Raw genomic sequence first — 72,089 nt, 5'->3', positions numbered from 1 at the left:
GGGGTAAGAAGGACACTTGCCCTAATGCTACCCTTGTTGCTTGATATACACTAAGCATGTGATTGGAAAAGCTTGAGGAGGTCCAATCAAGTGCAAGCTAGTGCTAGAAGAGGGCGTCGACCAAAGAAAGGTGGGGGCTAGCTTGGGGGGTATACTCTCCCCCCCCCCCCCCGGCCCGCGCATGCACACACACACATTGTGGGAGTTGCAAAGCGCAAGAGCTCCATCTCCTTCTCCAAGCTTGTAGAGAATTTGAGAGCCTACACCAACACTCTTGGCTATGGAATGCAAATCCAACCAAGAACAATGCTCCAATGCTTAAGCTTGCCATATTCTCCATCTTCGTTACTATGCTATTATGTATGCTATGCAAGAAGAGTGATGATAAGTGAGGAGATATTTCTTTCTCCTATGAATGTTTCTTCTTCCTCTTTCCTACCCTCATTCACCGCTAGATCTCTCCACCTTTGAAGGTGTTTGAGTCCTTGGGATGGAGGCTGGGGATGGTTAATGCTTTCTACAAAGTCTATGTTATGCTCGTGATGCATGAAGATTTCTATCTTCATTGCATCACCTAGGTCACAAGGAACACAAATATTGTATTGTACCAAAGTCTCTCTTGATGGGAGAATTTAAAATACAAAAAGCCTATTGGAGGGGGGACTGACTCTGCATAAATCCGGTCCTCATTGATGTTGAGTTCTCTAAACTCTCTCTCTTACAAAAGTATTGCTCATGCCAAGTTAATTAAGTACTATGGTTATAATGCTACCGCTAATTAAGTTCACACTCTATGTTCTCAAAGTAGTCTTACAAAAATGCTCACTCTAATTCTTTTAATTCTGCTATTCTCAAAGTTCATAGGCCATTTCCATTACATTGGTATCAGAGCTATTGGTTTCTCTTTTCTTGCTTAAGAAGAGAGGTCTTTAAGTTGTCCATGAAAGGTTGGGCCTATTTATTGGCTTAACCATTATTCAGCTACAAGAAAGCTCAACAAGAACCATAATTAGCCAAGAAATGTTAGACCCTCTACACTAGTCTTTGCAATCAACAATGTCTAAACCACCGGTGTGGCTGCTTGAGAACTGATTTTCAAAGGTAAAGAAGAATAGCGACTAAGGTATTTGAGGGTACCAAAGCACAAAGTAATTCTATACATAAGTATAATTAGCATGGTTGAAAATAACCAAGAGAGTGGAATGAACATTGATAACTTTGATTTTGCACATGAAGGTGCTAATGATGACACCTCCGTGTTTGTTAATTACCTTGTTACTAGGTTGCAGCAAGCTATGGGCAACCCTGCTTTGCAAGCCGAAGTTACTCAAGAACTTTGTGCTTATGGGATTTCCCTCTCTTTCCAAGAGGAGAGAGAGCTTAGGAGGCCTTTTGATGAGACCCCCAAAAAAAGACTCTCTCCCATAAGAGAGGAGGAATCCAAAGAATGAGAAAGAAGTGAATCCCTAAGTTCCTCTAAAGATGTGACTTCATGAAGATGACGGTCTAGATGATCGCCAACTCCTCCCAAGAGGAAACGGCAACCCACAGTCCTTCTCCCCGTCACTCCAAAAGGGAAGAGAGGAAACAAAGGAAGAAAAGAGAAAGAAAGAGGTCACCCTCTTCTTCACCTTCCTCCTCTTCCCGTCAAAGCAATAGCTATTCTCCTACAGAATACAAGAGGGGAGATCATCGCAAATCTTACCCTGCATGGAAAAGGTCCCAAAGGCAAAGGTCCCAAAGGCAAAGGTCCCAAAAGCTCAAGAAGTTCCAAGAGGGAGGAAACAATATCTCTTTTCTCATTTATGATGGCACCTTTGGTGCTACCGCCAAAGTATTGGCCTTCATCCAACAATTTGATGCAGCCTTTGGAGACAAGGGTTTCATAGAGTCTTCCAAGCTACGCCATGTAGCTATGCACTTCCAGAAATCTTCTCGTCAATGGCGGGCTAGCCTTCATGGCAACAGTAAATCCCCAAAGACACGAAAAACTCTATGAGTTTCCATCATGAAGCAATACTTTGCAAGCGATGCAAAGGACAAAGTGCTTACCGACTGGTAGAGTTTGAAGCTTCTCTCCCATGAGTCTATCCATAAATATATGGACAAGTTTTGGGATTTACATCTCAAGGCTACTGTCTTTCAAAAGATAGACTTTGCCAAGCAAAAGCAACAATTTTATGCGGGATTACCTGAAGAGATGGTCAAGTACATCAGCTCCCAACTGCTTGGTTTTATCACTGAAGTAATCCACCACACTATGGTTGCTTCGTGCATCAATTTCCAACAAGGGTCTAGAAGGAATGTCAAGCCCATGGAAAGCAAAGACAAAAGTGATGCTATGGGAAAAATCAATGCCCAAAGTTCTTCCCAAGGAAATTTCAACAACAACAACAACAAAAATCGGGAAGGGAGTTTACAAAGGTAAATATAAACTCTCTCCTGAAGAGGTTGAAGCTTTTTGCAAGGACCACAAATACTCTGTGGCTGAGTAGGAACCACAATCTCATAGACCATCACACCATGTTCAATCTTCTTCTTAAATTTTCTACTCTTGGATCATGAGATTGTTACTACACCATTGTAGTTTTTTGGTCTTTCAAAGTCCACCTTTTCTCACACCTTGGGATGCAAGCACGCCATGAAGTTCAAAACGATCAGGAGACATATTAAAATCTTCACTTAAATCTTGATTAAGAGCCTTCAACTTTGCATCCATCTCAACTAAAGACATATCCTCGTGGAAGTCGGGCAAACATTGTGTCCATAGAGCTGGCCATGTGCATGCTTTGGATTGCCTTACACAATGCTTCAAACCACACTTTAGCTTTGTCACACGTCACCAACGGAAAAGTCAGCATCTTGCTATCCTCGTTAGGTATACATAGTGATAGCATGTATATATCAAAATCTTCCATCCACTCGTCTTGATTTTCCTCACTAATGAAAATTGGTCCATAACTTTGCGTTGCTATGCTTTCCAATGAAAAAACCTCACCTTCTTGTCAATTGAAGAGCAATCAGTACGCCTCCTCCGTGGGGGCACCAGAAGATGGAGAGAGGAATTGGGGAACACACCCAAAACACACAAAGATTGCCTCTCTAGAGATCAAGGCATTCAAACAATTTACACTAGCAAATCACTATTTACACACAATTCAATGCACACACGTCCGACAAGATCACCACACGACACACAACACACAAGCACCATCACGGTTTGTCTCAACCCTTTCAACGCACACAACCACTCTGTCTTGCTCTATTTACACAAAAACTACTGGTTTGGGAGGGCACACACATCCATACTACCAACACCATGGAGCACAACAATATTAGGAGAAAGGAGGGGGGACAGAAGAATCAACATCAAAAAGGGAAGAAATGGGCTTGATCTTGCTTTAGAGAACCATATGCAACATCCCCAATGCCAATATCATGGCTATCTCCAAGATAAAACACCTCCCTGGCTCCACACGCACACTCCTCTGTCAAAAAAAAAAACCCTTTGTAGACTTCAATGGCTCCCAAAAAAGCCCCCCCAAAATGAATTAAAAACTTCTTTATAAAGGTGTCCTGTTCATTTTTAGTAGTTTTATTCTCGCCCTTTTGTAGTTGGGAGAGGGTGGTCCCCCTTTGTGATTCTCAAGTCTTCATCTCTCTCTCTCTCTCTCTCTCTCTCTCTCTCTCTCTCTCTCTCTCTCTCTCTCTCTCTCTCTCTCTCTCTCTCTCTCTCTCTCTCTCTCTCTCTCTCTCTCTCTCTCTCTCTCTCTCGCATTAGCAATATTGCTAGTGGGGAGTGGTTCTTTTCTGTTCAATATTAAAAAAGGGGGGACCTTCGAGGACCCCACGTGTACACAAGCCCCTATGGGCACTCAAATTGAACTGCCAATGGCCAAAAGTGGCACACCAACCACCATAGACAATGACAGATGGCCACTACTGCCACCAACAATGGCACATGCAGCACCGCCGTCGCGCACCCATGGGGAAGGGGGTGAGAGGCGCCATGGAAGCTCCCCCTCTCTTCATGAGACACTCCTATAGTAGCTCATGTTGCAATGTATATCGCCGTCAGAAATGATTTGTGCCTGCTCATATGGGTTATATTGGATGCCACATCATTGCATCATGCTCACTGCACCCTCATGGGGTTAAAAACTCTCTAGGAACTTGTCAAAAACCCAATTTTTACACCAATTCAAGAAACCCTCATTTCCTACTTGGTAATTCAATGCTCAGGCCACAAAACGTGGCCAAAAGTTCACATCTCAAACTTCAACTTTCCGCACCCACTCTGCATTTCGGATTTCCTGTGGCCTCAAACAACGAGCCCCAAATTGGACAAAAATCATTTGATCCTCCATTGCCACCACTATCCACAAACTTTAAATGGAGATATCTCCGTGCTTGGGATTTAGATTGACAAGCTATCACTTTTGTCTAGCTTTTCATATTGTGCACTATCTTTCCAAAAGTTGGCTAGATCAAGAAAACCCCTAATGACACAGCTACTGAGGCGATCAAACTGGCACAAACCTAGCCCTCGATAAAACTTCCACGACTTATATCTTGATCGTTTGAACCTAGATTGACAATCTTAAAAAACCGGCATGCTCGATAATGTGAGAATTTTAAACCTAGTACCATCTTTAACACTTCAAGGCTGTATCACACTTGCCCATTTTGACGGGGTTGTGCAAAAGCACCTCTGCTTTCATATTGCAATAACTTTCACCTAGTAGCTCCGATTAAGGAGCCATCTGGACCAACTCCAAGATCACCTTGAAGACTTGATTATGCCATCCCATGTAAGAGGATTAGACACTACCATGACAAATGACAAGACCTTCATCATGAGGCATCACATTATGCACGCGCGCACGCACACACACACACACACACACACACACACACACACACACACACACACACACACACACACACACACACACACACACACACACACACACACACACACATACACAAATGACAATATGAAGACAACAACACATGAATCCAACAATATGAAGATGAAGACGGCAACAACAAAGGACAACAACAACAAGATGAAGACAATTTTGAAGAGGACACACACACAAAAGTGAATGAATATATTGTACTACCGAGGACTATTATTGAACCTACTTAGTCTTGCTTGTGAACCATAGTGGTGAATCCAAATGAGAAGCACTATGATGTATCATAGGAAATTGAACCATGGTGAAGAATCAAATTGGACCGCCATGCTATATCAAGTAGATGAATCATGTTAGACTAGGACACCATGACATGAACACATGAACCAAAATACATGAAGTCCTTGTAAAACCCCAAGTTTGGCATATAGGGACATTTTTTAGGTTAAGCCCAACTTGTGGCACCATATGGGAAAGCCCTCTAGCCACCTAGGAAGAGATATATGATGACATGGTCCAATAGCAAGAGGATGCAACCTCTCTAGCCAATGATTGTAAATCACTAAGCCTATTGAAGAGGCTATTCCCTAATCAATCGATTGCACTTTGACTCTATCATTGTATCTATACTCTCTCTCTCTCTTTATTCTCTTGCACTTGGTGTAGCCTAACCCTAATCTCCATATCTATAGCCCTTACTCTAACACCATGGTTAAGCTAAGGATTCACCTTCCATAGCCTAATGCTAAACCATTTGTGATTAGGGAGCACGGCTCTGCATCTAACCCAACACATTATTGGACATGTTCATCATTTGGCATTACCGGAGTGTAGCATTTGTGCATTTGAACTAAATCATTATAATGAATATACTATTGATACTAGAGTTTTTGATGTTATGAAAGAATCAAAGAATTTAGCATATTTAGCACACACATTAGTTAATATATAATTAATGTTATAATAATTGATTTGTCATTAAGTGGTAATTTTTTTTGGTTGTGCTAGGACTTCTTTAAAGTATATTGTGTCCATAATGGATTGATTGATATAAATTAATACATATTTTTTTCAATCTATTTTCTTTGCATTTATATTGAACTATTTGTAAGATTTTGACTTTGAAGTTTACGTTGAATTGTTTGTACCTGTAGATATCTCAATGCAACTTATTTGAAGAGTTAGATTTGTGATGAAACATAGGTTGTTTTTTTTGCCCTTTTTTTTCATTTCTTATACATTCAAGCATGTAAATATGTATTTGATCTTCTTTCTTTATAGTAATGAATTTTTTTATATACAAAATTATGTAAAATTTTATTTTATATAATGTTTATACCTGCTTCAAATGACGAGTTTTGATTTTGGTACTTGTTTTGTCCATGATATTTGACAATTTTCTTAACCTTTTCTAGAGTCATGTTATACTCTTTTGCTTTTGGTGTTTTATAATGCTCTTTTGAATCTGTTTTGATATCACCAATTGCATGATTGGTTGACCATTGATTTAGATTTTTTTACATCCATCCATAAACTCTTGTAGGTTTTCTTTATTCTCAAAACCCTCTATATACTCCATGGTTTCATATCCTAATCTAGCTGCAAGTTTAACTTTTAAGTTGCAAAGGTGAAATCTTTTATTTTTTTCTTGAAGTAGTTTGTCTTCTTTTTCTTGTTCAAATCGTGCCTTTTTGAAAAGATAACAAAAATATAGTTATTTGTTGTTTTGATATAGCATATAGATACAGAAAAATACATTTTTGGGCAAAAGATTATAAACATATACGTGTCATTTGATATCTAGTTTGTTACTAAAACTCATGCATTGGTTCAAAATAATCTTGTTTAAATGTGTTTATTTTTCTCATGTTATTTCTTGTTGTGCTTTGTGATAACATTACATAAATAAGTTTAGGACTAAATTAATTTTAAATTCCTATCAATGTTTTATTAACTATTGTCATTCCTTGAGACTTGTGATCGGTAATTGCATATGCCAATGTTAAAGAGAAACTAGTTTTATAGTACTATTTATTTTCATATGTTCTTTTTTGTTATTTTGATCATTTAATAAAATTAATCTCATTAATTGAAATCGTAAGAATATGTATAGTAGTAATTACTAGTTTAGACGTATGAAATTTCATAAATACAATTACTCCTATTGCACCATTGATTGCTCCAATATTAAAGTCAATATTATGTGTGATCATGACTTTTGCACGTAGTTCTATTATGGTATGAAATTTTGGGTTTTCTATCCAAGTTTTTAAAGTTGTATGATGTTCATGTATGCAATAGCTAACATCTATTTTATTACTATTTGTATTTGAAAATAACTTACATAACATATAATACTTGCTATAATTGTGTATCAATTAAGTGTATACAAATTATGATTGTTTTTTCATCAATAAACTCAATAGCTTCTTGTTCATTAACTATTATATGACCTATGTAACGATTGATTTGTTTTATTGTAGATTGTCTTATTTGAATAATGTGTAAGAACTCAATAAAGTTGGGATCTAACACTTGACAATTTGGAATTATTAGTGTGTATAATGTTCTTTATTTCCAAAATCCAAAATTTGTAAAACTTGACAAAAAGGTTTCCTCAATTCGCAATTACATCATGGTGGAAATTGAGCTAAATCTCAAACTAACAGTACCTTTTTGGTTGTAAAAGGATGTATGAGATTGATATTACATGCTTCACATATTTGCATGACTATTGTGTAGAATGTTATGATTTTCATTATAGATGTCTCATCTATAATTATTAAAATTGCATTTTAGTATCAAAATAATGTTCATCAGTACAATTAGTGATGATCTGTACATGTACTTTTTTATAATAATTCAAATTGGTGATGTGCGGCTCTAGCTAACCTAGTGATTTGCATTTTTGTTGCACCTGTAGTTGCTACTAAAGTAGCTACTTCTCCATTTTTTATAGGATTATATGCTATATATATTATAATGTGAGTTTTTTTCATTAGGGCCAAAAATGACTCAAAAAGGGTTGTGTAAGGAATTGGTTGACTTACTAATTAGCAGAGCCGTCGATAATAAAAACGGCTCCAAATTTGGCCATTTTGGTTATTTAAAGCATATATATTCAATTTAAAGCATATCTAGGTAGATATCTCTAAATATTAAAAAAGATATCATTTTCTTCACATTCCTTTTCGTCTCACCTTGAAATTTGTTCTCATTTAATTCACTTGGCGCCAAATAGTTTTTTCCACTTTTGAATCACTCAATTCCTCTTTTATCTCTTTGACCTTTCACAAGATTTCTCTCTTCTTTTTTGATGCCAGTATCTCTACTACTATGCTATCCCCATCATAATTTCTGTGTGCTCTTCATTACTTACAATGAATAATACATCTTCCATAAGTGATAATCGCAAGTTTCACTTGAGCATTAAGCTAAGCCAAGAATATGCTACTACGTGGAATGTCTATCAAAGACCAATTACAAATGCAAATGAAGCACAACAACTTTTCAATGAGGGGAGAAACACATTGATCTATGGACAAATGGGAGCTTGTATCCACCGGATCCCATCACTGGAAGGTATCCATCTTTTCACACACCTCATGATTTGATGAGATTTGTTGGAGATGGGGTTGATAGCTTACTAGGATATAGTTCTAAGCTATCTCAGTTACACATTAATCATACACATCACATTCAATATCTCCAAACTCCTTTGTCTTCTAATGCATCAAGATTTTTAGAACTTGAAAACCAAATAGCGTCTCTAAAACAAGAAAATCATCAGCTTCAAACTTTAAAAGAAACTCCAATAGGATTAAGAGCACGAGTAAAATAAATGAAATATGTAGTAAACTTAACAGAAGGTTTTGGACAAAGAAAATAAAGGTTAAAGATTACTAGAGAACATGTGACCAGCCTTTTAGGATTTGATATGTCCAATGTTCAAGAAAGGATGAGATTCTTGAATGAGGTAATGAAAAAGAGTGACATTTTGAAAATTTTGAAACTTCCCAAAAATCGAACCCAAAAGAAATTGGTATTTCAAAATTTACTAAAAGATATGGATTTATTGGCCCAACCTTCTCAAATGCAAGAAGTTTGTGACACAGTGGGGTGAGCAGAAGGGTTATATGGCCAGCTTTTGGATTGCCTAGGCCTCACAATGTTGGGAAATTAAGGACTCTGTTAAACAAAGAAATACCCGAACATGTTGGAGAGCACTATCATATAGAGGGAATGATGCATACAAAAAGCAGAAGAAAAAATCTTCTTTTGAGTATATTGTTTTTAATAACATTTGGATGAGTATACAAAAAGTTCAATCTGCTATGGTGAGATACAATAAATGCAAGAACTAGATTGTGAAGCAAAACTTATATTTGTTATGAAATTGGATGAAGCTCAAATTCAAAAATGTCAAAAAATGGAAAGAGTATCCATATCTATAATGAATAAAGCATTAGATTATAGCCAAGGTAAGCTAGATTTCCCATACCACAAAACTCAATTAGAAATGGAGTTATGGTGGATTGGAGCACCTCAAATACCAGTAGAAAACCAAGATACATTGAAATGGCTCTTTTTACAGATCAACATCCCTTTCGTTATACAAGACCAAAATGCAGGTGAACAAATCCATGTAGATGGCATGGGTGACTTCATTGTAGAATGGCACTTGAGTGAAGACCTTAAGGCACTGAAGTGCATGTTTGGTGTATGTGGAGGTGCCAATACCAAGTATCCATGTGTGGGTTGCATGGCAAGCATCGGAACGAAAGGATGGCTTGCAGAACATGAGGTTGGAAAACCACCATCGAGAAATAGTGTGAACGTCATCCACTACCCATCATCTTCTATGATTTGGGATCCAATTATACATATATGGTTAATGCATGTAAAGACTCTTAGAATCTTAGACAAATTTCTTCGACTCCATCTTGATTATGCATATTCTATTAAATTGAGTAAACTTGCAGACAAGTGCATAGAAAAATGTGAGGCTTTGCTCTCTCGAATGGGTTTCGATGGTGGTCAAGTGCATCTAAAAAAAGATCCTACTCTTTCAAAAGGAATGGGTGATGTTCTGCAAGATGTTTCAATGGGTGGAGCAAAAGCCAGAAGATTTTTGAGCAGCCATGAGAACAAACAAGTCGATGCTATGTGGAACTACTAGAAGGATCTTTGTGTAATAACAACCAATGTCAAAAGTAGACCAGATGTAGCCGACAAACGCATGGAAGAAGCACGATAATTTTTTGAAAGTCTTGAGACACCAAGTTAGCTCTACTACTTATGCAAATGACTTTAAGAATGCAATAAATATTTTAATAACTGCTATCACAAATGCTTGGGGAGAAAAAAACATCACATATTACTTGGTGAGTATTCAATTACTTCTTAAATTCTGGATAATTTTTTACATTGCATCCTATGAGTTCAACTAGCATTTTTTTTTAAAAATTTAACACCAGACTTGTAATGAGTGATGAAGCCACAAAAATGGCTCACATCAGGATTCTAGTAAATGAAACATAACTTTTGTATATGACATCAAAATTTCATGAGACTTCTTAATTATGGGTGCAAGATATGAAAAAGGTTTCTAAATACACAATTTACATGAAAAGCTCAAAAATAAAAAAATTACTTTTCTAAAATTAGTAAATTTTACGTAAAACTGCACTCCAACACTTAACTTGGAGAGGTAAAACATGTCGACAGTCTTTGTATATGGGTTAAAAAAGCTTGGTACATCTGTCACATACCTATTGAGGGACTTTTCAAAGAAGTTTGGGCCTGCTTAACAATGATTTGATTTACTTTCAAAAGAAAATATAAAAAATTTGTCCATCCGCACAAATTAGTTGTAGAAGATGGCAATGGAAAGACACCTTCAAACCTTCATTTAGCTATGTACTATTTTTTATCAACTCATATTGAACGTTGGTCATAATTCCCTGAAACCATTTTCTATTTAGATAACTAACATAGTGTTGAGAATTTTTTTACAAAAGTCTCAAAAAGCCACAAAAGTGGCTGATTTTTTACAGGACTAGTGTTAAGCATATTTTGTACCTGCAAGAACCATATTTTGCAAAACAAGGACCCCAACATGGAATACTCAAGGAATGGAAAAATCTCACTATCAAGCGAGGACTTCATTTTTCAGATGTACGAGAAAGGGAGGGGGACAAAGAAGGAGAAATACACTAAAGTAATTATTTAAGTTGAAAAGCACAGAAGGTGGCACTATCCAATGTAGGCATGTAGTGCATGAGAGAGGAGGCATCCCTTCTTGAAGTGCCCTATGTTGCTTTCCCTCTCGAGCCTTTAAATCTCCCAAGAAAAATGTCTCTGTCAAGGAGTTCAATCTGCAAAACAAGAAGTAATGATTAATTAGAACAAACTTGAAAAAAAAGGAAGATTATAGGAAGGGAGATCAAGGTGAAACTGAATCTACCTTTTGTAACTCATCCTCAACAATGACTTTTTCTTGAAGGAGATTGCATGATCCAGTTATCTCTCTTTTGTCAACATCCTTTTCAACTTCCTTTAACTTAAAGTCTCTGCCAAAATATTGGATACCGAGTTCAACAAGTTTCTTCTCAAAATACTCATCTTTAAGAGTAGATTTCTCCTCTCTCTCATTTCATGCATAGAGCAAGTGCATCAGGAGCAAGAAGAAATGAGTTATCGGCGGATGTTTGTAGTTGAAGTTCCAAAAACTCCTCTTTTGATCTTCTTTTGTATCAATGAAGTCTTTGGACACCTCAAAAGACTCAAAAATGGTTGCAATATAGTAGTCCTCCCTGATATTAAGCAAACATTGAATATGGTGGAGAGGGATATACAATTTTCCATTGCTATAAAAGTAGGGTAGGCTTGGAATAGTAAGGGAGGACTCATATAACTCTGTCTCCTTTGTGGGCTCATTAATGATAGTACTAGCTCTAATTTGAGCTACATCAAAATTTGAACTCTCCTCGTCCTCAGCTACATCATCAATTTCCTCCTCCTCTAGAACTTCAATTTTCGCAAGCTACAGGAATGTGGAAATATTTGTATTTGTTATATTTTTCTATATCTTTCACTTCATCACCTTTGACTTGCATATAAACTTGAAGGAACAAAAAGAAAAGAAAGGAAACTTCTTTTGGAACAAGGTTTGAAGGCTTTGAATGGAAGAAAAAGAAATGGATAGTGGGCAAACAAAAGAAGTCTTCTTGGAAAATCTTTGTGATCTCCTTGTTACTTTGCCTTTCTCAATTGAGTTGGTAGTAAATTTAGTTAGATGACAATAAGTATTGACATCCAACACCAAACACTTACCCTCAACTACCTCTTCTAACTCTTTGACCTCCTCTGACAAAATGTCCTTCAATTTGTCTAGCATAACTACAAGATCAAACAAAGGATTGAATATTTCATATGCCTTTGAGTACACTTCCATGTCACCACCATCCATGATAGCAACCAAGAGCTTCTCACTTGGGCTCCCCTCTAAAATCTCTTCACAACCTTCAGCAATAAGACTCTTTTTTTAATTAAAAAGGATGGTAACTTGAGAGACCACATGTCAATGAACCCTTCAAAACCGAACAACACGAAACTGGCCTTACGCAGACTCTACAACTATATCTTATCGTGTCAAGCAAGAGGTAACTTGAGAGACCATCAGTGAACCCTTTAGAACCAATTGGCATGATACTAGCCTGAGGTAGACTCTGCAACTATTTCTTATCGCGTCGTGCAGGAGTTATGGATGGGATAGAAGAGAATCGCTCAAACGATGTGGAGAACATGCTGGATCGATGTGGAGAGCCCCTAGGGGGATATGTTGGAGGATGTATAGGATAGGGAGGAATGGTGTTAAAAAATGCAAAAGGTGAGGGGATGAGAGTGCTCTAAAGGGGTTGGAGGAGTTGATAAACTAATGGGTAGGAAGGATACTTGGAAGAGATCTGAGTGGAAGCCTTAACGGTGCGATCGTCTTATGACCCAAATCTTTCAACACCACCTACTCGCGCCATGCAGAACAAGTGATAAAGCACTAAAAAGGGGCTAGAAAAGTTTTTGGAGTATGTGTAACCATTGCCGTAAGGGATTATCATAGGGTGTGGGAAAGGAGAGAAAATGGAAAAGGTTAAGCTTCATATGGGGCACTCAAAAATGACCATTGGCGACACGTGTCACACATGCACACGAGCCATGTGGCAAAGTTCAAACGATCACTGTACAGATGGTTGGAAGTATAAAACTTCCATGTCACGTGCTCATTTCTCACCCCTCTCAAATCATCTGATCGCCTCGTTTTGTCCTTACCCCATCCCCCACCCCTCGCGTCATTTTGCGGAGCCTTTTCACAATTTCCTTGTCCCATTATGTTTGTAAGTTATCTTCCATGGCGTGATAAGGTGTGGTCTTGAATAGTGCAAGTACATTCTATCGCTTTGTTCAAGCATGCGTACTTTCTATCATTATCCTCCACAGTGCAACCCTACATTGTCGTGAACATCTATTGCCTTGTTTGCACAAACCTACAAGGTGTGATGATTTATTCCCATCTTCCCGCACGATGCAATAAGACATGGTTTGAAAATTTGAAAGCAAGTCCTATCACGTCGTTCCAAAAATATAATATGGTGGAACACTTTCTTCCCATCTTCCTGCACAATGCGATAGCGCATAGTTTGAAAAGTTGCAAGCACCTCTTATTGCATTGTTTGGGAAATTTCGAAGTGTGTGACACTTTCATCTCATCTTCCCGCAAAATGCGATAGTGCATGGTTTGAAAAGTTACAAGCACCTCCTATTGTGTTGTTCGAGCAAGGACAAAGAAAATTGTAAGAAAAGTTTACCAAGTTCCAAAGGATTCAAAGAAAGATGATCACAACTAGCAAGAATTACTCAAGCCAGAGTTTGGGAAGAAAGAGGAGGAGAAGCCACTTACACAACCTTGTTAGAGGCGTCCTGATAGGAAGATAATGAACTATCAAGTCAAATCTCTAAGGGAGATAAGGAAAGCACAAAAATATATATTTGTCTTCTTATTCCTAGGCTACCCTTCATGAGAGTTGTCAAAGAGATATCAGATAGATTGGTGAGCATGATGAAAAGCAAAACTTTTGTTTCAATAAGGTGGTAATCTCAAGCCTTGATGTGCCTTCAGGAGGCTACTTAGGATTTCTTAATAGACTTTATGAATGATAGCTACATTGTTGTTGCATTTTCTCACAGGGTCAGACTGATGAGCAAAGATTTTGTGCTTGTTTCAAGGCTAAGTTACAAGTTTGATAAGGCTCTGGAGCCAATTCCTAGTGACTATCTTAGGGCCTATCAAATTTTAAATATTCCCCCTGCCAGGTAGCAGAAGAAGTTAGGGGTTGTCATTGAAGATGTTACACATCATTATGAAACAAGAAAGTCCAAGGATATCGAAGCAGGCAAGGAGGCTGAGAGGGAGCAAGAAGTATATCAAAAGATGCTATCCTTAGAGAGCAAGAAAAATTTTAAGAGCATCCAACTCTCTCCTTTATGAAAAGGGTACATGCCAAATGGTTGTGGATGTCTCCATGTATGGGGATGATGAGGTATATTGTGACATATTCCCTCAAGACACAAGTATGCTTGTAAACCCCAAAATTGAGGTTAGTGATACTGTGCTCTTTATTTGTCTCAGGTATGTGCTGCCCCTTTTCTAATGATTAGTGCATATGGGCCTACAAGGGCCTCATTTTGGGGGATGTATTTTCTTTGACTTTAGGTGTCTTATGAGGGATCTCCCATAGGCTATAGCTATGCAAACATCCATACTCAATCCTCTAGTGACACAATGCCTATTCAACAAGCAAGGAAGCCTTTCAAGTTTTTTTGAAGAGTTTGACATGCTGACCTGCAATTACATAATATACCCCTATGTTGAAGGGTAAGTCTTAACTCCTAACAATTTTTTATATTCTATGGTATTCCTAGCTATTTGTTATTTTCATGTAGAGGGCATTGGAGTCTTATTATTTTCAGTATTTTGGAAAAAGATGTTATATTTATGAATTCACTGTCAAATATCCATGGGAGAAGTAAACTAGAAATCTGAAGTATGATCTATGCTTGATGGTCCCTTTTTTTCTGTTAGTAGATTTTTGATTGATGTCTTCTTCCAATGCTGCCAAGCTTATCTTTGGTCACCTGAGTACCACAAATAAGGATTATAGTATAGAAGCTTTCAAGTACTACAATCAAAAATTGCCTTTACAAATAGACTCAGCATCTTGTGGATGGAGGGTGCTTGCCAATGCATGGCGATATCTTGAGTCAAGGTGCAAGATGACTACACTCACTGTAAGTGTGCATCCCATGCCATTGATTTGTTTTGACTTCTTAACTTATGTATGTATTCATGTTATTTATTTTCTTTTTCTATTTGCTGCAGTTGCATGAATATCTAGAGTTTTGGGTCATGTGGGTGAGAGAGAAGGTTGTTTTTATGGTTTTGGAAAGATCAATAAACCCAAATGATCCAGACTCTATAATAGAATTAGCTTTTTAACTTGAGTTGGAGTGGAAAGTGAATAACATATTGAGCATTTCGTTGAGAATCCTTTGTATGTAGATGTAGAATGATAAATAGAGTGCTTGGATGGAGAGAACAACACTAACACAATAACATGGCCTGAATAATACTTGCAAAAGAGAGTGAGAGTTAGAGAAATCAACACAAATAGAGGACCGGATTAGTTGGAGCCGGTCCCCCCTCCAATAGGCATTTGTATTATAGATTCTTCCATGACTAAAGACTTGTTTAAAATACAACTTATTGTGCTCCATGAGACCTTCTTGATGAGGTGAAGATGGCAAGATTCACTCACCAAGCATTAGTATAACAACAACAATAAACATTATTAGCATGAGCTTGAAAAATTCCTAGCCTCAATCCCAAGACCTCAAACACCATGAAAGGTGAGGAGAGTTGGCAGGGAGTGAGGAAGAAGAGAGAAGTAGAAGTAGCTCTACAAGAAAGCAATACCCCCTTGCACATAATCACTCATATCTCTTGTAGCATAGCTTAGCATAGTGATAATGTAGATTAGAGAGATTGATAAGCAAGAATAAGCATTCTCTTGTGTGGATTTTCATCCATAGCCAAGATCTTGTTGTAGTAGGTACTCAACTTCTCAAGTTTGGAGAAGGAGATGGAGTTCTTGCTTCACAAGAGTGTGTGAAGAGAAGAATCAGCGAGCGAGAGGGCTCATGGGAGGCTCAAATGAGAGAGAGAGAGAGAGAGAGAGAGAGAGAGAGAGAGAGAGAGAGAGAGAGAGAGAGAGAGAGAGAGAGAGAGAGAGAGAGAGGTAGCTTGGTCGACCCCCTTTCCTAGGCTTCCTGTGAAGCTCATTGGGCCATGTAGCCCTCTAGCCAATGAGATCTTGGTTCCCTTTGGGGCAAGGTGTGTAGCCTCTTGAAAAGTGTCCTTCTTTCCCTCTTTTGAGGCTAAGCTAGCACCCCCCTTTTTTAAGCACAACCCCTGCTTGCTTGAGCAATTTTCCTCTACACCTGACATGTGGCCCCTTTCCTCTCATGAGAGTATGGGCCCTTGGTGAGGTGCACATACACTACCTTCCTCCCTCCTTTGTAGGGCTCACCCCCTCCTTTGTAGCTAGTTCTATGAACTTGGTAAGCAGGTAGGCCCCCTGCTTAAGTACAACCCCTGCTTAAGAAAGCTGCCCCCTTGCCTGCTTGAACATTAATTGACTAAAGTTAAAAATTAAAGACTATGGCTGAAGGCTTTTAACACTTACCTTTGGAGGATTTAATGAATCCAACCCTAAGGTCTTTTAGAGCTTCATTAAGTGCACCTTGCTCTTTGTTAAGCTGCCTCCATTATGGACCCTTAATGAGATGCAGTCATCTCTCCTCTTGGTCCCATGGTGAGGTGATCTTAAAGCACTTATGACACCCAACTCTTCAGTAGACTATCTCCCTTTTGGTCTCTAGTTAGAGATAACATTATCTCTCATTTAGGCCCATGGTTGAGATATGTCTACAAGAACATATCTATATTCTGACTCTTGTTTCCCTTTTATTTCCCCATATTAAATGATCAGTTTAACATGAGAAAATAATTTGATAAAGTTAGATATTAGATTTTATGACAGACTCTCCTATGGCACCAACTACAGATGAACCAGAGTCTCCTTTGCCACCACCAAAGAAAGATGGAGCCACCTAGGGTTTGGATGCAAAGAAAAGCTGGGACCACAAGAAGAAGAGCCTTGCAAAGAAGATCCCTTCAAAGAGGAGCCATACAAATAAGATCCCTCCAAAGAGAAGCCATACAAATAAGAGACTTGCAAAAAAGAGCCCTACAAAGAAGATCCCTACCAAGAAGAGCCTTGCCACCAAAAGCAAAAGCCCCACCAAGAAGAAGATCCCTGCAAAAGAAAATCAGATGCAAAGGGCCATCCACTCCATTCACCATTGAAATTCAAGGTTCAAAAGAATTGTTTAGCTAAGAACAGTAAGGGGGAGGCACCTGGCTCACCTTTCACACTACCATTCATGTTACCAAAGAAGGTTGCCAAGTGACCCAAGCCAACCACTCCCCAGGAGCCCAAAGCACCAACCCCCATAGAACCCACTGCCAAGTCCCACATGCCAAGCCCTGAGGAGCCCAAATTATACCATCCCCTCCTGAATCAACTTCACCCCCTCCTGAACACAAAAAAAAAAAGGTCTTTGAGGATGCAGGATCCTCTTAGTCAAAACAAAAAGTGGAGTTTCATGATTGATTACTGCACAAAAGTTATGTATACTTCTGTTCATTTTTTCCATATAAACATACACCCTTTGGTGGTTCATAATTTTGTACTTCAAAATTTAATACCAACTATTCGATTCTTAACAGTGTATCATGGTGTCATGTAAATTTAAAAAAACATAAATAATGATCACAACAAGGTAGAAAAGACATGTATATTTGCAAAATGCAATGATTACAACATTGAACCCTGGTTTTGTCAAGTCCTTGCAAGTTGCTCAAATATAACTCTTTTTGGGGGAAGACATGTGATGCAAGAGGAACCCAACTACCTAACTTGCTTCTCCATCTCCTATACTCATATCCCAGAACTAATGACTGACGACATAGTTGGTATGAGATAGACACAGAATTTGGGATTACTCTACAACTAATATTATTGCCAATATGGAAATTTTCTTTGGTACTCCATTCGTCCTCGGGGGTTCACCTATCCATAACCCCCTATATAACGTGAATTCATGGGGTATTAAAAAAATCCCTCTTTTAATATAGGGAAAATTACCAAAATACCCCTCTAATTTGTGGAAATTCCCAAAATACCCTTCAAATTTCAAAAATACCCAATATACCCCTCTTATTTTGTCGAAAATTCCCAAAATGCCCTTCAAATTTTCCAAAATTCCCAAAATACCCCTGGTTGTGAGAGTAAATCTATCCAAAAATTAAAAAAATTGTAGCTTTTCATAAGAAGACTGATTGTCTATGAATACAAGATACTAAAACTAGAATTTGAGCTGGTTATGTAGGATTTGGAGATGAATTGCTTCATTATTTTTAGATATAATTGTCTTTTTTGGGAGGTAATTTGTGACAAATTACATGCTAAGCACTAAAAAACGGATATACATTGTCAAAAAAGAATAAAGATTAGGAAATCGTAAACAATCCAACTAAAATAGATACAAGGGTATTTTGGGAATTTTTGAAATTTGAGGGGTATTTTGGGAATTTTCACAAATTAGAGGGGTATTTTTGTAATTTTCCCTTTAATATATCTGAATGAATAAAATGACCCCTTATTTTAGGAAATTTTCCCAAAATTGAATATAAAAACCTCTTATTTTAATGTATCTCTGTTAAATTGCCTAAATTTTTGCATTTAGAATCCATCCTATTGAACTCACGTTATCCATTAACATGATTACATAGTGCACCCCCCGAGAATCTTTCTTCAAGTACATTATCCAGTTCAGTCATAGAAAGTCTTCTATTAAGCCAAATTGTCTTTGTCCTCTGCAGGTCCATTGTTTTGAAACATGCCACAAAGACATGTATAGTCAAGAACCATTAAACTTTAATCTTTCTTGATATATCCTACTTAGAGACATAGCTTTAAGGATGTCTTCTTTGATCTTGGATTTGAATCTTGATATAGTACATGCATCATGGGCTTCCCAATCAAGTGAACTTATGGTGGGAATGGGTAACTGATGTAGTTGTCTATATGTACCTTCTCGTGATGGAACCTTGTATTCTGCAAAATAGACAAACAAATCCATTTTTTTATAAAAAGAAGGTGGCTTGTCAGCATACATAACATATGCAATACCTTTATTCATTGCTTTGAATGTCCCACTTAGGCTCTCCACAGGCTTGCACTCTAGAGCTATTGAAGGAAAGATATCTGAAATGGAATCAAAAAATGAGAAAGAACAATGGGAGAATGATAAATTCATTGTATCAAATAGATATGATTTTTTATTACTTACAGTAAGAATGCAGCGTGGGATGTTCGTCTAAGTCTAACACCATATCCTTGTCCATGTACACATGTTGAACCTTAGCTAGCTAGCCATTGTCGGTCACTTTGAAAGCAAGAACACAACCTTTCCAATGGTTTTTTACTTTATGTCGTTTGGTTCTCTTCACTCTGTGTAGACCTTTGTATGAGGGAAGCATTGTTACCCAGTCATTCAAACGAAAAGACATGGGTTTCCAAAGACCATCCTCTCTAACGTTATGAAAAGTCACAAGAAGTTATGTTATGTGAAGGGCGACGTGTAGAAGATGCCATGGAAACTCAGAGATTAGAGAAGAAAAAAGAAAATATATTGACGGAAAGAAGAAAAGCTTTCACAAAATAGAGGGAAAGTGAAAAAGGTATACGTTTGAAAAAGTAGGTGATTTGTCATTAATGGCCTTGTTTTTAGAGCCTTTGAACATAGATTTTGTGTCTTTTGACAAGGATTTTGTGAAATATAAAATAGAATAAAAGATCAGACTTCAGTACTTTGAGCCACAAATTTAATGAGCTTACTCGTCAAAAGCACCTAAAAATAGCAGTTTCAGCCTTGTGATCAAGACATTTAGCTGCTCTCCGCCAAAATAGGACCATCAAAACCCAAGATAGAGGAGACAAGAGTGCCATACTTTTGTATACGTGTCAAATGACTATTGGAATATTCTTTAATCCTTAGATTAACTAACAACCCTTTTCTAGTTGTTTTTGTCCCTAATGCATGATCTTGGACTTCCATTTATGATATGTAAACCTCCATTTTTATTCATTATTTTTTCATAAACATGTTGTTGATTGATAGTAGTTTCATGTTTTCTATACTTTTAAATTCAGCTAAGTGATTTATAAATTTTTGGTGGTGTAAGTATAATCTATTAGATTCATAGAATCACTTGATACTAGCATGTCATTGTGTATTATTTTTAGAGGGCTTTGTTGCAATATCATGTTTATAATTTGTAATTCACTCTCATTGATTAACATTTATATTCTTTCATAAGAATCTATCAACTTTTCAAAATTGTTTGTGATAGTACTTATTTCTCTTATATGAAATTCTTAAAACTAAGATCATTGTACTCTATTTTGTTGTGAGAACAATTCACACTCATTATAAAAGTTAATATGTTTGAGTAGTACACTATAAAAAAATTGGCTCTGAATGATGTGTTAGACAAGAGTCCAAATTCCATCCCAGTCAGCATGGATTTTTCGCATTTTATGGAGCCACTCTTGACCTTTGGAGAGTTGCCCTTTGACCCTTGGGAAAAGACTATATGACCCTTGAGAGGTGCATCTAGCCAAATGAGCGACTATATAAGTAGCAAGCCCTTGTACACACTTTCCAACCTCAACCCAATAAACCATTGTATGCATATTGCTAGTTTATGATTAATCAAGTTATCATGTTTTGAGTCTACACTCTCTCTCTCTCTCTCTCTCTCTAATTACTAGTGTAATTATATATGCAACAAAGATGAATGCTACTCTCGTTGATCCACCCTAGCCCAACATCAACTTCTCCTTCTCTCTCATGATGCTTGCCAATAGCCTTTCATGATTGCTCATGATGGGCTGATCTAAAGCCTTGATGTGCTTATGCAAACCACAATATTGAGTTAGCCTAATCGGACTCACAACTAATAGCAATTGATAAGGTGACTAATAGTAAATCACAAAAGCATCAAAAAATATGATAAACATGCTCGCACGATGAACTATTTTTTCTCCATTGCAGCTAACACATATTGCACATCTACCACAAACATGTTGTGCTTCATGTCAACACATCATGTATTGGTTCATTACAGTATGAGAGAGAGAGAGAGACAGAGAGAGAGAGAGAGAGAGAGAGAGAGAGAAGTTGGGATAGCTATGATTTCATCCTTTGACTACGGGCACAAGCATAGTTTATTGCATATGGAATGAGGTCTTTTGGCGGCTTTTTCAAAATAGCATAAACTATACACGTAGAGAGAGAGAGAGAGAGAGAGAGAGAGAGAGAGAGAGAGAGAGAGAGAGAGAGAGAGAGAGAGAGAGAGAGAGAGAGAGAGAGAGAGAGAGAGAACCTCCAATTATTGGAAACATCAATAAGCTACATTGATCTCTTACTAGTTCATCGTTGCGCGAGCTTGATAGAGTTGATAGGCTGCAAGGTTGCATAAGTAGAGTGACACGAATTGAATCGACATTAGTGATGACGACCCCCAAAAACATATCAACGTTACACGTCAATATTGTTTGAAAGTATAAAAATGGACTTTTTAGAAAACTTGCCTAAACGCTATCATCTTAATAAATTTAGATAAAAATTAGAAAAAAAACAAAAAAACAAGTGAAGAAAATTCAAAATGATAGAAAAATATTATAGCTTTAAAAATTAGAAAATAATTCACAAAAAAATACAAATAATCCTTTAATACAAAAAATAATAAAAAATCAAAAATTATAAAAAACAAAAAATCCACAGAGGTAATCACAACTACAAGCAAAGCAAGATGCTAGAGAAAAGAAAAAAACCAAGGTGAATGCAAGCTATGAGCCGACAAAAATACAAAAAATTGAGAAAAGGCGAAAGCAAATTGAATTTTCTTGAAACAAAATGCCCAAAAAACCCGTTGAAGCCCAATCGGCTAGAAAAGATCACACAAAAGCCCGGATTTGAGAGTCATTTTCAGTAAAAACCTGACTATTTAGTGCTAATTAAACGAGCTAAAACTATGAATCGTGCTGAGTTTTGAGCTTGTTTTGGAGAAAAATGGCAAAGTTTTAGTATTAAAACTTGCCAAAGCTTCAAATTTGACCTAGAAATCAAGAGATTTTTGAAGTTGATTGATAATCACTTTGGCCAAGAACATCATTGTTCTAGCCAATTCTAGAAAAGAGTATCTCAGTTCAGTCAAAGAACGCCAAAAGCTAAGAGTGATTGTGCAAGCTACAACTTTGTAAGTGCAATCATTGCATGTTGAGGCCTTGCATTGCAATGCGAACCTAGGATCAAAAGACTAGCTATAGGGGCACATTTGGTTGCACATTAAGCTATCTAGAGCCCAATTTTTTGTCATTTCAAAGAGTTGAAGTCATCTCTAACTTGCATGAGTTAGAATTAGCAAGCTCTTGTGGATATGAAGAAAAATCAATTGCAAAAATTGCCTTGGCACAAGCAGTTTTTCAACCCGAGCAAGAAAAAAATTTGCTAAACCACATTAGAATCTACTAGGAAAGTTATAGATCAAGCAGTCGTAAGCCTGGCTGCCCTGCAAAATACCCGAAAATAGCACATAGCAAGACATAAACGACTAAATCGCACAAATCCATAATCAAGCACAACACAAATAGAGAGAGACAGAGAGCGGGAGAGAGCAAGAGAGCGCGTGCAGGTGCACCTCCTAGAGCAGAGTGCTACGCCGGCACGGCGAGAGAGAAGAGGGAAGAGGAGAGAAGAACAATGCAAACACTGGGTGCAATCTCCCCCCGTGCAAGAGTGACCATCTACCTCTTGCACGTATTTGTTTTATAGATTTCTTGAATGGTCAAATTGGTTACAAACTGGCCGGCAGGTCATAAATGGCCAAAGCTCATAAAAGAGCACTTGAATAACAAAATGTACAATGTATATATTTTTATTCGCATAGGCCTAGCTCGATCCAATCTTTTCCACCTGTCAACAGCTGCAATAAATAATAAAATATCAATTCCATAACATACCTCTCCGTTGGAAAGCAACTGTCCTCAGTTGGCAAAGATAAAAATCTGCAAACAATACTTGTCAAAAACAATGATTAGAAATCTGTAGCAAATAGTAAAAGAAAAATCCATAAAATTAGACAACATTTCTTATGCCTGCCGTCATCCACATACTACCTATTCTAGTGTCCCATACCACTAGAATAAGCAGTATATGTCATACCCTGATGAATCAGGATATCATTGGTCACACTCATCATCAATCTCATAATGTCAAGTTTCATCACATAAACACTGCCGTGATAAAATAATCATCAGATACCAAATCCCAATCCAATTCCAATTCCACAATATAAGTCCAAATCCAAATCCCTTTCATTATGTACCTGGGTAACAAAATCATACCAGTTATAGTGGTGGCCAGCCACTACAGCATGATTTCGTGATCGGTGTTGCCTCAACCAACGAATCTACACCAATAAGGCGTGCTGCCTAGATCGGTGAATCTGCACTAATGCTGCCTATATCGGCGAATTTGCATTTACCATTGTGACTTTGCAATTTGTTAGTGTGCTACCTAAATCCGCGGATTTGCACATATAACTGGGGTTGCCTAAATCGGCGAATCTACACCAAGACGAGCATTTACACAGTGCTTAAATCGGCGGATCTGTGTGCATGTGACCAACAGACTAGGCAGGGCATAAAAACATTTAAAAAAATGTACTTCCTGTTTCACACCACATTAGAGTAAGATTGAGTAACAAAGTACTGACAAATTGATATTTAACTGAAAGCACCGCGACTCATGTGAGTAGCTGCATATCTCAATGTGAAATGATCGCAATAAAAATTCAGTTTAATACAAGTGTTGGCATAATGTTAGAGAATGCAAGTAATGAAAAGAGCCATGCCTTCTTTCAAGAAATAAATGGTAATAAAGCTGATAAGTAAGCTAGATGTGTTGAATTTATGTAACGTTGTTGTTCTCTGTGGAATGGTATTAAGAAATATGTGTAGCACTATGAGTATCTGAGAGAGTGTTATCAGTGTATAATTACTTGTGTTTCTGAGAAGATTTTCCAAAACCCAAAATGAAATTGTGGAGATAACTTACCTGGTTGCTCTCTATAAAAATTATTATTTATAATTATTAAAGGGCATTGACTAGTGTTTAGTTATGATATCACGTGTTAAATTGGTTCGTATGCATGTTACCATGCCAACTGATCTGACAATTTGTGATGTCATTTTTAATGATAATTGAGACTATTAAGCCCTCAGAGCACCCTTACCCAGAGATAAGCCATAGATAAGCAATCCTAAATGAGTTAACGACCTTGGACATTTACAAACCTTCTGGCATACGCAAATTCCTGTACAACATGGCATCCATTTGGCTTATACTTTTTCCCTATATGGTAAGCTCACACACTCAACACACCGCAAGGTTGGTACCTTTACTGACACGATACCTGCAGCATAACAACTTGGATACATGTCCCATAGTACATGAGCATGAGATCAAGAGAGAAAAAATAAAAAAAATAAATATGCACTCAAACAACAAGCATATGGAGGTTAGAACTTAGAAGTGAGTCGATGAGCTTAAATTAGAGCATGCAATACAAGGATGGATTCCACTAAAAAATTATGCTACTTGGTGTGACTTCTGGCAAGTCTTTGATGGATAATAAACAGGAGGGAGCCCTCCGACTAGCTTCCCCCCTCCTTTTGCTATTCTCGCAGCAACCTCCAATAGTTGACACCTCAGCCCTACCAACGAGCTTAAAGTGGAGGCCCCTCAAGTTCCTTAACTCCTTTGACGTAGTCCTCCGCATAACAATCAAAGGCAATGCCTTGTTTAATAAAATTAAAAATAATGGCGCTCTCTCCTCTTGGCAGCTTGCGCCCTTCATTTTGGCGCGCCTTTCTCGCCACCAATCGACCTTGCCTTGTTGTTCAATATCATGCACTACTCCTTGTGGCACTTGGCCAGATTCTTATGGTCACCCCCTTCTTCCCTTGCAACCTGATATAGATCCCAACAATATTAATGTTCTTCTGCGGCCCTTTTGTGTGCCACCTCTCTCTCTTAATTTCTCTCGGAACTAGTAGGAGAAGTTGAAGCATTCGTTACAACAAGGTGTGCAGAGCGCCGAGAACAAGCAACGCTACAGGGTGACGTGGTGACGATGTATGGGGGTTGGCTAAGCAGAGTGGGATCAACTGCCAGGTAAGTCATCAATATTAAGTGGTCCGGTAGCGCTTGATGTTGTTGCACCTTTATTGCAGACATCGTTGATGTCAAAGTCCCGACGAGATAGCAATGATGCCTTAATTTCCCCATCTTCACAATGTGATATGCCTGAACCGTTTCAATTCAGAAGCAAAGATGAGATGAAAAGCAACTCAATCAGGCCGACCCCGCACCTTGACAAGGTCGATGTTGCAGCTGCGCCAGAGCCAGGCAAATTAGGCAGCATGGCTTGAAAGTGAGAATTTTCAATAGATGCAGGAGCCAATAATGAGTAGTATGACAAATTTGAGCTCTCAAGGGGAAATGTATTTTTGGCAATAGGCAAGGCCAATGTTGCAATTGCTGGAGCCAAATCCTCCACTGACGGCTTTATACAGACGTGCCCAAAGCATCCAGGGAAAGGGATTTCCTGAAAGGCCAGTTAGAGGAGGAACGCAGACGGCAGTCCCTTATTGAGGATGAGCTAAAGAATATATTGAAAGCAATGGTCTCGAAGGCTACATTACTTGAAGCTTCAAATGGGTTATTGCAGGCATGCCAGAGGTAGCGGAAAAGGTAGCGGTGGTCAACAAAAGGACGATAGCTCCAGCATCAAATAACAGCGCTGCCATGCATCAGATAACTGTTTCTGCGTTTGATTTTTATTTTATTATTATAAAAAAGTTAATGCCATGCATCAAACGATGTTAGACGAGTAGCTGCACGTGGTGAACCAGCGATAGATAGAGATAGAGAGAGAGAGAGAGAGAGAGAGAGAGAGAGAGAGAGAGAGAGAGAGAGAGAGAGAGAGAGAGAGAGAGAGAGAGAGAGAGAGAGAGAGAGAGAGAGAGAGAGAGAGAGAGAGAGAGAGAGAGAGAGAGAGAGAGAGAGAGAGAGAGAGAGAGAGAGAGAGAGAGAGAAAGAGGGGTAGGCGAACTACAGAGACGGCCACTTGCATGGGTGGGTAGACCACATGAGCAGGAGTCGCTCGTTAAGTGAGAGTAGAAGAGAAAAGTGAAAGAGAGAGAGGGAGTTTGTTGGCGGTTCGCCACAGCCTGAGAGAGAGAGAGAGAGAGAGAGAGAGAGAGAGAGAGAGAGAGAGAGAGAGAGAGAGAGAGAGAGAGAGAGAGAGAGAGAGAGAGAGAGAGAGAGAGAGAGAGAGAGAGAGAGAGAGAGAGAGAGAGAGAGAGAGAGAGAGAGAGAGAGAGAGAGAGAGAATTCAGCGGTCGCCATGGGCATGCAAGAGTTGAGAACTGGTACAGGTTGGTGGGTGAAGAGGAGCAGGTAACAGTGGTTGGTGCAGCTCAATAGAGCGAGAGAGAGACAGAAGAGATGACTGGAGTTTGTGGTTGAGACGAGGTATTTGATGGCTGCATGGGGATGCCGGGACTAAAAATAAAAAATAAAATTTGATGCCGCCAGTGATTCGTGAAAAAGTGGGAGACAGAGACTTTCGCATGCAGAGTATGCAAGGCTGCCCTGTAGTAGAACAGCATCCATATGTGGTTGATAGCCACTGCTTGCTTCAATTATTGGGGGCGCCAGTTGATTACGCCTTAAGGGGGTACACGCCACTTGCTCAAGGGCAGTGGAGGAAGGAGTCGTTGAGGGACAAGGGGATGAGAATGCAAGGCGCCATCAGGGACGCATTGTGGAGACAACGTTCGAGAAAATAATTATTATATATATATATATATATATACTTTTAAATGCAGCTCTTCAATCTTGTGTGTAGGTGGTTTTTAGCGACCATGCATGTGAGCCTCATGCTGCTAGTGCTCACTGAGATGTGTGGCGACATAGGGTGTCTATGGCACTGCTGTAGTGTGTGAAGTCGTTGACGGGCAGAGACCTACTACACTCGCGACTAGCTCAATTCGTCGCTTCTAAGGGTGTAGTGACCATGCTGGTGCAAGATTTTAATTGTGAACAATTAATCTCAAGGTGCATGGGACCTTTGAAGTTTTGTGGGGGTGTGTCCTGTGCATTGCAATGGTCAGAAATGGTTCAAGAAAAAAGAAAATAAATTGTATCTTCCTCTTTTTGCTTAGACCCCAACGGTTGTGCTTATAACTCTCTCTCTTCTTCCTCCTTGCCATCCTACGATATGAATGGTATTTAGATCTCTTGACCGAGATTCTCCTCTTCGTAATGTCCTATCCAAGGCTATGTGATATTCCTCTTCGTTTCTTTTTTTCTTTTCATAATTGAGTATTTTGATATACTTTAATCCATTCATTATTATGTTCAATTAAAATAATTACACTAACAATCACTATATTATGGCAATAAAGAAAGGACTCGATTTTAATTTCAAAAATTCACTAATTATATCATACAATCAACATTAATCAGTACAAAGTGAAGCAATTCATGGAATCTACAAATACAAGAAAGAAAAATACTTAGCTGCTGCTTATCGATCATAATCATTAGTCTTGGAACGTAGCCTAAGCTCTGATACCACTGCTACAGTCATAAGCCTGGCTGCCCTGCAAAATACCCAAAAATAGCACATAGCAAGACATAAACGACTAAATCTACGTACCTGCCGACTCGCACAAATCCATAATCAAGCACAACACAAATAGAGAGAGACAGAGAGCGGGAGAGAGCAAGAGAGCGGGTGCAAGTGCACCTCCTAGAGCAGAGTGCTACGCCGGCACGGGGAGAGAGAAGAGGGAAGAGGAGAGAAGAACAACGCAAACACTGGGTGCAATCTCCCCCCATGCAAGAGTGACCATCTCCCTCTTGCACATATTTGTTTTATAGATTTCTTGAATGGTCAAATTGGTTACAAACTGGCTGGCCGGTCATAAATGGCCAAAGCTCATAAAAGAGCACTTGAATAACAAAATGTACAATGTATATATTTTTATTCGCATAGGCCTAGCTCGATCCAATCTTTTCCACCTGTCAACAACTACAATAAATAATAAAACATCAATTCCATAACAAAGCACAACATAGACTCAAGTGGAGTAGAGAGTCTCAATGCAGTAGAACCAATCAACAATAGTAGTAGTAATAGTAGCACGGAGAATAGTATAGTTGAGAAAATCTTATAGCTCTATGGCTACACTGAAGACAATGTTTTATATCTTGATTTACATAAGGAAGTGAATGGGGTATAGAAGGGCCTCTTTATTTGGCAGTTTAAGGGAATGCTTAAAGATTAAGCCAAGTATGACCAAGCCTAAAAGAGAGGGCAAAAAGGCCTTTGTTGAGATTTTTAAAAAATCCATTTTCATATTTTGTATTTAAAAATAGTCTCTTTAGTAACCCAAAAGAGAGATGGGTAAATGGATTTTAAAATGTTCTTTTACCACGCCTCTTCTCTTTCTAACGTATAAAACACACTCTCTCCCTTAGATCTCATTAAAGGAGGCACTTTTCACCCCCTGTCAGAAAAGCAAAATTTCCACATTCTCTCTCTCTCTCTCTCTCTCTCTCTCTCTCTCTTTTCTCCCCTTTTCTCTCTTATCACTTTTCTCTCCCAATCATTAAGGAACATTCTTTGCTTCCTACTTCTGACAGAGTGCAGATCCTCCAAGGTTGCAGATTTGCTCTCTCTCCCACTCTCTCTTCCTTTATTGTCTTTCTCTCTCTCTCTCTCTCTCTCTCTCTCTCTCTCTCTCTCTCTCTCATGCTTCTTCCACTTTAGCTCCAGCTGAGAGCAATGAAAAACTCCATTACCTGTGTGTGCAACAACATTTCTCTCTCTACACTCATGATCAACAATTTGAATTCAAAGGATATTGAGCTGCACTCCCTCTCTTTCTTCCCTCCACAACATAATCCTTTTCTCCTATCTTTGAGTACTCTCCACTTCTTTCCTCCATGGCTAGCTTCACCTGCTTGTAACAGTCACCATTACACATTCTCTCTCTAATTTGTTTGATTAGCTAACATAAATGTCATTCAATCCCCTACCATTGCAAGACATTACTAACAAGATAAAACGATATCAATTAAACATTGATTTAAATCAAGAGTACGCTACTGTGCGGCTTGGCACAGCTAATCGCAATGTTGGAGATCATCTACAGAACCTTGGGTGTAAGGCAATCAACTTATGGGTTGATAGCCATATTACCCTGGCGATCCAATGACCAGTGCAGCACCGCACTTTCGTAACGTCACTGAGCTACTACCTTTTATTGGAGATGGGAGAGACGGATTATTTGGCTACTGCTGGAGAGTATATTCAGCTTTTGCCAATGCAAGGGAAGCAAGAAAACGTCTCTGTGTTGCCTATTCATCATTTCAAGAGAAGTACGTGAAAGACATTCAGCAAGTCAAAGAGGAAGCCAACGAGAAGCAAAGCAGCTAAACGATGAGATGGTGAAGCTTAATAAAAAAGTAGATCATCAAAAAATGGAGCAAGAGCGCCATCTAGACAATTATGTTCAGCTACAACACATTGCGCATATGCGCCGGCGAATTGATCATCTCACACACATTCCATTGAGCTACCACATTTGCAAGCGCAAGAGACATGCGATGTTTATGCTGCCTTCAAGTGGTGGAGATCAAAAGAAATGTATCCGTCCAACTCAGTAGGGATAAATGCAAGCTTCCAATTTCTTACATTTTTTGCAGGTTGTTGTAATATTATTTCAATATGCAAGAACTTGGCTCGAATGGGTACACTTTCTACTACATTTACACTCATAATGAAATTCAATAGTCGCAATGAAGGATTTTCAATAGAGATAATGTAACTAGTTACAAAAAAGAGTTTCCATCAATGAAAATATGTGTCATAAAAAATCTATAGCATTCCCCTTCTTGTGGCTTTTGTTAGCATCTATGCATAGTGGTTCTAAGACTATATAGTATATTTGAGAGGTCATGTTTCTCTTCTTTTTTTCCCTTGTTGAGTACACAAAGGTTGTATACACATGTATTGTTTGGTTTGCAAATCCTAAGGATATTAAAATTTTACTCATTTGCTCATTATGTCATAGGAACATTGTGGTTCTTTGAGTGGTTTGTAGAATCAAAAGAATTTCAAGTTCTTATTACAAGGTAACCATACGTATACTACAAGAATGGCTAGCAAAGAATTTCATGGGCAAGTAATAATACATCGAGTAAGATCTACAATGTAGGTGTGCATACAATGTTGTTGGTTGTAGGGGCCATGTTATCATCAACATTAACATAATAATCAAATGGTTTTTGAAGGTCAAGTACATTGTAATGATGATCTAATTGTAGGTCATAATCACAAATAATAGAATCCTTTGCCTCCTTGTCAACAGTTGGAATAGAATTTGTAGTGAGAGGATCAATCCAAATTGGCATTGATGTAGTGAGATAGCATTGGTCTGGGTACTGTTCCAAACCATAGTGGGAAATACAATTCTCCATCAAAATGTTGTCATAAACATTGTGAAAATGAGTACTGGTTTGAAGCTCCATTCCTTTTGTGCTTTTCAATGACATGTCATGATGGTCTTTGATACAGTCATCTGCATCATCATTTATGTACAAAGAATTTGAACAAGTACTGTGCAATTCAGAGATCTCGTTTGTTGTTTGCGTGATTTCTTTTGTAGGGCTTGAGAGATCAACATTATTTGCAAGGTTTGTTGGTCTATATGCTAAGTATTTTATGGAGTTGTTTTGATAATTCTTACTTTCAAATATGGAATTCTCATTCCAAGTTTGGGGTATTTGAATGCCTGCAAATAGTAATATGTGACCTTATGTTAGATCAATTCAACCTTGCAAGTGAGATGTGCATGTCTTGTGATGGGCATACATTTGTTGACATACATGTATCGTGTGTGTGTGTGTGTGTGTGTGTGTGTGTGTGTGTGTGTGTGTGTGTGTGTGTGTGTGTGAGTGAGAGAGAGAGAGAGAGAGAGAGAGAGAGAGAGAGAGCTTTATCTCAATCAGATGCTTTAAATTACTCAATTTTGATGAATGGAGATGCAAAGAAGCAAACCTGTGGAAATTTTTATGCTCACACTTTCACTAGATGTAGAGGAATTCCAAAATGCACCATATAGAATCAAAGTCTAGGTCATATAAGATCTGTGCATGCCCTTAGTTTTAATGTTATGAATGACCTTGATGTGTTATATAGATGTGAGAAAGGTACTTGCCTGAAGATGACTGAATGCTATCCTCTTGAAGAAGGTGACCTTCTTGTGAAACTAGCTTCAAGTTGAACAATTTAGACTTCTCTTGTTGATTGGGATAGGTGCCTTTATTTTCACAATGCATAAACTTATTTTCACATCCAAGGGAGGCGAATGGGTTGAACTTATGTAGCATCTCATTGGATTTGGTCACATTGCCACCTTGATGTGATTGAGCTTTAGAGAAAACCCTTTTCTTCAAGGAAGAGTTCCAATGGTTCTTTATCTCATTGTCGGTTCTCCCGGGTAAGTGAGATGCAATTTGTGCCCATCTGTGAAACAAATGAAAGCAATCAACCAGACATCTCTGAAAATGTAAGTGTGTCACATGAATTCAAAATAAGGGCTATTTTATTTGGATTTTTTTTTAACATATACATATCACAGTTACAATGTATTTTGATTTAAAAAAAGTCCCTCATAAGTCTTCAAGAAAAAGGGGTTATCTCATTGTCTCATAGCATGTACCATACAATGTTTTTTTTAATATCATTTGAACTCACATGATATAGATGTGTTTCTATAGGAGCCCCACCCCGACCACCCCCCCATGGCCCCTCTGCTAAGTCTCGGCTAAATTACTCAATAGATAACATAAGAGTGTGAGAGGACATATAGACTGCAATGACAACCTTGATTCTTGGACCCTTGTATTGAAAACAAAAAATCTTTTGCGAAAAGTTCGTAAGCATTCCTAAAAATATTCTAACATGGCTATCTAGGATTCATGTCTAATTTTTTTAATACCACATCCATGATTTTAGAGAAAGATGCCTACCACGAGTTCTACCAAACATCGAGCAAACTTATCCGAGAAAACTCAAAACCGAGCAAAGTTATTAAGTGAGTTGCTCAAGTATATGTATACTTCTTCTATAGAGAGAGATTTCTCCAAACCCAAACAATAAATATTGTCAGCACCATTGCTAGTCTCACCATTGCTAGTCTCTGATGGTATCAGCCTCACTCTCTTTCTCTCAATCATTGTATAATCAGTAATTAATTGGTAAACATTTGTAGCCATTAAAGCCTACAAACCTTTACTATATATTTGTTTGCTTATTTCTTTATTAATAACACAACAATGTGGGTAGCAACGCTATGATTCTATCCCAAGCTATCCACCTTTTCATAGGTACTAGCCTTGATATTAACTGAGCATCTCACAGAGGTTCAACTTTATGGCCTCCGTATGTGGACTCAACTTTGTCCTTCATAATATGAGGGTGGCATTCAAATTTCACATAGTATATCCCGCTTCATGCATCAATTGAACAACTTCTTTCACAAAGATTAAAGATGCGGCTCCTTTCCATTTTGGATCATTGTTTCGAAAAATCTAGTAGACGTCAGGAAGGCCATAATTTGGTTGAAGCAAAATTCAATCTCTTTTGAGCTTTTGTCTACTCAAGATTGATGAGGTGGTATAGAAATCTTGCTAGCTAGAATATGGGGGAAAGAATTGCATTGTATTCACAACGCATTGTTTTGGAGACCATATGGACCTGCCAAACCAAGATATGCCATGTCCATCCACCAGGAAGAATGCTGCTAAGTGAGAGAAGCTTCTTAGATCTCTTTCTCTCTCTCTCTCTCTCTCTCTCTCTCTCTCTCTCTCTCTTAAAAAAAAAGAGAGAAACAATATCACTATCACCGGGACAATAAGCAATATGTTTTCAACAGATACAAAATGTCTTTACAACAAAATGTCCGGCCTGGAGAATCTCCAGGAAAAAGCCTTTGCACTTCGAGAGACATAGCTAACTAGATCTATCCGATCTTTGCCTTATCTTTCTTCGCTTTCTCTTCAACTTGTGTATTCTCCCACTTAAATTTTAGCCCTCATGAAAACCATGTCAACACGTGAACACAACCAGTCTCCTTCATAGGATTCTCTCTCTCTCTCTCTCTCTCTCTCTCTCTCTCTCTCTCTCTCTCTCTCTCTCTCTCTAGAAAAACTCTCTAAAAGAGTCCGTGCCGGCATGAACTCTTTCAAAGAGTTTTTTTTTAGCTCTTTGAGTTTTCGGATTTCTTTGAGCCAGTTCACATGAAGGCTCATTTCCCAATTGGTTGCCAATCAGATGAGAAATTGACAAAAAAGGGTGCAACCAGTTGCAACCCTACACCTTCTAGGCACGGGGTGGAGCAGATTGGGAATCGAAGACCACGAGAAATAAATCAACACTCGTGATGTACTTTTTTAGGTTCTCACAAATTGAGACACTATATTTACTTTATTTGCACAACTGCTCATAGTTATCACAAGAACATAACATGGTCGGTTGCTGGTTCCGCACAAACAGGCAACCACTGAAGTATGTGAACTCTCTCTCTCTCTCTCTCTCTCTCTCTCTCTCTCTCTCACACACACACACACACACACACACACACACACACACACACATTTCTTGTTGCTTACCAACTTTATAGTCATAGCGCTCTTTTGCATTATGCCTAATGCAGACAAAGCAATGATAGCGAGGAATCACGATGTATGCAATGAGACGGTGCCAGAGGTGAGGGTAATGGAGGAAAGAACATTCAATATTCGTGCACAAGAGCACATAGGAGGGAATGGGAGAAAAAGAATGATATGAGAAGCAGAGCTTAGTTTTCAAAAATGAGATTTTGGTGTATTGGATAAGGTGGATGAGGTGTGGCACAATAAATTATTGGGGGTATGTGCAAGGTCAAAAAATTGTTGGAGAAGGGTGGTCGAGCTGTGCATGGTCAAGTGTGGAATGAGATGTCTGGCCACTGCTGGCGTGTTAGCCATGATATCATGCTTTGACGCAACCCAATTTCTAGTGTCATGACATCAACATGCGGCCAGAGTCAATACATAATACATTGACTCGGCTTGTGGGTGTTTCGGTAGCCTCTCGCTGGTGCGCATGTGGACGTGGTCCACCAATATGCAGCATGCCAGGCTCACGGACAATGCTCAAAATAAATATTTTCCTAAGTAGGTAGAAAGCCCACAACTACATGTATTTGGAGGTTTTTTCCCAAAATTTGAAGGTATTCTCGCAAAAATATACTAGAATTTTCCAAATTTTGTAGGTATTGAAACCTATGAAAAACAAATGTAGAGGTGATTTTCAAAATTTGAAGGTGGGATTACACTAAACCTAGGTATTTTTCGAGCAATGCAGAGTCACGGATCAGAGCTTGCATGTATATAAGCTCGCAGTCAACCATCCACCATCTTCCCCTATAATGCTTGCCGTGTTCGACCTTGTCTCCATGCAACGTCATTCAGCATTCGGGCCAATCCTGCTTATAGGGAGCCGTTCTTTCTCTGCAGATAGTCATAGTCAGGAGGACGGGCATGAGCTGCGCCACTCATGGCTTCTCATCAGTGAGATGAATTGGATCTTTCTCTCTCTATATCTTTATAAAAAAACTCTTTGAAGGAGCCCGCGCCGGCGCGGGCTTCTACAGAGAGTTTTTTTTAGGGAAAATTACCAAAATACCCCTCTAATTTGTGGAAATTCCCAAAATACCCTTCAAATTTCAAAAATTCCCAAATACCCTTGCATCTATTTTGGTTGGATTCTTCAAGGTTTTGTAACCTTTATTCCTTTTTGAGAATTGAGATCCGTTTTTGAGTGCTCAGCATGTAATTTGTCACAAGTTACCCCACAAAAAGGGCAATTATGTTAAAAAATAATGAAGCAATTCGTCTCTAGAGCCTACATAACCAACTCAAATTCTAGTTTTAGCATCTTCTATTGATAGACAATCATCTTCTTACGGAAAGCTACAAATTTTTTTATCTTTGGAGAAATTTAGTCTCAAAACTCGTGGTAAGTTGGGAATTTTGGAAAATTTGAAGGGCATTTTGGGAATTTAGGACAAAATATTGGGGGTAATTTGGGAATTTTTGAAATTTGAGGGATGTTTTGGGAATTTCCACAAATTAGAGGGGTATTTTGGTAATTTTCTCTTTTTTTTATATTGAGACCCTCGATTGCTGCGTTGGCACATTGTCATCAATATACACTGACGCTGCATCATCCGCCTCACTATCCTCACACCCTCGAATGCGGCTCGGCTCCCGGTTCTGATGATGCACCATTGCTTGTTGCAAATTGCTCCTCATGATGGCGCCATCGCCTCGTTGTTTTTCGCCTTGCTTTGCCACACCTCCCTCTCCATACGGGAGAGAAACATAGCGTTTTTGTTTTTGTCTACAATACAGAAGGTTAAAAATGGCGATGAGAGAGAAACGCAGTGTGATCTCTTTAATTCCTTTGTTTGCAAACTCTCTGCAGGAGTCCATGCCGGTGCGGGCTCCTTCAGGGAGTTTATATATATATATATATATATATATATATATATATATATATATATATATATATATATATATATATATATATATATATATATATATATATAGAGAGAGAGAGAGAGAGAGAGAGAGAGAGAGAGAGAGAGAGTAACTGGCGGCACTGACTCCGAGACTGTGTGTGTGTGTGTGTGTGTGTGTGTGTGTGTGTGTGTGTGTGTGAGAGAGAGAGAGAGAGAGAGAGAGAGAGAGAGAGAGAGAGAGAGAGAGAGAGAGGAGCACACATAACTGGCATGGTACGAGGCTTCTGCACCTCCTGCAACCCCTGTAGCGATCGAAATTTCAACTGCAAACCCTACCATGAGATGACGCCAGGCCGCCAAGGAGGCTAATTGGGTAGCCTGCAGGCGAGCGTCAAGTTTTCATGCACGCCACCGGCCTCTCGTGCAACTGACTACCCACCAGTAGCAAAGTCAAGTTTTCTACTTTACCAGTAGGTGGAGCTGTGGTCGGCAACATTTGTTTCTAGTGGTTGTGTATATTCTGCATCTGCTTCTACTACAGTAAGTGTGTGATTTGCTATTGCAAAATACAATGGGAAATTGAGGGCCGCATTCACTAGTTGAGCATGTATGTCTCCCCCTTTGTCACTCGGAACCTTTGCGTCACTACATGAAACAATTAAGATAATCAAGATACACTTTGAAGCACTGTGAATATGCAAAATGGATCACTATTAAGATATGCTATAATCTGAGTACTTTTACTTGTTGTTGTGGAGCTTTCCATTGAAGAGGGTGCAAGTGAAGGGGTTGCTAAAAATCCAGTCGTGTGGGTGCACAATGGCAACCCAGTGACATTGGATGCGGGAAAGAAGCCTAGCAAGTTCGTTGTCTGCAAAATGAGACGTTCTGAGCCGACACTGCATGCACAACGTTCTGAGCCGATATTGCATACACAGTGTGTGAGAAAATGTGTTCGTGCTATTGTCTTTTTCAATAATTTAAGCTTGAGAGTAAAGGATATGAGCGTGTAGTTGTGGAAGATGAGCCGGTGATTGCTCTGTCTTTAAAAAAAAGTTTAAAAAAAACCTGTCCGCGCAGACTCTTCCAGACAGTTTTCTTTAGAGAGAGAGAGAAGCTCAATGAGAGATAGAGAGAGAGACCAACTTCATTCTATAAGGAGTGTTCTGGAAAAGTCATTTTCACAAACATACAAAAATCCCTCCAAGACAAATCTGAACCGGAAATTTTACAATACTAGCCAGTGTTTTTGCAAAATTACACTATTTTCCATGTATTTTAAGCGGAATTTTCTCCTTCTTACCCTCCCCTCAACCGGTTGCTTTGATTTTGCAACAACTCAAGGCTAAACTGAGGCACACTTTTCCCAAACACTGGTGCAATCCTTGCTTTCATGCAATGACTTTGCATTTACCTCGGCCTCATCTTTAGCCTTCATGTCGGCAATACCCGCGTGATCGTCATCACCTCCCTAGCCCTTGCCCATATTGAAGCCCTCGTTAATAAGGGTCCCCTCTTGCAGCTCGCCTTGAAAATTCAAACAGAGGATTTTGGAAATTCTCAAAGTGAGTCCACGTCGACACGGGCTCATTTATCTGGTCACTGATGAAAATGAGTACGATTGACCTTCTTGCCTTAATTAGTCTGAATCCAACATGCTTCTAGCCCAACCTCATCGCTACATGCATTGGTGAAGTGAAGGCATCAATGGTGGAGGTCTAATCTACCATTGATCAAATCTAGTCTTGCAAAAATATTAGGGATCTCTTGGCATCAAGAATGCCCTTCAACCGTTGGACGTCCCGCCTCGAGGCACTCTACCTTAACCATCTAGGCTAGCAGGCATCACTATGCATGCGGCAAGGTCGTATGTATAAAAGTCTTTAAAAGGCTTGCCTCTTCTGTTTTGGCGATCCACCATCCCGGATCATGCCCCTCTTGCAGATTGAGGTGCAGTTGTTGATCCCTTTACTCCACTGCGTATCACTAATAGACAAGTCTTGCCAAACCAAATCCAATGAATAGGGACATTCATATTAGCCTTTCCTAGCCAACACTGTTGTGTCAAAGTTGTTCGTTGTAACAGCCAACAACCCAATCACCCCTTGGAGAGGGGTACCCTATGGGGTGCTCAAGCAGGTGCACACTGGGATTTCACTTTGTTCAAATTTTGCAAGATAGAGAAAGCCCTAATAGGGGTGGGACAACTCCACAAGGTAGTGGAGAGGTTGCATCATGAGGACAACGGACATGTTAAAGGAAGCTGCAAGAGTGGAGCCTACTTATTGCATATAATGGGATCACAATCTTGTAAGAGTCTCATGCGAGGGAGGGGAAGATGTTGAAGCCCTTTACGCATGGCAGATTATCCTACGGTCAAGAAGGTAGAGATACTAACGATGGTGAATTTGTCGATCAAATTACCGTGGATGCTACTGCATTTAACTCATTGTACCTTTTGATCACACACACTGCATGTGTGCTTGTCTCGCTATTACTGGTCGAGGGCCTCTTCGTTCTCTTTTGTAGAATATCAAACCTTCCTTTGGCATTCACAACAAAATGTGGCACTCTTCCATTTCTTCAAGCTGGGCCATTGACGACTAAGTGTATTGGCAGATGGAACGATGTGGCAATCACCTTGGGCAAGTTTTTAGGGTTTAAGTTCTATATGTATCTTGTTAGGTTTTGCTCGTTTTTATGATTGCTCGGAAAGGTTTGCTCGGAGTTTGAAATTCCCCCCTACCACTAGAGGGTGAGAAGGGCATGCCACTTGGTAGTTGTTTCCATATAGTGGATTGTCTATATTGACCCTTTTAGACATGAGAGAGCAAAAATTAGTCCTTGAGTTGGATTCTAGGTTTACCATTTTGCAAGAATATGCAAGGAGGCATATTCTTGCATCCAACCTTGGCCCACTATTAAGCCTCGGGCTTTGGCCTACATCTCCAAAAATGCATTAGCCAGCACTAGTTAACCTTTTTTTGTCCCCTTGCATGTAGGCTTTCCTTGGCGAAGGCAAGTTATTACAACCCCAGAAATACACTCTATAAAGAAACCAACATGCCACTTGTGACCAAAGAATCTTAAAATCCCTTATTTACGATTAGTATGTGGTAATTATGACCCCCTTCTTATGACTATAAGAGCTATATTTGAAAAATAATTATTATACGATTATCTTATATATAAGGTATTATATGGCCATTAGGAAAAATAGAGCACACTAGGATAATTCTCTCGAAAGGTTGCAAGGATGCTTCAAGAGTGTATGGGTGTAACGGAAAGGAAAATGTCTTAGGATGTAGCATTTGAAGAGAGAGATGCTAGGTTTTAGGGGGGAATTAGTTCCAATTCTAGGCCACATGTACTGCTAGAATACAAGAGGAGGATGATGGCATGTGAAAATTTATTGTGGGCCCCTATGTGTGGAAATCTTCTTCAAGCAATGTTCTCCCTCATAAAGCCCAATACTTTCAGGTCCACAAAGAACACTCATGAGCACATACAGGTTGCGAACCTCAAATGAATTTCCCTGGTGGAAAAAATACAAGCTATGATGATTTATAGGAGTAAAAGACACTAATGCAAGAGACAGAGACTTCATAGACTATGGCTAGTTACAGGAGTAAAAGACACTAGTGCAGGAGGCAGAGACTGCATAGACTATGGCCAGTTCCCATGTATGTATGAAATTAGTGATGTCTTGGGAATGTTGACATTCTCATAATGTTCCTCATCTTGGTTGTTTCCCTTGGTCTTCATAGTGGAGGATAAGTGGATTCCTCCCATTACTCTTACAACTCTAGACGACCGTTTTGTTGATTGTACTTCTAGATGTTAAAATCTAGATGTTTCTTACTTCTAGATTATACTTTAGTTGATAGGTTTACATTAAGAGTACAACAATTTCTTTGTGTGTATTAGTGTGAACATGTTGGTTGGGGGCAAAGTGGTGAGGAGTGAGGGTTGAAACCCACCTCTATTGATGGTAGTATAATAGAAAGTTTAGAGAGAGACATGAGAGAGAGAGAGAGAGAGAGAGAGAGAGGAGAATGTTTCATATTTGGGGATGAAAAATTAAGAAAGAATAAATTGATCTAACGAATGTGTCTTAGATTCTATTTACACACACACATAGACATAAATATCAAGTTTTAAGACCCTAAATGACAAGGAAAAGATACGGTAGTTTGAAGCAAGCCTTCAACCACCGCTTCCGAAGAGCATGAAGGTGTACCCCCACAACACCCTTCAACAGATGATGGATTCGGCAATCATTGTCGAGGATCTACAATCCATTGGTATCTCCAGACAGATGGAACATAGCACGTACCGTGCAAGGTAACAAGCTGGTTATTATGACCATGGCGATGAAGGCAAAAAACATCCTCTTGAGGACCCAAATCAGTCTACAAAGACAGAGGGTACCGACAAACGACTCAAGTATCTCACGCCGAATCAAGTACAAACCTTCAAAGAGCAAGGAAGGTGCTTCTATTGTGGTGAGAAAGAACACATGAAGACTGATTGCCTTGTTCGACATCAACGGTAGGAACAAGCATCTTCAAAGAAGGAACAATCAAAGAAGGAATCCGCTTTGCTAGGCTCGAATTCCATTCCTGATTTGCAGGGGAATACGAAAACAGAAAAAGGAAAGCGTCAGCTCCTTAAAGGTTGGGGATCCGTGAATAACCAGCGAGTGTTGATCCTCTATGACCTGGATCGATGGACAATTTCATCTCACTAAAAACTGCAGAACGCTTAGGCCTCACACTGGCTAAACTTGGCACTCTAATCACTTCCGGATTGGCATTCGAGGGGTTGACCACCAATGCAGCTCTCGTGCAAGGACAACTCAATCCACAGATTGGCGAGTACAAGGACCGCGAATCCTTTTTGATGGCACCCATCGAGAGATGTGATATCATCTTGGGTATGCCATGGCAGTACCATATGCAACCGGTCCCAGATTATGTAGAAAAGACCCTCGCCTTTGAGCATGAGGGAAAGAACATTAAAGTTTTCGTTGATGCAGGGGATTGGCTATTTCCTATTGCAAGCCATATCTCCATTAAAAAGGAAATAAAAAAGTGTGTTTTTTCTAACTTGATTTTCGCACGAGAAGAATATAAAACTAATGAGGGTTTACTCTTTAGTTTGAAATAAAATCAATTCCTCACTATGACGCTTCAGGTGATTGCATTGGTGCAGTTTTTAACCAAGAAGCCCATGCAAGGGCTTTTAAAAGTGGACGGCTTAAGGATGCAAAATTGCATGCCTCGTTCTACAAGAAGGAACTTATGGATGTGATCCACGTCTTATCTACATGGAAGTACTATCTTCTAGGAGCAAATTTTGTGATCAAAATCGATCATCAGAGTTTGTGCTATTTCCTTACACAATGGAAACGATCTAAGAAGTAGATGAGATGGGCTAACTTTTTTCTATGTTTCACTTTCAGGTCCTTCATGCGGGTGGGAGTAAGAATGTGGTTGCAGACGCATTGTTTAGATGGCCTACGTAATACAATTACTTCTATATATCACTAAGAACTGGAATCACTTCCAAATTTGTATCTAAACGACCCAGACTTCTCCTTCATTTAGAGAAAGTTATAGAATGGAGAGAACGAATATCCCTATTCCATTTGGCATGGTTATCTCTACCACCACCAAGCAATTTGTGTGGCGGTACCATTGAGGAAGAAAATCATGGAAGAAGCGCATGCTTCGCCCTATGCGGGTCATCAGGGTATTCTCCCTACGGTTTTAGCATTAAAAAAACATTACTTTTGGCCAAACCTGAAAGCAAACATTGATCGATATGTCAGGGAATGTTTGGTTTGTCAAAAGGTAAAATACGATCGGCATAAGATGGCGAGGTTTCTCCAACCTTTACATGTGCTTGATCAACCTTGGAAGAGTATTGCCATGGATTTTATTATGGATCTCCCAAAGACTCAGACTAGAAATGATGCAATTTGGACCATTGTGGACAGATTTAGCAAGCAAGCTCACTTTATTCCAGTCAAGAAGACGATAAAGGCAGATCATATGGCTAGGGTTTTTCTAGCATAATTTTTTAAGCATCATGGGATGCACAAGTCTATTGTGAGTGATCGAGATTCTCGCATGACAAGAAATTTTTGGCGTGCTTTGTTTGATAACCTTGGCACAAAGTTGAATTTTTCTTCTACATATCATCCTCAAAGAGATACGTAGAGTGAGTTTGCTAATTCCATAGTATTAGATATGTTGAAATCTTATGTGTCTAATAGACAATCTGATTGGGAGAAGTATTTGCCCCTTGTCAAGTACGCGTACAAAAATACCGTACATTCGTCTACAGGGAAAGCTTCCTTTGAGATTCTTTATGGTAAGCCTTTGCTTCCACCGATCCTTGTAACTAAGGATAAGATTTTTGCAACAGATGAATTTGTCCCGGATTTGGACACAGCCTACGGGCAAGTTAAGAGAGCAATTTTGCGCTCTCTGGAAAAGCATAAGAATTTTACAACCAAGCATAGAAGGAATCAAGACTTAGCAGTCGGTCAATTAGTCTTACTTAAGTTTGAGAAGGCAAGACTAAAGAAACAAGCGACTCATAAAGGAAAAGTGGTAAAACTTTCCAATCGTTTTGTTATGGGCCGTATAAAATAATTGACCAAGTGAAACATGTGACTTCCGATTAAAATTACCATCTAATTGGAAGATCCACAATTCTTTCCATGTTAGTTTACTCAATCCATATATGGGACCACCTCCAAGTCGGCCTATTGCTGAGGAACCTCCAGGGGTTGAGGAGACAAAATAAATACTCCAACCCCTCAACTCTGGACACTCAGTGGATGACCGCGCAAGAATTATCATCTTATCCTGATATTCTCAAAGGATATTTATAAGCACTACTGCTGAGGACAACTGTTTAGAAGCTAGAGGATATTGCTAAATGGACTATTTTCTTTTTTTTTTGAGTAATTTCTTTTTATTAAATTAGGATATTTGAAGGTGTGCACTTGAACTGTAAAGTTAGGAATTGTAGATCTATTGGAATTATTGAAAGCCATCAGGAACGGTCAACTTTAATGTGTCATATGATGGGTGACATTAAGCATCGCGAAAGGGTTGTACCATTAATTTGGTAGGAGAGACCAAGAAACGGATATTCTTGGTGCGTCATGTGATGGGTGATGGGAGCATCGAAAAGGGAGTATTCCATTAGTCTCGCAGGAACTCCAAGCTGTAAAAAGAAATACGCGTAAAGACGCAAGCACAAGAATAAAGCTTTTTTTGAAAAGCTGAATATTTTTAAGTGTTTTCTAGGAAAAGCAAATGATTTCTCGCGAAGAATCTATGTTTGCATTGCATCTGTGCACCTAAGAACTGCATCCGGAATGCCTGTAATGTGACTATGTAGCATCAATCTTCAGCTCACTCAGTTTTATTGAGTTTTTGTCCGGATCCACATTTTTTAGAAAAGTAATCAGCCGCCCACTGAATAAGTGGGTATCCCACATAAAATAATAACCAAGGCCGCTTCAAAAAAAGACCGGTGCTCTCCAATAGGTTGAAAATAATGAAGCAATCTCTCTCTCTCTCTCTCTCTCTCTCTCTCTCTCTCTCTCTCTCTCTCTCTCTCTCTCTCTCTCTCTCTCTCTCTCTCTCTGTGATGCAAAAAGCATCACCAACCATTAGAAGATTTCAGAGGTCATTTGGAGGGCCTTCTAAGAAATTCTATTTCTCTCTCTAGAAAATTTTCATAAAAGGCCTTTGTACTTATTGAGTACGTCCAAAAGGACAACTAAATACTTTGAAAAGTAAACCTAACTTTCTAGAAGTCCTTAAAAACGATCACTTTTTTTATTAAATACGAGTATCTTTTTCACGAGGCCGATGCCGCTCATTTAATGTGGCTTGCGTCATCATTGAAAAAAATTCACCAAACTGTCAACTACTGTCAAAATTTGAAGATTTTGGCACCACCAATGCGTCTGGAGCACCCAAAAACCTCAAAATCAAATATCTACTTGCCCTTTTCTAACACCCGGAGAGGGAGAAATTTCCAAAAAACCTCTAAAAGAGGCTCTTTGCCGAATGGCTTGCGGGGCCACTTGAAACTTTTTCCCCATTGGGCAAAAGTTTCAAGTGGCCCCGCGTGCCATTCAGCAAAGAGCCTCTTTAGAGGTTTTTAGGAAATTTCTCCCTCTCCGGGTATCGAAAAAGGGCAAGTAGTCATTCGATTTTGAGGTTTTTGGTCGTTCCGAACGCATTGGCAGTGTCAAAATCTTCAAATTTTGGCACTAATTGACAATTTGTGAATTTTTTTCACATTTCAATGATGACGCAAGCCACATTGAATGAGCGGCACTAGCCTCGTAAAAAAGACACTTGCATTTAATAAAAAGTGACCCTTTTCAAGGACGGTTGGATCATTGAAAGCATGGATAATACCTTTTTCATATTTTTGTTAATATAACGCTTATTTTCTACGTAACGTTGGCTCTTCTCTCATTGGAGGAACTCCTTTTTCTCTCTCTACTAAAAGGCCCTCCAAAAGATCTTCGAAATTTTCTAGTGCTTCCCCTATCTCTAGTGCTAATCTTTGTCCCTATTCCAGCTGGCTCCGCACCGATGGCTCCGCACCGACTATTCTTGTTGGATGCGGGTGTCTATAAAAGCAACCCATTCTCTCTCTTAGCTTCCCAGATGTGCCAGTGCTAGTAGCAAAGAGCCCTTTCGGCGAAGAACCTAGTGCAAGTGAATGAGAGAAGTTAGTTACGGAGTTTGCTTTCCCATACTCAGAGCAGAAGGTGTCGATTGTAAATTTGTGATACGAATTGTTGTTTTATGTTTGTGCTTTTGAAGGTACTCCATCATAGAGAAGGAGCAAAGATGCCTTGGCCTATGCTCAAAGATTCCATGGACGGAATTGGGAACGTTCTATAGGGATTTACTCTCTAGGAACAGACATAAACATAATTGAAAGCTCGTCTCTCAAGAATTTCCCGCACAGGGAGGAACTGACCACCATCGAGTCTGAAGATGTAGAATGGAGGGGTCACTCCGGTTCTTGTGCTTGTAAAAAGGTTTCTCCCTAATAAAGACTCTCTTTGGGGGGGGGGAGCAACCCATCTGCTTGTCACAAACACTGTGTCAATCTTCTCCCTCATCTCTTTTGAGTTGAAAGTTTAGTTTGTGACAAGTTTACTTATAGGTGTTGCATCCAGATGTCCATACGATTGGTAGTTGACACACAAAGAACATATTTGAGGAGATCTTTTGTGGTAGATCTGACATCCACCTGCTACCCGATCCAGAGGGGAGGTGTGCTCATGGTAGCAAACGTGAACATCATCTGATTCACCTTTTTTGTGACACCTTTGACATGGTATCAGATCCAAGGTGTGCTCTTGAGTCAGATCAGTGATTTGTGCGAGTATTTAATGTTGAATTTCCTTGACAAAAAGAATGATTTTCTAGTTTTTGGTGCTTTCTATCCTCTTGGGGTTGTGAGCCGTAGTGGACTGATTTGAAGGTTTTATTCATCCAACTTTTCCTAGCTTTGTCACATGCCAATGAATGCATCAATAATGTCAAGGCGTGATGATTCTAACTTTAACCCGGTCCACAATGAAGAAATACAAGAAAAGGAAGTTCATGATGGAGCAATAGTAAACAAGGAGTGGGTGGATTGGTCCTAGTTCTACTCTCGTATATGTGATCAACCAATCAAGATACCTAAATTTCCCTCGGATTGGCAGTTGAATGGCAACAATTATGTCATTCGAAAAGAAACCAAAATGATAGTTTTCAACTCTTACAAGCTTGGAGGCTTTGTCAGTAGCAACTTTCAAAAGCCAATGGATCTAGCGCCTGGGGGATCCATTCTGTATAGGAAAGGATATGCCAAATAGGCCTTGAACACACATGATACTAGCGGTTTACATATAGTGACCCCCCAAAGCTAATTATCACCCCCTTCTTATGCTTAGAAGAGCTTTGTTGATTACGAGTGGCGGATTGAACACCATTTCTAAATACGAGATTGTTACAATGATATTGGACCACGAGGAGTGGTTCAATGAGGGAAACAAGCCAAACTTCAAGCCTTTGTTGGTTCTTCCGGTTACAATAAAAAGAAGTAGAAGGGTAAGAAGAAAAGCAACAACATTTCCAAGAAGACTAATGTTGGAAACCATGCATTGAAAATAGATTGGCATTACAATCTTTGTGGAAAAAAGGCCATTATTCGTGGAAATGGCCAAAACAAGTTGGTGAGGCTTTTACTTCTTCGACGGCACTGTAGTCACCGCGGCATTTGTTCATGTGAACATGCTACCTTTGTTCATTTGAATTCTTGATAGTGGTGCTACACGGCAACATTGTACTTCCAATTTCATCAATGAGAAATTGGAGATTCCTATGCACAACGAGGGTACCATGGAGTTGATTCTAGATAGAAAAGGGGGTATGCATAGCTCCAAGGTTCTTTATGTTCCAAAGGCGGGTTTTCATCTCATGTATGTACATGAAGTGTGCAAGTTAGGCATGAAGGTGAAGTTTTCACAAAGGATGCATTGACCATATGGGATCGAGACTCCAACAAGGAGATCAAAGGGGGCATGATGGAGCATGGTCCCTACAAGCTCCACGCTCTTTCTCTGGTGGCTCATACTCTTACAAGGGGTTTATGGTATTATCGATTTGGTCATTTAAACATTGATAATGTTTGTCGTGCTTTTCTCAAACAATTGATTGAAAGCTTACCAAATGTTGGGAGTAAGCATGGGAAATGCATTACTTGCATTCGTGGAAAGCAACATAGAGAAACGATTCAGAAGCACTCTACATGCCACTATTGAAGGTTTAGAAATGGTTCACACTGACCTTTCTGGACGTATGCAGACTTGATCTTTGTGTATAGCTCTTTACTTCATGTTGTTGGTGGATGATTTAGCCACTTTAATTGGGTATATTCTACAACATAAATCAGAGGCATTTGATCTTTCCAAGAAGGGAAGTACCATACATTTGTTGAGAAGGAAACCGGCAAAGTGTTGAAGACAATTTAATTTAATTTCTGCAGACCATGACATCAAGTGGGAGCTTGCAAATTCTTGGTCACCCTTTGAAATGGAGTTATGGAGCATAAGAATAGAACTACGGTGGAGATGGCAAGGCTAATGCTCAAGCATAGAGACCTGCCAAAGTCTTTAATGTGGAGGTGGTAGTGACAATAAAAACTACCAACGGCTCCTATGTCTTTAGTTCCAAGGAAGACTTTGTTCGAGGATTACTTTGGTAGCAAACCAAATGCCTCTCAATTTTCAATATTTGGAAGCGATGAATACATCCATCTACCAAAGAAGTAGAGGGGGAATTTTGACCCCAAGTCCAACAAAATGATTTTTGTCAGATAAAATCGTCTTTCCAAGGAATACCCAATTTATGATCCGCAAAAGAAGAATGTTGTACTTAGATGCAATGTACTCTTTGGTGAGTGTATTTCTTTAGAGGACGTTTATGCTCCCAATTCTTCCACAATTATCCCTTATTTGCCTATTCTTGGAGATCTTGACAATGATTTCCTTGTTGAGGTTGATGAACCCTCTTATCTAGTCCCAGTCACTCAGGCTCGACGAATACACCTATCCTTGATGATGGAAATGAAAAAGATTCTCACCATGGTACTCATGTTGAGGAGAATGTACCAATAGCTCCCTCTTCCAAGGGCAAACCCAACAAGTTACCAAAGTAGCTATTGGATACTTTGTGTGATGCAACTACTTCAGATTTTCCACTTGATTGGCATGATTCTGTTCTCAACAACTTCAAAATGTTGAGAAAAATGGGCCTTCATTATAGGTGAACTATGCCTTGATGTCCTCATTGATTCAACTACAAAGACCCTCTTACAATCGAGAAGGCCTGGCCCTTTCACAATCAAAGTGGAAGTTGGTCATGCAGAAAGATCTTGATTCCATCAAGAAGAATAACACATGGGAGTTGATTCCACGAACGGCAAAGCAAAAGGTCATTGATGTCAAATGGGTTTACAAGACCAGTACAAATCTGATTTCAGTGCTTTTTGGAGTGATTTCATGGAGCAGTAAGAAGCAGCATACAAATTTATTATCATCCACAAAGGCCAAGTACATGGTTGTTTGTACTACTATACATGTGAGTCAGTGTAGTTAAAAAGGCTACTTCGGAGATTGTATGGCTGCAGAAGACGACCATGATCTACTACTCTAACAATCACAGTTGATTTCTCATAATCTCAGGAACCCAATTTTTCATACTCGGATTTATCATATAGACAAGCAATAACATTTTTTTCTTGAGAATACCAAGGATGGATCTATTTGACTAGAGTATTCTCCTATGTCACACTCAGAGGGAGGGGGATCATTTGCAAGAAATCACCTATATCATGTGCGTTCAAAGGGTATTTTAAAAATCCCATGACCCCTTTCTCTTGACAAACGTTTCCAAAATGCAAAATAAAAACCACTTCCATAAAAGTAATTTTAGTAATTTTTAAAAAGGTTCCCAACAAAAACCCCCTTATTTTGAACTCATGTACTATACTTTGGCATTTCAGATGACCCTACTAATAACGTCACCAAACCTCTAGCACGTGATATTATCCCTTCATGCCAGCTCCCTTGGATTGTCCCCCATCCACGAGATGAGAGGGGGTGCTAGAGTCACACCTTCATGTCCCGTGGTGGTTCCTATACCTCCCATGAGCAGATTAGGGAGTGAGGGCTATTTTGTGGTTATGCCCAACCATACTTGGGGTAAACATACCTTCTTTGATGGTACAATCCACAGGTTGTGCCCATACAATAGGCTTGCATGAGGCAAGACCCTTATTCCTAGGGTTTTTGGAAGTCAAAGTCTATAATGTTTCATAGTTTTCCTGTCCGTGGCCATTTTATTACTATTTAAAGTAATGTGCCATATTTATCAGGGTTCCCCGTTCATGGGGACTAGATTTGTGAGTAAGGAATTTTTGGGGAGTCCCTATATAGGGACCCACACACCCGTTGTATTCAGCCGTATCATCATTAGGAAAGCTTGGCAACGTTTTGGGTAGCGCTCTATCTTGCTTGCGCTTTTTCATTTCTTAGAGTTCTTCAATTTATGCCCAACGGACTCCATATTCACGTGTTCATTGTTTGTCTTTCTGTGATCACAGTTGTCGCCTACTACTAGGGTGACCTAGTGAACTACAAGTAGCCAATAGAGCAAGGCAATTTCCCAGAAGGGCTCGTGGTTTTTCCCAGAAGGGCTCCTCCTTGGCCTGGAAGGCTATATATAGTGTGTGCATGCGCGCATGCACGCGTAGATATGGCGCGCGCACACACACACGTGAGGTGGTGGCAGCCCAAGGAGAGGATCCTTGAGCAAAAGCAAAGCTAACAGCATTTTGAAGTATGTCCCAAGGGCCCATCTCCGGCCTCATACCAGCCACAACCATAATAGGAGTGCCAGCTACTCATGCAACAGAAGCTCACAGAAGGCTCATACGGCATTGTGCGTGAAATTTCATATAGAGCCTGGGTTCGTAGAGCATCTTGAGTAGTCAACAATTGCACCTAAAATCTCTCTCTCAAGAATTCTGCATCAACCTTATTCACAGAGGAATTATTCTTCACACCATTTGACTCACCAAGAAAGAGTCGTGGGTGTTGATTCTGCCCCTAGTACTTCAATAGAGGAGCCTCAGAAGTCTGATCGAGGGAAAAGTGTCACCCACAAAGGCATCGTGAGGTCCATGATATGCCTTGGTATGCACAATGGCCTTTGCTCACAAAGTTCTCATCATCCCCAATTATTTACACCTGTGGAACATCATGCTGGATTACAGGAAAGAAGGGGAACCATGGGAATCATTGATTGGGGCATTGGTCTGAGAGGCGGCACAGAGCAAAGGCCCACCAACATCACCAACAAGGGATAGCATGACTAATAGCCCTGGCAACCACCGGAGATCTTGGGATAGGCGATTAGCTTGTCCATGGAGCAAGGCTTCATATGTATTATTTTTGCAAGCATGAATGAGATTTTTGCTAGATTCTACACCGAGCTTGCTGAGTTCCAGAGTTCTTGGGAGGATAGGATTACCATCAACATAGGGTTTACCAAAGATTGGATGGATAGAAAAACAATCGGAAACTTGGATGCACATCGCACCAAGTTTGGCTTGTCACCCAAGTGATGCCTTTACCCCCTTCCAAAGATGGCTCATGAGTCCTCTGATGTTTGAAATTTAGTGCATCTTGTCTTATGTCATAAGCTACACTGATTTCTCTTAATAGCAAGGCAATTTTGTCACTGTATTGTTGTCAACGCATTGTCTATTTATGAGGAGTTGATGGTGGCTCACAAGTTATGGTCTACTTCTATGAGTCTTGAGCATGGCTCAAATGATAAAATGTTGATGTTTAGGGTTTAGGATGGTGCAATCCAATGTCTACCGAATCTCTATTTATAAGTCTTGAGAGTAGCTCAAAGGTTAAGCACGTGAGTGTGGCTGAAAACTCTTTGGTACTCCATTGTTTTTTTCACTTACAAGCTCACAATACAGATGAGGTAAAATTACAAGTAATCAAAAGAAAATCTTCCTAGAAATTCTTTGTGGTGTGTTGATAACTATTACAAGGTATATCTTCAAAGTTTTTTGACAAGTCTTAAAATGCGTTTTCGGAGGAAATTATTGCAAAGTATAGAAATGCTTGCAAGGTGCCTTTCAAAGTGTCCGTAAAATCAACAACTTTTATGAGCTACTAAGCATTGAACTAGGCTGAACACCTTTTGGTAGCAATAACTGGCTCCAAAATATCCTCCATCTCCTGCATAGAGCTCACGTTCTCGGATGTGCATACTGACTGCTTATTTGCATTTGGCCCACTATTCACATGAGAATAATCTATAGCATGTCATACATCCACTTAAGCATCATTTTAGATACTCTTGAAATCCACATCATAGTGTAGAGGAACCTTTGGCTTCACATCACCTTGCCATCCAAGCTCTTGCAATCTCTCTAGCTTCCATTTTTAATGCTTTGTAATCCTTATTGCATCGTCAAAAGTCTCAGATATTTTAAGCTCAACCTTTAATCTCAAATCAGCCCTTAAACTTTGCATAAACATACTCACAACCAATTGACCCAACCTAGGGACTAAACATGCACCACTTCCATATAGGCTTCTCCTTTGGAAGTTTTTGCACAAATTCTGAAGAAAACCTTCTGTTGGACGGGAGAGACTCACACACCCATGAAGTGCATGCAAACACTACCTAGATCAACATAATGTCAATCGAGGACACGGATGACACGATAGGCACACGGAGGAAATCTCTTAAGCTTGTTAGGCTGAGACCATCCTACACATACAACACTCTGGAAGGCCAACTAAACCACAATCAAGAACCTCACTGCTCTCAACTACACCACCTAGCCACATACACACATACGGAAGGTAACTCACCTAATCATGCCAGATTTGTACGAAACTTAAGGAACACCATCCCCTCACTAGGATACACCTGTCCCTAAGCTTGTACACTCAAAACCCTCACTCTAAACCCATCTGCGGAAAACGCGTAGGATGACAGAACAGAATTTTGAAAGTGCCCGAAACTGAAATTTATGAGTACCTATGCGTAGCTTATGTCGCCACGATTCTATAGACTCCTAGCACGCAGAAAACAGACATCCTTTGATACACTTACGGCCACAAATAGCTCGTAGATGCATCGGCATGTGCGCTTCGTCTCGCGTGGAATGCTTGGCGTCGTCGCGTAGCTCTCCTCGAGCCTACAGCAATGGTGCAGTCGGATCTCCAATGTGTTGAGCGAGCCGGGCGTAGCGAGAGGATGAAGCTCACGCTCACTCTCTTTCTCTCTCACACACAGTAGACGGCAGCGCTAAGTTTTGATTATGATCAAAGTCTTCTTTTACAAAATAACCTAGGTACCTTATATACTAAGGCTACCTTAGGTTTAACCAAAAATGGGGTTGAAAGGGTCAAATGGCTTTGTATTTACAATCTGGAAGTGCCATTGCACCCCGGTTTCTGAAACTAGAATAACTACTCATTACAAATGACGTTTATAGCCATAATCCGCAGCATTTCATAACTCGCAAAAGATAAGACTTTGGTACAAAACTTGAGTTATGTTGTGTTGTTGACCCAGCGGTCAACATTCTCCCCTTCCGCGTTCATGTCGTCCCCGACATGACCTGATTGTCGATGGCGATGTGGTCTTTGCTGTCGTTTTGTCGTCGGAAAGAAAGTATAGACTATAGCCTTTGTAGTAGCTTGTCTTGTTCGTCCAATCCGATGTACATAGTCTTCACATGATTCAGGAAAATCATAATTGATGACGAACTTTATGTCTTTCACATCCACGCTCCGATCTGCAGCATCTGTTTCTGTCATTATAGGTCTACTGTCAGGTCTAAATTCAAAAAGAACCCAATGTCGTTTAACTTGACTCTTATCATCATGGATAGAGAAAGCTCCATCCATCCCTTGCTCCAGCAAATCTGTCAATTCGGAGTATTTGTGATTCTCAGAAACAACTTCTACAATCTGTAGAATTGAGTGATTGGCTTTCTGATCTTGTGAGCCAATGACAACTTTGTAAGGATTTATGTTGTGTTGTTGACCCAGCGGTCAACACTTTGCTGTTGTTTTGACTTCATCTGTTGCACTGCTTGTATCTTTATCGAACCACAACAAGAACTATGATCCATTAGAGCGGACATCTATCATCATAACCATTCATCTTCTGAGATCCTCTGATTACTTTTGTGTCTGCTCTTCTTCATTGGTAACTTCTTTGTTCCTGTTCTTTGTCATTGTAGGCCATTCTTCGACTCGCCATTGAGGAGAAGTATGCTATGATCTGAAATTGGTGCTCCAATTCATTTGTCAATTGATTTGAGTAACATTTCCTTATTGTTGATGTAGAAGGAATATGTACAAGAGGATGGTGATAGGTGTCTTTAGATTAGGGTCTAAAACCTGGACGACCAAAGGGAAAAAACCCGGTGGCAAAAAAATGCCTTTGGTATACGCTCTTATTGGAGTTGAGCAGTTGAACATGAAGTACATGTTCATGAAAGGTGAGTGCTTGGGTGAAACACGGAAAGAGTGCCTGATGCAAGTGCCAATTATGGGACACTCTATATGCATATGAGAAATTTGTCAACAAAAGCATGCAATGTGAAAGAAGGAGATGATGGGTGTTTTGAGGAATAAATGTAGCACATGTGACATCAAAAAGATGTCTCAATAGCTTCCACCTTTCCAAGAAGGGTTTTCAATGTAGAAGTTTCTCCACTCGTATCTCACTGTGCTCAGTACGTGAGTGTCTTTTGGACCTTCTCCTTCACTTCACCAGACTTAAGTATTTAGACTTCGACTCTTTTGCTCACCTATACCAGTATGAGCGACACAACGTAAATATGCTCAACTCTTCCAGCTTGAGCAGTACTTAGAATAGCTAAGACGCTTAGACCACATAGAATATTACTTGAAGCTTTGGGACTAACACCTCACTCATTTTGTGGCTTAGCTACTCGACTCTGACTTTGATGACTTGTCGGTTGCATGTTGACACTGCTTTGTGACAAGTTCTTCGGCTGTTGTAGTGGCTACTGAGACATACTTCGTGAAGTTTCATCGTTTTCCTGTACCTTCTTCTCTTTGTTGTGCTCAAGCCTCTCGTCAGTCTTTTCTTCATGTGGATTATGGATTTTTTTATTTTTTCTTAATAATAAACAAAGAAAATCTTAAAACAACTCAACAAAAGAAAAATCATTCAAATAGAAATCTAAATGCTATGTACACTATACACATGTCCCTAGGGGCTCATATATGGATTTTGTCCCCATACTCCTCTGTAACACTACTATGAGGGCATATACTCTAAATTTCGTCAAAAAATTATCACAATAAAACGCAAAAATTCAATGCATCACACAAAACATTGCCCTCTAACAGTCATAATGTTAGGTCCGCATTCAGAATGCCTCCCCCCTTCCTATTTGGAGTCATCCCTTACGACAGGGTATAGCAAAGGGTATGTGTTGTGCTTGGGCAATTAAAAGTTGTGCCTATGCATGCCTTGTAATGTAGCCCTATTATGCATACACAGTCAATGCATGGAAAAGATTTATGTTGTGCAAGATGTGGGTTTAAGCAATTTGCTTATTGGCATTTGTTGGCGAGGCTTCCTATTCTAAGCAATGTAATGGTCTTTGAAGCTCCTGTATCGTTGCTTGATTGAAGCAATTTTCTCTCTTTTAACTGTACTGTAATCGTAGGAAGAATTGTAAGAATTCAAGCGGCGATGCATTGACAGCAGTTTTGTTGTTCTTCTTTGGGACCCATTTCTTTGCGATTATTGGTTGTTTTGTTGCTGGCTCTCGTTTGGGAACCCATACTTGCCCGTGCTTCGTTTGTGTTTGAAGAGACTTCTTTGGGATCCACCTTTTTGTTGTGTGAGTCGACAGTGGTCTTTGCTTCAGCCCTTGTACGCTTGGTTGGTGACGGGATTCAGGCTTTGAAAGTTGATATTGTGGTTGTTTTGGAATCCAAATGAATTCCTGACTTTTTTGTACTTGAATCAACTTCTTTGGAGCCCAAACCTGAGTTGTAAAAGCTTGCGACTTTGTGATATTCTTAGCCGTTCGTGCACGCTTTCCTTGTTTTTGTTTTGGTGTTGGATCTTGTGATTTGTCATTAGAGATCTTTGTCTTCTTGATCCATATCTGTTTTTGGCCGATCTGGCTTTTTGGTATCCAGATTTGTCGAGCTTTTTGGCTTTGACGTGTTGTACTGTTCTTTTGACCTGTCATGGTTGTTGTTGAAGGGGTTGGTACTGATAGTGATGGCCTGAGTTGATGATAGGGGATGTTGTAAGATTCATCACTATCGCTACTATCCTCAGCAAGGTTGACTTCTTGTACTTTCCTTTGATTTTTTGGCTGGTAGTGGAAAGTTACTGTCTGTTTGCTCGTGGGTGGTAGTTTCTTGGAGGACTTTTCTAGCCCATTGATTAGAGCATTGTTAGCTCGTTGCTCTGGTCGTATTCCTCCTAGCTGAGTCTTTGCATCCTTATTAGGAGCCATGTATGAGGGTGCTTGTGGTGGCTGTGTCTTCAAGGAGGACTTTGGAATCCACTTTTGATGCACTTTATTCGTGTAGCGATGACATTGATTCTTGGGTCGTTGATCTTCTTGAAGCTCGAAGTGTTCTACAGAGTCATAGAACTCGTCGTCTTCTTCATCTTTTGATTCTCCACATTTCTTTGTTTGCTCCTTATTTCGAGAGCTTGCTGATATCTGGTTCTCTTCGTTTTCTTGGATTACACTCACTGCAAAATAAGGAACGACATCATAGCCATTTTCATCACCAAACTTTGTTGTTGGAGCATCCTCCACGGCGCACACATCCAGAGTAGCCAAGATGTGTTCCCATCCAAAAGGCTCTAACTCTTCTTCAGGAAATGGTTCTGGGATATAGTCCATATCCTCTATAACCCGTTCTAGGATACATTCCTCACGTTTCAAGCTACCACATTGTGAAGCTCCACACATCCACATGTCTTTAGGCTTACCTAACCAAGCTGGAAGTTTTGATCTTGCTACTGTGGCGGAATCAAACTCCTCAACCGGTGTTCTCGTCACATCCCTATAGCTATGGTCCCTCAAGTTTATCTTTGTTATGGTTTCCATATGTCTCAGGTATATATGGTCATAACCCCAATCTTGGACCATTTTCACTTGTCGCATGAATGGTCTTCCCAGAATGATGTCATAGTTGTTCTTCTTGCCAAAGTCAACAACAGCAAAAGTGTGTTCATATTCAATGCCACAAGAAGTAACAAGTACTTTTTCTAGCAGTCCTAGGGGCTTTTCTTTGTGTCCATCTGCAAGCTGCAGGGTCATTCGTGTGGATATCAAGGTAGGTTCTCCCCATTTTTTCCAAACCTCTTTGGTTGCAATGGCCACACCAGCTCCACTGTCAAGGATTGCCATGGTTTTTACACCATTGAATTCCATAGGAAGGGTGGTGTTTCCATCTTCTCCCTCGTAATACTCGCCTACCTTGTTTAATGACACTGGCCTAGTATTTAGTTGAGGCATTTCAAGCTCTTTGATGCCTTCCTCGATTTGAGTCATTGGGGTTTTTACACCAAATTTCTCTAGACATTTATCCACATTAGCCCACATGTTTGGTCTTGTTCTGAGCAACTCCGCTAACATTATTGTACAGGTGACTAGGGTAGATAGAATATCTACTAGCCCCTTTGAATCGATGGCCTTGTTGGGAGACAGTCTCTGTGATGGGACTGCAACGACATCTGACTTGGTCTCGTACTCTCCCATGTAGGACGGTAGTGTTCTTATCGAATGGGGTTGACTATCCATAGATTATACAGATCCTTTGTCGCCCCAACACGATTGCACGTCTAGATTCATTTGAGATCCAGTCTCAAATTCCTCTATTGGTGGTAGAAACACTCCTCGTTCATCACCAGTCTTGTCTACTCGTCTTCTTAGGTCATCGGCTTCATTGGCCTCTTTGACTTGTTTCCACAATTCATCAAGACCATCTATCTCTTTACAATCCTCAGGTATAGCTTGGTGAAATCCCTCGGAAGAGTTATCCGTGGTATTCAGTACTATCCTTGGTTCTAATGCTGGGTCTTTGAGGTTTGGTATGTGCTCATGACTAGAATCTGGCTCTTTTAGTTCCTGGTTTGGTGGGATTACTTGTGTAGGCATGACACGGATCACATCCTCAGGTTTTGCAATTGGTAGTTCTAGTAAAGCTTGGGCTGTTTGAATCATTTTCTTGCACATTTCAAACCTTTGCTTTTCTAGTTCCGTATAGGGATATGTCATCCACCTGTGTTCTTGGGTTTGTTTGTTTTTGAGCCTCGCATCATAGGCTTTCAAGAGGGCATCTAATGTCTCATTAACCTTCTCTACCAACACAGATCCTCCTGAACTAGCACTTCTCGGTTTCTCATCCGTGGATGGTTCTTCTAGAGGTTTAACCATCTGTGTAAGAGAAGGTGCCTCCTTTTCCTCATGTTGTTTTATCTTCTCCTAAGCTTCGGTAAGCTTCTCAGCTAGGGATTTTTGCTCTCGTTCCCTGCGTGCTTTCATCCTAGTCTTTCTAGCTTTCCAACTATTTCGTTTGCTCTTGGTTTTCTCACTAGGTGCGTTTGTCTTTGGTCCATCATCTGTCTTTGGACTCATGTCACTTTCTGTGTTCCTTGTCTCTGGATTCTCATCAGCTTTCTTTTGAGTTTGTGCTCTCGTAACCACTTGAACTGGTACGACATTTTCATTTTCTGAGCTACTAGGTAGCTGAACAATCCCTGCTACATTTGTCGTTATTTTCCTGATTTGGTTTGGTTTTTTTTGGGCAATCGGGGATCAAGTGAGTGATGTCACACTCAAGACAATAGGCATTTACTTCAGTGATCTCCGTATGAGGACATTGTTTGACCAAGTGGTTGTCACGACTTTTGTGACAATCTGTCTTTGGTTGAGGAGATTCTTTCAGCATTTCCTCTTGGCTATAAGCAAGCTTTGACCTAGATAAGCCGCTATTTGCAATGAATCGCAATGTCCTTTCGTCCATTTCATACCTTCTTTCTTTCGATTGAAACCCAGGAGGTGGAGGTTGTACCGGCCTCACCACTCCATGTGTTTCTCTCACCTTTTGTTGCTCCGAAGGGTAGTACTCACTGTGGTTGCTATACCACATTGTAGCTGGTACTGGCATTGGTTTATTTGATGCTTCCATCATTGGCATGTATCTCATGTCTACCGGCATTCTAGCACCTGGCAGCGGAGGTTGTTGTCCTAAGACAAGCTGTGGCCTTAAAACTCCAACTGGTCCTGGCACATTCCCCGTAATGTATCTAGGTGGAGTAGGTGCTTCTGAAACAGGTTGTACATACCTCTCCCTAGCATTTTCCATGCTATAATAGCACTCTTCCTTCGTATGGTTCGTCTCTCAATTTCACACCACTTCGGCTCTCCCGAATCAGACCTTACAAGAGGAATCAACCTCTTGACCAAGTCGTAGATAAGATTTTCTTGATCAATAGGTGCCGTTGGCTTGACAATGGACTCACTTATCTGTGAAACACTGTGCTGAGAGGATGTGTCATCTCCTTGACTCTTTAAGTCCTTTTCTTTGTATGCCTCACAGTTATCCACTAGATAAAGAGCTTCTTTGATCAACTCGTTTAGCGTCATCCTCCTTATCATATGTAAATCCTTCTGAAGGCCCTCATCTCTCATTCCCTGGATAAAGATCAACATCAGTCGTGCTTGCGTAGGTAATTCCGCTCTCGGACAGAGCTTAACATATCTCTTGAGCCCTAATGATGCTTTGCGTACCGATTCATCCTCTTTCTGTTTGAATCCATGGATTTGCGAGACCGTGTTGTGAGCAATGCCTTTTGGCGAGAATTCTTCAATAAACTCCTCAAACAACTCATCTAGGGTCTCAAAATCCCATTTTTCCACCGAGTCGAACCATGTAGCTGCATCATCTTCTAGAGTCAATCCAAATCCCGCAAACTGTGTCGCAAAATCTGAAACTTCCTCTGCTCTAATCACTCTTTTAAAAGCCGTTACGTGATCTCTCGGATCTTTATCTCCGGAGTATTTTCTGTTTACCCATTTTTGGACTTGGGATGGTCTAACTCGTCGATTGTCTACAAGTCTAACCAGAGACTCTCCCAATCCTTCTCTCGTTATCGCTCTTGAAGGGAATCCTGGTGGCTCTCTTCTTGGAATTCCTATAGGAATTCTCGTGTTTGGTGGAGGCATTTGTGGTCCTTCATTGACCAAATATCCACCTCTTTCTAGTACAGTCTGTGGATTTGTGCTTTCTACAACTCTGTATTCTCATCCATACTTGTCAACAACTATAGATCTCCATTGACAGTCAACTCCGTATGTGTAGACATATAAGAGCTTGTAATCCGTTATCTCTTCTAGGTATGGATCTGAGCACCTATAAAGATTGACCTCATTGTCATCAATGTATCTATATAGTCCTTCACTCTCATGACCAATCATCCAAACTCTCTCATCAAGATGGGTCTTTATCAATTGCAAGTTTGGAAGATCCATTGTGGGAGGATATTCCTCTATCGTTGGGATCTCCAAGCTTGTGTAAGCTGCGTTTGAATCTAGGGTAGACATGATTTTTGGGCTTAAGAGCTTTTGCTTGGTTCAAGTAGACTTAGTCCACTATGTTCAAGTTCTTTGGTTAGGGAAAAGTCGAAACTATGTCCAAAGCCGCAACCGTTTCGTCACAATTCTCGCAAATTGTCGCTTTTAGACATCCCTAACTTACGGATGAATTTTGAGGCCTCAAACGACGTTTTTTTCAAAGTTGAACTAAAAGGTTTCCGTAGGCATACATTTAGTTCAAGTTTTGCTCTAACATCTGTAGAGCCGCTCTCAGGCTACGTTTTGATATAAAAACTTTTCCGATCCGATACCGTTTGTGAAAGTTATGGCCAAAACAGTAAAATGCAGTTTAGACTGGTCAAAATGAGTCCACATTCAATTTTAAAAGAAGATTTGGGATCTCTGTGACACTGTGAACACTTCTAGAAGTATGGTCAAAAATATAGTTGGACCCTAAAACTGGCCTAGAGACATACTACGCATCAGAATTTAACAAAATTTGGTCCAGAGACTCCCCTTAAGTCCAGCAACACAATGGTATGCTCAGAATTTCATTTGGATTTAAAAATGGCCTTGAGACATCCTACGCGTAGGATGTCTTTTTGCTCGGAATGACTTGAAATTTTCACCCCAGCTTCTCCTTGATGTGCTGATCACAGTGGTGTGCTCGTAAGTTGGTTTGGAGTCCTAAATCAAGTTGGAGATATCCTACGCGTAGGATGTCTTTTTGCTCTGTTTCAGCTCAAACTTGCACTGTAGCTTCCCCTTGATGTGCTAAGCTCACAGCTCTTTTTACTTTTTGATTCTGACAACTATAGGTTGGTCAAATGATCAAGAATCTGTTCCAAAGCTTGATGTCTGTTTTGATGAATTCCTAAGTCAAATCAACTCCAAATTGAACCAAAATTGACTAGGAGGCTTATTACAGTCTATATGACACCCTGTTATGTCCACAGTTTGAATTTGGCCTCTAAATCATGCCTTAGACATCCTACGTGTAGGATGTCTAACTGCTCAGAATTGCCCCAAATTTGAATCACAGACTCTCCTTATGGTGTTGATCACAGTGGTATGCTCAAAATTAAGTTTGGAGTGCAAAATCACACATATGACATCCTACGCGTAGGATGTCTTTTTGGCCTGTTTGACCCCAGACTTGTCCCACAGCTTCCCCTTGATGTCAGTAACCCAGTGGTATGCTTAGATTTTGGTTTGGATTTCAAAAGTCCCAATTTTTAGCTGTTCTTGCCTTTTTCAGTCAAAAGTGTTAAAGTCCAAATGAGCTGAAAACTCTCACATGCATTCAATACAACATTTAGAACATGCCTTTGGAGTCATCCTATGGCTTGGTCTCAAAAATTTTCTCACCCAAATGAGCTGAAAACTCTCACATGCATTCAATACAACATTTAGAACATGCCTTTGGAGTCATCCTATGGCTTGGTCTCAAAAATTATGCCTTGGACACAATTTGGATAAGATGTCTGACAATTCTCGTCTTTTGGCTTTGATCTGTCAAAATTTGGTCAAATTTCCACTTTCCAGGTGAAAATAGGGTAAAACCTACCTTCTAAACACACTAGTAACCTCAGATTTTCAAAATTTCCACCAGATCACCCTGTAGACATCCTACGCGTAGGATGTCTACTGCTGATTTTTTCAGACTGAAGTGTCCCTGATGCTTCCTTATGCTCTCAGCAAGTGCAAGTATGCTTCACAATTGCAAAAACATGCAAAAATCACTCAGTTTAAGCCTTGTCTGAAATTTTACGTTTTCTGACTCCGCCTTTTGGCTTTTGGTCAACAAAAATAGGAAAAAACACCCAAGTCAATATGTTACTAGGGTAAAACCTACCCTCTCAACCCACCGGTGAAGTTAGAATTTTCAAATTTGGTCTCCAGAACCCCCTTGAGACATCCTACGCGCTATGTTTACAAAATTACAGGTTTTCTTCACAGAACCCTTGCAAATGCTCTTTTATATGCACAGCATCAGTCAGTCATACAAAAATATCCACAAAAGCTTGTTTAATGCATTTTTACCCTCAAAAGCACACTTTTCCGTGATTTCAAATAATTCAGTGTTGAATAATTCAGTGATTTCAAATAATTCAGTGTTGAATCAAGCACTTTAGCAAATAATTCAGTGTTGAATAGCTCTAGATCAGAATCGGATCACTTACCTAAAGCTACTCCTACAAGTCATGTAGGGTTTTGCATCTATGAGTAGAAAAACGCTTCACTGCCACACACGGACTAGTAAATGCTTTTATCACCTCACAAATCACTCGACCACCAACAACTACTCTAATCCACAGATCCTAACTAAACCTATCTAGTCGCAGACCGGCCTCGACAAGACACACGCTTCCTGGCTATCCACTTGATCGCGGAATATCCTCTTCCGGATCCACTTAAGAAAAACGCTTTCTTTAGCCGAAACTAAATCAAGCAACCATCACATGAGTGTTAGTAGGAAACCTACTTAGGTCCTTGTGTCCCCAGCAGCGGCGCCAATGTTGGACGGGAGAGACTCACACACCCATGAAGTGCAAGCAAACACTACCTAGATCAACATAATGTCAATCGAGGACACAGATGACACGATAGGCACGCGGAGGAAATCTCTTAAGCTTGTCAGGCTGAGACCATCCTACACATACAACACTCTGGAAGGCCAACTAAACCACAATCAAGAACCTCACTGCTCTCAACTACACCACCTAGCCACATACACACATACGGAAGGTAACTCACCTAATCATGCCAGATTCGTACGAAACTTAAGGAACACCATCCCCTCACTAGGATACACCTGTCCCTAAGCTTCTACACTCAAAACCCTCACTCTAAACCCATCTGAATGAAAGCATGTTAACCTGTCACGCTTTTTGTGCTAGTTAGCAGTTTCAAGTTAGCACATCTTCAAAAAGTTGAGCGTCCGGTAAATTTTTTACAAATAATATCAAAATTTGTCGGAGGTTGTACATTTGGATTCTTTGTTTCAAGTGCTTTGTATAGATATATCATATGTCATAGATCTTGGAGATGTAGCTCAAGTTATTGTACTAGTTAGCATATGTCAAAATTGTGCTAGTTAGCATTGTCCGGGACATGAAAAAACATGACAGATTAACATGCTTTCACCCATCTGCGGAAAACGTGTAGGATGACGGAACAGAATTTTGAAAGTTCCCAAAACTGAAATCTATGAGTACCTATGCGTAGCTTATGTCGCCACAATTCTATAAACTACTAGCACGCAGAAAACAGACATCGTTTGATACACTTACGGCCACAAATAGCTCGTAGATGCGTCGGCGTGTGCGCTTCATCTCGCGTGGAATGCTTGGCGTCGTCGCGTAGCTCTCCTCGAGCCTACAGCAATGGTGCAGTCGGATCTCCAATGTGTTGAGCGAGCCGGGCGTAGCGAGAGGATGAAGCTCACGCTCACTCTCTTTCTCTCTCACACACAATAGACGGCAGCGCTAAGTTTTGATTATGATCAAAGTCTTTTTTTACAAAATAACCTAGGTACCTCATATACTAAGGCTATCTTAGGTTTAACCAAAAATGGGGTTGAAAGGGTCAAATGGCTTTGTATTTACAATCTGGAAGTGCCATTGCACCTCGGCTTCTGAAACTAGAATAACTACTCATTACAAATGATGTTTATAGCCATAATCCGCAGCATTTCATAACTCGCAAAAGATAAGACTTTGGTACGAAACTTGAGTTATGTTGTGTTGTTGACCCAGCGGTCAACACCTTCCCTCTTCGAGCTTGCATTTGATTAATTTAGACATCTTGTAGTTTTTTCATGAGGTCCTCATAGGATCACTCCACCACATGATCAAAATTATCTACCACCTCCTCATCCAGCTGATTTACATTCATACCCCAATATTCATGGTCAATGCAGTATGCAACACTATGCAATTGGCTAAGTGCCCCAACCCATCGGACACTTAGATACTTGACCAAGATATTTCTCCTAGCTCTAGTGAAAGGAGGATGTCATTGCTTGAGAATAGTTTTCTCTGGCTCTTTCATATTTCTTAAGCTCTCCTGAATAGCCCACCATGCCATCCAAACCTTTTCAATGTTTGGCAGTCTCAAATCCAATTTCCGCAAAGTGAGCATCATTGACATCATCACATGGTAGCAATCAGCTACTTCTTCCCAAAACTTATGATATGACAAAGAGATTGTAAATGAATAACCTTCCCTTTCACTTTCTTGTGTTGAGTAGCTTCCCATTCAAAGAAATGGGCACGTGTAAAAGTTTCCATCATCCCATCTTTGTTTCTTAGCAAAGATTAGATCATGTAGAAATTTGTGCAACATCCGGTATCAAAAGGAAACTTCAACGTCATGGTTTCCATGTGTTGACGATACATATTCAATACACATGGCTGTTTTAGCACAAATTTTACAATTTTACTAGTATTGCCTATACATTTTGTGGTCTCGCCTTAGCAATAGCGTCACCAATGATGTTAGCTATGAACTTTTCAAATTTAATCTCGCTTGAGCCATTAATTACATTTAATCTAGCCTGAGCTATTGATTGCATATAGAAAGTATTCCCCTCAAGGACAAACCATCACTATAGTTATCAAGGGGCATCCATGGACATTGTACCAGCCATCGCCAAGTGTAGTACAACCGGAGTGAAAATCCCAATATTCTTCACATGATGATGAGGTACATGAGAGGTAATACATCCCAGTATTAAGAATAATGACCCAAGCACCTCGCCTCCTCTGCAAGGGAATTAGCTAATGTTGCTAGGATAGGGCACTCAAGAACTAGAAGATTATTGTTTACAAGAAAGTTAAAGTTAAATGTCAACCAATTTTGCATAAGAGTTAAGCTTTAGCTTTTAAATTATGTAAATTTTTTGGGATACCCAAGTTTCCTAGTGCCCTCAAAAACCAATCACAAGGAATATAGAGGGAGAGTAGAAAAGGCAATCCTAGGGAAGTGGTGTCCCTTACAAACCTACCCCCAAAATGTTGTACCCTATTGTGGTCTGTATGGCAAAACTCTTGCCCCATCAAGCTAGCCTAAAGAATAGGTATCTCTCGATTATACTAATGACTCTGTTATTAACATGCCCAAGCAAACATTATTAACAAGCCATGCTCACAATTCATAGTTCATGCATCATGCAAATGAATCCTATTGTGTCCAAGAGAGAGAGAGAGAGAGAGAGAGAGAGAGAGAGAGAGAGAGAGAGAGACTCTTACCGGTTGCCCAAGATTGCATGCAGGTCGAAGATGAGCTTCTCTTCGGAGGGTGAGAACATGCCGCGCTTCAAGTCCGGGCGAAGGTAGTTTATCCACCTCAACCTGCAGCTTTTTCCACACCTCTGCAGCCCTGTAAAGCCCCCTTCACATAAATATATAATCATTTCGAATAAAACCCACTTCAGATAATGGACCTGAAAGCCTGGTTTGGGACTCAATTTGCCGCTAATTTGCTCACTAAGTACTCACATTCATGTGATCAGCAATGTGGATAGACATATACACAGAGGTATGTATTAGAGGAGATCAAATTTTAAAACTTGATTATTGTCACCATTGCTATCGAGGTTACGTAGGCGGCGGAATAACCTCCTGACGTAAACGGTAAATGGGTACGTTCTTTGTGGATTTGTGCATATGCAAACATCTTTAGATCGGGACCCAAAACAAGTTGATTTTCCAATTTAATTGTAAGACAACATATGATTGACACAAATCACACATATAAGATTACATATTTCTAAGTTTTTGTACCTGCTTGCTTGGGTAAAGAGCTCCAACATCCATGGCCATGCTTTGCAATGAAGCTGATGAGCTTCTCATCCTCCTCTGGAGACCACAGGCCCTTCCTTAGCTTTTGCTTTTGGCAGCACATGTGGGCACGCCCCATGGAGGGCAAATTCACGACTCTGATCAAGCTGCCGGCCGCAATTTTTCAACTTCTTTCGACAGAAACTCCTCAATGTTGTTCTCAAAATGCTGCTAAATGAAAGGGAATTTTGAGAAGCAGGCCAATGCAGGTGACTAGGACTGGCTAATTGCTGTAGAGTGTGGTGTTTCTATGTCGCACCCACACGCAATTAGTGCACTCTCCGCGGAGATGCAATCACCGTACTGGCGCAGATCAAGTGCTGTAGGTAGACCAAACCAGGGTATTGCAGGCAAATGAAGGTCTTATTCTGAGGGGCAGCTTTCATATCCACATGAAGCAAGACACCTCAGAATTCTGCAGGAGATGCCAATATTGGTGGTGTGATGAGCACATGCATACTAAGAATGCAGCTGTGCTCAATGCTCATGATGATATAAAGGTACTTCATAGGTCCTTGCCTTGTTTCAAACCTCTGCGATAGGAGAAAGTGACTCAATAACAGGGCAAACAGGAAGGTCGCTAGAGACAGAGGGGTGTGTGTGTGTGTGTGAGAGAGAGAGAGAGAGAGAGAGAGAGAGAGCGTGATTTTGTGTGTGTGTGTGTGTGTGTGTGTGTGTGTGTGTGTGTGTGTGAGAGAGAGAGAGAGAGAGAGAGAGAGAGAGAGAGAGATGACGTAGCACTTGTGTGGCTACATTGGCGGTGATGCGGTAGATGATGCAAACACCCGTACGCTCTCCTTCAATTGAGCCTTTTCTCTAACCATAAAGCTCTAACATAACACTTCTTTTCTTGTCAACCCACAAACCCCCTGTACTTCAACGAAGCTTCTCTCTCTCTCTCTCTCTCTCTCTCTCTCTCTCACACACACACACACACACACACACACACACACATCAGAGTACCATAAAAGAGCTGAAGGCCCCAAGCCCCTATTCACAAAGTCATTGTTTTGCACGGATCACCTTAATACAAGGATCAGCTTATTTACCTACCTAGTACCCTCATCTTGCTTGATTTACTCTGTCAAAATTTTTGGCTTCATTCAAATTTAAAATTACCAACTTACTATACTCATCCAGCATGTGAGAGCATGCTATAACGAGGATATAGAGAAATTGTGCCACCTATATTGAGGGAAGTTGTGTTATATGTGGAGAAATTTGCTAGCTATAGAGCCCAAATGTGCATCTATTCGGACCTGGCCCTTGGGTGTCCCTATCTACAAAAATTGTATCTCAATGGCCTTAGATCTGTGAGCTAACGCCCTTCCAAGCGGGTATGGCATTTCCTAGGGGAAAACCGTCGGGTTTCAAAGGCAGTTTAGTGAGGTGAGCAATAAGTTACTATTATGGAGACAGTTCTTGATGCTTTGCTAGTTTCTTATGAGAATTTTGCATCCACATTTAGGCTTGTGACAAAGAAAAAACCGGATGATATGAAGTTTCATGGTATTGTATTTGTATTGCTCCAAGATGGAGTCAAGGAAAAATTTTGTATGTATGTGCACTTGCAAAACTTAGTCTTGTAGTCAAGTTTAAGGAGGACATATGTATTATGCATGATCTCAATTTTGGTGATAATATTGTGGCATCTAGCACTTTGCTTCATGGATTGTATAATCTCGACAACGATAACAAGATATCTATCAAAGATTTAGTGTATGTATTTTCTCATTTGAAGACTGTTTCATATAAAACACTTTGATATTCATGTTTTGATCATCTAAGTTTGCCAACTTGCTGTGTTACAAACATTTGACATGCTTGCTTTGTTGCTCCCTCTTGAGGTACCATTGAAACGTGCATGTGAAGCATGTATTGTGGGAAAAATATAGCACTCCTAGTTTTGTAAGGATGGGTTTTTACAGGCTATTGTGCAGATTGCAGCTTGCCCATAGTGATTTTCGTGGTCCAATGCATAGTCCATCTTCTAAAAATTGTTTGTACTTTGTGACTTCTATTCATTTCATTGAACTGATGCAAGCCACACAACTCTCTCTCTCTCTCTCTCTCTCTCTCTCTCTCTCTCTCTCTCTCTCTCTCTCACACACACACACACACACACACACACACACACACACACACATTTCGGTATCGCACAAGTAGCCATAGCGGCGACAAGGGAAAAAATTGAAGTTGGCCTTCACATTTGGCCAACCCCTTTGGCCATTACAAGGAGGGGTTCACCCCAATCTATTTGCAACCAATTGGCCTTCACATTTGGCCAACCCCTTTGGCCATTACAAGGAGGGGTTCACCCCAATTTATTTGCAACCAATTGGCCTTCACATTTGGCCAACCCCTTTGGCCATTACAAGGAGGGGTTTACTCCAATCTATTCGAAACTAGTTGTTCAAGTTGGTTTCACCGTGAACATCGGCAATCTCTTCGAACGCATCAGAGGCTGCAAATTGCAAATTGCAAGTTACACATCACATGGTGGATATATTCACTTTCCTCGTTGATTGGCTTGCTTGGAATCTTTTGAAAAAAGATTGTGAGCACAACCAACTACTAAGATCAACTTGGACAACCATTTGAGCAATGCAAGGGTACAAAAATCTTGGCATGCATGGTCATGCAACATGCAAGAGATTGACAACACGGCAAGTAAAGTTGCGTGATTATTGAGGTATGCATAGATTCACTTTATTTGAAAATATTTTCAAAACATCTTGCAAAATATGTGAGTGCACTTTAAGCACTCCAAGCACAAGCATGGCTTGTGACAGTTATCCTAAGCATTACAAGTTTGCTCCATACATTTTTGGGAAATGACCAATGATTAGTTTGCAAACCCAAATCAAGCGCTTGAGTACAAACCGCCTCAAACCAAAGCATGGCCGAATGCTTATCACCGCTTCTAGAAGTCGGCGGAGGATACCACACAGTACTAGTAGCCAAATTCGGCTGAAAGTGCTCGACAAGGAATCTTGCATTGAGATTTCCCACGTTTGGAATATACTATGAGAATACAAACTTGGGGGGACTTGGCAATGTGCCTGTGTAGGTTATTTCATGCCAAGAGGCCATCTATGGTACATGGAACATACGACAGCTTTCACTCTAGCAAAGGATATGGCTATGAGCCAGGTTCGAGAAAGCTTTTATTTCTGATTTTCAAGACAACTCTAGAGCAGGGCGACCAAGTTAGACGATTTCAAGTTTTCTTGTTTTTCTAGGTTTTGACCTTTAAGGTGGCAAGTATTGCATGTTGTACTTGATAGAATTCACGAGAAGCAAGGCTTCTAACCCATGCCAAGGTATTGCCCATTGATTTAGGCTCAAGAGAATTAGCACACAATTGTGGAAATTTGGCAAAGTAGGGATACAAGCCCACATTTTATGTATGCCAACGGCAAATTGTGATGTATCCATGCCAGTGCAGATTGTCCGAGGCACTTTTGGTATCGGCTCAACCTCTTGAGGCAAACATTGTAGCCAATAGCATGCATGACATGCCAATCAAGTGGAATTCATTTCCCTCGATCATTGTTTATGCTTCCGCTACAACACCAATCACGGATAAGGTAAGATAATGGTGACTTGGATTTTTTCTTTATGTTTCCCATGTTGATGTCAGTGCACAACAACTCTAAAAGAAACCTAAATCTAGGACTTAATTCATAGGCAAAGTGATATTGTTAAGTCACCCTGGTATAATCACGACCGCATACAAGGTAGGTGGGTCAAGATAGGATAAGCTACACACCAAGCATAAGATGCACAACATCATATGCAAAGGGTACACACTACCATAGCTTAAGTAAACTACCTCCAACCTAGCATGCTCTCTCTCTCTCTCTCTCTCTCTCTCTCTCTCTCTCTCTCTCTCTCTCTCTCTCTCTCTCTCTCTCTCTCCTCTTTCTTTAAAGGAATAAAATAACATTTGCAGTGGAACTAGTCTCTTTCTTTTTAGCCTCTTTGGCCTTCAACTTAGGACATTGCTTGATCAAGTTATCATTAGCTTTACAATAATAGCAACACATCTTCTTTTCTCCCTTATCACCAGAATTCCCAAACAAATTGCTGCCAGCAAAAGCATTAGAAATGGGTGAAGAAGAACCACGAGAATTGCCTACATTACTGTTACCACCTTTTCTTTGAGCAACAATAAAGGCATGTTCAATGTATGCTATCTAGTCCTTTTTTTTTTGAAAATGAATCTTGCAACAACAATGTGCATAATGCATCAAACTTGACAACTTCAGGAATTCCTTGGGTCATAAGTCTCCAAGTACTAGCAAAAGTCTGGTAAGAATCTGGCAAAGCATCAAGAACACTCTGCACAAGGGAACTGTTAAAAATGACTCCACCTGTAGAAACAAGTTGCTCATTGATATCCTTGACACTAGCAAGGAAAGTGTCCATCTCATCTTCCTCGTGCATATTCTTCGACTCCAACACTTTACGCAGCAATGCAATTTTTGCCTCATTATTGCAACTTGCATAAAGACCAACCAGAATATCCCAAGCCTGTTTTGCAGATTTCATTAAACGAATGTGGGGAGTAATAGTACACTTCATAGACAAAGCAATCAATGGATGAGACTGTGCATCTTTTACATCCCAGTGAGCTTGCTCAGCCGTAGGCAAAACAGCTCTAATAGTAGCAATCCTTGCAGTAAGCCTTGCAACGTCCTCAACATTGCATGTATCCTCAGAACCATGACATACATCAATGCCCTGCACAATGTTCCAAAAGCCCCTTGACACAAGAACATGTTGCATCATATAAGACCCCATAGGGTAATTATCCCCATCCAATCTATCAGCAACAAATATCTTTAACACATCGGTGTTGTCGTCAGCCATGGTAAATGTTGCACCTGATGTGAAACTGCCCAAAAAAAGGAGAAAGAAAGCAGGAACAACACATGCTATATAGCACAAATCATAGAAGACTGTAAGGGACATGTTATAAAAAAAACATCACTAACAAAATTTCTGCACAAAATGACAAAATAGCATGTATAGTACTGCTTCTAGTGGAAATAGAGGCCAAAATGAGCCAGAATCAAAATTCTGAGCAGACTGAACTCTATGAGCACACCCAAAATATTTTTTGACCTACAAACGCTCGCCCTATCTCACAAAAATTGGAGAAAGTGAGCAAGCATGTGATGGAGCTGCTAGCGACTAAGCTTGAGAGGACCCAACCTGCTGCTCTGATACCAATTTTTGGAATTAGGGTTGCAAGAAAACACACACATCTTGGAGAATACAAAGGAAGCTCAAGGCACACAACAGAGAGTGTATTACTTAGTGTGAAATGGAAAGATAAGATAGCCCTAGAGTGATGGGCGTATATACAATGCATGTGAGGAAAAACCTCCTAGCGAGGGAAAAAATGCCCCGACAGTCCTAAGTGTATTCACACACATCACTACCACATGTATATGGTAACAATATGGTCTAGGAACACATGGAGTTTGGTTTAGCCAATGTGGAGTAAGGATAACGAGGATCCCTCTCACTCATGTCGCAGATTGTTTATAGCTACCTCCACACACAAGTACATCTCACACTTGAAGGATGTTCTTTCTTTGGACATCCTTATCTAAGATCTAGATGTGGAGAATATGAGTCTCTAGGACTGACACTAGAGTTCATTATTTCAACTAGGTGTCATGACAAAGTCCTTAAGTGCTGGTAAAATCCATTTATTAGACCATTTTGTGTACATAGTGTCAGGAGCAATTTCACTGGCAAGAAATTGCCGGATATAAATATACGCTTGTTGAAGCTACAAGTATTGTAAACAACATTGACGGATGGTTGTTTACATATATAGTGTGATTATGTTCAATTGATGAACTTGTTCATTTGGTACCTAGATGTGATGGATTTTCACATTCTATTATGGTCCAAATAGGTGAGCACGATTTTCATGTGGAAAGTATTTAGCGAGCCGTGAGCATAGCATTAGCCATAAGCATTGGCAAGTACAGTTATGGATATGCAGGTTCGGATTTGTTTTTGTTGAATGCATGCACACTAGGTGTTATGGGCCTTAGTGTTTCGCAAAGCTTGATTTGGAGCAGCATGCACATTCATGACATTAATAGCTTCTAAAGCATTTCACACTTTATGTGCTTGATCTACATGAGATTAGTTGAAGATCTATCAATCATTAATATAGGTCGTGGCTTGTTTGGGTGCTTGTAGATCAACTCGCTAAAGTTCACCAAAATGGTTGTTCCTAACATTGTTGATTCATCGACATTGTTGAAAAAATTGTGATCCCTATTTACCAATCATTTTGGAGGACTGTCTGTAAACGGTTGTGAAACACACCTCAGTACTGCCATTTACTTAGAGAGGATAGGCAATTTACAAGTGTTAATCGTGTGCTAAAGGATATGCTAAGCTCGTACGTTAGCACCAAGCAATCCAATTCGAATGGTTATCTCTCAAATTGGAGTTTTTGTTGGGGTATAGGCGCATGTGCCTTGCCCAGCCGCCCAGAGTCTGGGCGCCCACTGACTTGTATACCTTATACATAGCATAAGTGTATAGGGGGCTGCTCACTCTTTGAGTCTCCCCACCCACATCGTGTCTGTCTCCTTCTCTCTCTCTCTCACTCTCCGTCTGTGGTGCTCCCCGATCCCCTTCAATTGGTATCAAAGCTATGGTGACCGCGGAGAGCACGACGGCTTTGAGAGCTTCGAGGCGATAGCTCACTCGCTCTCGAAGGTAGAGAGATTAAGAAAGCTTGGAAGCTTTGTGAGAATGCAATGGGAGTTTGTGAGCTCAGTTGAGAGTGATGTATGCTCTTGTGGAAGCTCAGAAAGGAGTGAGGAAGATTGTGTGTAAGTGAAGGTGCTGCCCTAAAACTATGTGCGCAGCAACACTGTTTTCAGATTCGTTTTTCTCCTTGTAGAATGCCCATACGTTTCGACGTGGTCTACAACTTTGCAGAAGAAACTTTTTGCAAATTCCTCACCATTTTGCTGATATTCAGCTCAGACTGACTGTATACAGAAATTCCATATTTTCTGTTGTCGCATTGTGTGCGAGTTTGATGCACTTTTGGAAGCACGGGAGATGCTTGAAGTTGA

At 40.0% G+C, this 72,089-nt stretch overlaps 1 protein-coding gene across 2 annotated transcripts; it reads right to left on the bottom strand.

Moving 5' to 3' along the window:
- Positions 1-30,447: 30,447 nt before the first annotated feature.
- LOC147436542 (uncharacterized) lies at positions 30,448-65,503 on the bottom strand. 2 transcript variants are annotated; one of them, XM_086489413.1, is made up of 4 exons: positions 64,912-65,503; positions 64,378-64,507; positions 31,520-31,827; positions 30,448-31,093 (listed from the first exon to the last, which is right to left on the bottom strand). In XM_086489413.1, the coding sequence occupies exons 1-4, from the start codon at positions 65,045-65,047 to the stop codon at positions 30,507-30,509; spliced, it is 1,161 nt and encodes a 386-aa protein (XP_086345539.1). In that variant the 5' UTR covers positions 65,048-65,503; the 3' UTR covers positions 30,448-30,506. The 2 variants fall into 2 exon arrangements, with proteins under 2 accessions (XP_086345539.1, XP_086345540.1); XM_086489414.1 differs by having other exon boundaries at positions 30,448-30,880; positions 64,912-65,502.
- Positions 65,504-72,089: the final 6,586 nt, after the last annotated feature.

Source organism: Adiantum capillus-veneris, chromosome 18 (assembly GCF_014529385.1).
Source record: "Adiantum capillus-veneris isolate H3 chromosome 18, ASM1452938v2, whole genome shotgun sequence".
NCBI lineage: Eukaryota > Viridiplantae > Streptophyta > Polypodiopsida > Polypodiales > Pteridaceae > Adiantum > Adiantum capillus-veneris.
This window is presented reverse-complemented; position numbering and strand designations above follow the sequence as displayed.

Bases quoted from the DNA above. Each gene is read 5' to 3' on its own strand.
- LOC147436542 (XM_086489413.1), bottom strand. From the start codon at position 65,047: ATGGGGCGTGCCCACATGTGCTGCCAAAAGCAAAAGCTAAGGAAGGGC. The intron at 31,828-64,377 runs GTAAGAGTCTCT...TTTGTTTCACAG, and splicing joins CATGCAATCTTGGGCAACCG to ATGGGCACAAATTGCATCTC. The intron at 31,094-31,519 runs GCAAGTACCTTT...TACTATTTGCAG, and splicing joins TAGCATTCAGTCATCTTCAG to GCATTCAAATACCCCAAACT.